Source organism: Trachemys scripta, chromosome 3 (genome assembly GCF_013100865.1).
Source record: "Trachemys scripta elegans isolate TJP31775 chromosome 3, CAS_Tse_1.0, whole genome shotgun sequence".
Classification (NCBI taxonomy): domain Eukaryota; kingdom Metazoa; phylum Chordata; order Testudines; family Emydidae; genus Trachemys; species Trachemys scripta.
The window spans coordinates 192,652,664-192,724,752 of record NC_048300.1 but is presented as its reverse complement, the minus strand read 5'-3'; the positions used below and the strand labels follow the sequence as shown (position 1 = coordinate 192,724,752).

The 72,089-nt window shown below is 43.4% G+C and overlaps 1 long non-coding RNA gene across 1 annotated transcript; it reads left to right on the top strand.

Annotated features, from left to right (window-relative positions):
- Positions 1–44,312: 44,312 nt before the first annotated feature.
- Positions 44,313–47,270, top strand: LOC117874064. The gene is made up of 2 exons (XR_004644890.1): positions 44,313–44,398; positions 47,070–47,270. It is a non-coding gene; the product is annotated as an uncharacterized LOC117874064 (long non-coding RNA).
- The last annotated feature ends 24,819 nt before the right edge of the window (positions 47,271–72,089 follow it).

The following is a 72,089-nucleotide window of genomic DNA, read 5'->3' as shown; positions in this document are numbered from 1 at the left end:
TTGCAGATGCCTTACCCTGCTGCCCATGGCCAGTCCACAGCCTGTAGAAACCTCATAGTGCTCAGTGCTATAGAGATTGACCCTCTGAGACCTGATAACCCCTAGCACCATGTCCAGCACCACCCCTAAGACCGTGTTTGCAAGGTGGGAAGCATAGGGCCAGTTCTGTCAACCATGTGTTGCTCATACATTGGGATAAATCTCCTCCAACCGCTTTTACGGGCCTATGTCACCAGAGCATCCTAGGAACAGGGGCTGCAGCCAGACTCACCCCCTATGACTACATGGAAGAATAGAAGTAAAGCCTCCAGGAAAGAGCACAGAGGATGTCTTTTATTTGTATCCATCTGCAGCAAGGGTTTGCCATATCCCACTAGAAAATGTTTGAACCTATCACCGACCAAGTCAAATAACTAGCATTGGCTTCCGATTGAGTCTTATACTTTTAAATGGTTCCAGGTTTTTATATGTCACTTTCCCAGTCACTGGCAGAAGGATCCTATTTTCAGTAATTAGCTGAGGACAGTTGCAACCATATCATTTTCTTGGTTCCAATTTTTTTCTCATACTAATTCCATGTTCTTACATGCTTGTCTATATCTTGAACAGTCTTCTCTTTAGAAGAAACATGCTCAATCTATGGCCAACAGCAGAAAAATATATATATATAATCAGCCATATCTGATGTTTAACGTGTTTTACACAAGTTCCTCTCACTCATGGGGCATGGCCTCTGCCTAAAATAGAGAATTTCTGGGTTTTGTAGTCAAGTAATCATGGGAACTTGTCTTCTAGCAAAGTCTCTAGATATGAAAGCCAGGCTGTCCACAGTCTGTGGGGAATTGGTAAAACCTGTTGTGACTCTCTGCAAGTAGGGTAGCAGGGAAGAGGAGAAGGGCTGACCTCGTTAAAGGGAAAATTACTTAAGAACGAAGCCAGCAAAACCAGCCTGAAGAGGACAGGGTGCTGATATACAATGATCTGGATCATTTGGTAAAATGGGCTGAAGAAAATAATATATGTTTTAATACAGATAAACATAAATGTATACATCTAGGAATGTGTGCCATACTTACAGGATGGGGAGTCTGTCCTGGTAAGGAGTGACTCTGAAAAAATGTGAGGGTCCTGATGGATAATCTACTGAACATGAGCTACCATTGTGACTCTACGGTCAAGAGCTAATGTGATTGGGTTGTATTAACGGGAGTTTTGAGTAGGCGTAGAGAGATTATTTTACCTCTGTATTTGGCAGCAGTGCCCCTGTTGCTGGAATACTGTGTCCAATTATGGTGCCCTCTATTCAAGAAGGATGTTGATAAATTGGAGAGGGTTCAAAGAGGAGCCACGGGAATGATTAAAGTATTTGGAAAAAACCCAGTTTATAGTGATAGACTCAAGAAGCTCAATCTATTTGTTAAGCTAAAGAGAATGTCAAGGGATAACTTGATTTAGTCTATTGGCATCTACTTGCGAATAAACATTTATCAGTGGGCTCTTCAACTTAGCAGACAAAGGCATAACAATGATACTATGGCTGGAATGTGAAGCTAGAGAATTCAGATTGGAAATCGGGCTAAAATTATTAACAGTGATGGTAATAACCATTTGAAAAATGTACCAATGATTGTGCTTCATTCTCTGTCAGTGACAATTTTTAAATCAAGACTGGATGATTTACTTAAAAAAAAAATCCTCTAGAACTTATTTTGGGGGAGCTCTATGCCAGGGGTTCTCAAACTGTGGGTCAGGACCCCTGAGGGGGTTGCAAGGTTATTACATGGGGGGGTCATGAGCTGTCAGCCTCCATCCCAAACCGCGCTTTGCCTCCAGCATTTATAATAGTGTTTGTTTTTAATGTATAAGGGGGGGTCGCACTCAGAGGCTTTCTATGCAAGAGTGGTCACCAGTACAATAGTTTGAGAACCACTGCTCTATTCCCTGTGTTACACAGGAGGTCAGACTACATGATCACAGTGATCCCCTTCTGGCCTTGGGAATATATGAAAAATAAAGTGTGCTACATTAGTACATTGAAGAGCTGTTTAAACTACAGTTTAAACATGAAGGTTCCCACAGTAAAGTTAATTTGGGAGCAGGGCTGGCCTTAGACCAAATGGTGCCCCAGGCAAGGAGCGTCTTCGATACCTTCCCCCTCACCCCCGTTTGTTAAACTTTTGAATGCTTAATTTTTTTATTGCATTTGTAGCCAATTCCAAGACTTTGATTCATGGTTCGCATTCATGATTTACCCCTGTCATATAAGACAATAGATTTATACTCTAGGATCTGTAAAACATTTTAGCGACAAAAGGGAATGTTTGAACTAACAACAAAAACAGCACCCTGAGCCTCGTGCCCGCCAAGTCCAGCACCCCAGGAGATCACCTGGGCCCAGAGGCACCGACTTGCTGATTTCACGGGGGGTGCTTGATCCCCTCTCTGCCCCTGCCCTAACTGTTCCTGCCCCATTCCCCACTCCACCCCTGAGCGCACCCCGCCCTCACTCTGCCTCTTCCTGCCCTCACTCCTTCCCTCCCCCCTGCAGTGCCTCCTGCCTGCCACTGAACAACTGAATCCACAGCTCTGGAGTTAACCAGGAATATCTGCACTCACAATTCAGTGAGGGGGAAATTCCTGCTCTGCCTTTGATTTGAAAGTAAATATAACAATGTCTTTCTTTTAATGGATATAAACACAGAATCTGAGTGTTTCTTTTCTTTTTGCTTTATTAAAAGTGAGCGATGGCATCAGAGAATGTCAACGCAGAACCTCTGGGAATCTGGCAGACGACGCTTTGCTTCTAAAATCTAAAAATTGAATCCATTTCCTTTGGGCTGTAAAGAATCTTGTGAGCTGGAAAAAAATCCACAGGGGAGCTCTTGCATCACGAATAATAACTTGTTCTTATCCTTCTAATAAAAGTAACTGGTTGTGGTGGTCTATTGCAAACATGTGTGAGAGTGTTTTGATTGGTGCCCGAGGGCTGTTTTACTATTTTTTTTCCATAAAAATCCCTTTTGTTTTTCTCTTTTTAATTATAAATAAATAAAAAACAAGATTCTTATCATATGTTAAATAAATCCCAGGGTGTTCCTAGACCAGGGAACATATATATTTGTATGCTTCAGTGAGTGCCTGTGAGTAAATCCTTTCCTGTTCCTTACAGCTTTTATAAATCCGTTTGGTTTATGTTATTGTCACAGAAGTTGTGTCCAGTCAGTTTGACTATGTAACACCCACCTTGGTACTCCACAACACCTTGACCCTCCTTCTGTTCCCCTCTGCTCTGAAACTGTCCTACTGCCAAGTCCTATTTTCTTGTGCCAGAGCTTCCAGCCATGACCATGGGCAACAGGTTCTCTTGCAGGAATAGAAATGACAGCAGAAATCCTCCAAATATTTAAATGTGCATGAGGGACCCCAAGAGCTCTGAGAGAGTCCTCAAAACAAGTCCATATTGAGAAGAACAGAGGAAATCCGGCTAGGCTGCTTTAAAAGGACTGAGGTCATAAGGCTAAGGAGGACCTGATTACAATCGTAATGAAATGGGAGAACACATCTTTAACAATGAGCTCTTCAATCTACCAAAGGAAGGTGTAATACAATCCAATGGCTGGAAGTTTAAGCTAGACAAATTCAGACTGGAAATAAAGAGTAATTTTTTAACAGTGAGAGTAATAAACCCTTAGAAAAAATATACCAAGGGTCAGGGCCAGCTCTAGGCACCAGCAAAACAAGCTGGTGCTTGGGGCAGCACATTTTTAGGGGCGGCATGGCCGGCGCCAGAATGCCGCCCCTAAAAATGTGCCCCGGCCGCCCTAGCTCACCTCCCCTGCTGCTGCCATGGTGCGTGAAACAGCTGATTCGCACGCCGCTACTCGCCCTCCCTCCCAGTCTCTCAAGCCTGGGAGGGAGGGGGAGCAGCAGCACGCGAATCAGCTGTTTCATGCGCCGTGGCGGCTCGGGGTCTCCCTCCCTCCCAGGCTCTCAAACCTGGGAGGGGGGAAACTCTGAGTGGCCGCGGCGCGGGCGCCGCTTCTCCCCCTCCCTCCCTCCTAGGCTTGAGAGCCTGTGGGGAGGAGGCAAGGCTGGGGATTTGGGGAAGGGGCAGAGTTGAGGTGGGGCCGGGGGTGGGGTAATTAAAGAACCAGGGGAGGGAGGTGGCCAAAATTGTGTTTGCTTTGGGTGGCAAAAATCCTAGAGCCAGCCCTCGGTATAGGATAAACATCTGGCACTGTGACAGCATTGAGTTTTCTACAACACAAAACCTTACAGTGTTGTTTGTCTTCTGGACCAAGATCACAAATAATGTCCAAGACCCGCCGTCAGACTCTTTAATCTTTCCCAGGTCCAGCATGCTTTGAATTTTTGTGCAAATTTGCTCTTGTGCCCATAGGCCCTGCTGGGGGGATGCGGTGATCCTACAGTAATCGTCTTATGAATCAGCAAGTGAGTCTTCCCTGACTTGCTAGAAAGCACTTGTCAGTATGTTTGCAGAACCAATTTATCCTGGTTGTAGTTGATTTTGTCACTAGATATCCCAGAGCAGTTGCTCTAAATAACACAGAGGCTGATTCTGTGGCAAAAGCCCATTTCACTGTTTTTAGCATAGTGGGTTTCCCTAAAGATAGGTAAGAATCATAGAAAAATAGGACTGAAAAGGATCTCGAGAGGTCATCTAATCAAGTCTCCTGCGCTCATGGCAGGACTAAGTATTATCTGGACCATCCCTGACAGGTGTTTATCTAACCTGCTCTTAAAAATCTCCAATGAGGGAGATTCCACAACCTCCCTAGGCAATTTATTTCAGTGGTTAACCACCCTGACAGTTAGGAAGTTTTTCCTAATGTCCAACTTAAACTGCCCATGCTGCAATTTAAGCCCATTGCTTCTTGTCCTATCCTCAGAGGTTAATGAGAACAATGTTCCTCCCTCCACCTTGTAACAACCGTTTATGCACTTGAAAACTGTTATCAAGTGCCCTCTCTGTCTTCTTTTCTCCAGACTAAAAAAAACAATTTTTTTCAGTCTTCCCTCTTAGGTCATGTTTTCTAGACCTTTAATAATTTTTGTTGATCTTCTCTGGACTTCCTCCAATTTTTCCACATCCTTTCTGAAATGTGAGGCCCAGAACTGGACATAATACTTCAGCTGAGGCCTAATCAGCATGGAGTAGAGTGGAAGAATTACTTCTTGTGTCTTGCTTACAACACTCCTGCTAATACATACCAGAATAATGTTTGCTTTTTTTTGCAACAGTGCTGACTCATATTTAGCGTGTGATCCACTATGACCGCCAGATCTTTTTCCACAGTACTCCTTCCTAGGCGGTCATCTTATCTGAGCATGGCTCAAATTTCATGTCTCTTCTATTCAGCGAGTTATGGAAGTTATGTGGGGTAATAACTAAAGTCTCTTCATTGATAATCACCCTATAGCTCTATCCTTTCAAATCCTGTCTAGGGAGACAACTGTGAACAAGAACACTACTGTCATAATAACTTGAGTGAACTGCCTCAGTGAAATTTCAGTCTATCTGATGTCTAGAAATATGAGTTTGACAACTAGTGGGATGCAGCCTGCCAACCCAACTCAATATGGAGACTTCTGGCAAATCTCTATTTACTAGGGATGGTGTAAATGGGGCCTCAGAAGAGCTTAGCTGGACTGCAGGCTCCTGGTCTGGCAGGTGTGTTGGATGGAGGTGGGAAACTCTAGGTTGATACCATGCAACCATCTAAACAGCTGAAGAAAACTGGAGATCATTGTTGACAAAAAAGTGAAATGGATCATTGAGCTACTGAAAATACACAAGGTTCACCCCAAGACCATTTCCTTTCTGCAGCAATCTGCGATTAACTGGAACACTCGACTCTCCCTGGAAAGGACTCTCATTGATGAGGTCCAAACCAAAAGAGAAATCTTTCCAAGGGGATTCCCTATCATCAGTGCTGTTTGTGATATAAATTCTGCCACTGGCATGGATATTACATGAGATAAGTTATGGATCTTGTATCCACAAAGAGCAATAACCAGTTAACCATTTGTTATACATGGATGATCTGAAACTATATGGAAGGTCACAGAAAGAGACACAGAGACTGATAATGACATGTAAAAAAATGTTGGTGAAGCTATAAAGCTATGGGTTGGGTTGGCTAAATGTGTGATGGCATTTATAAAGAGGCACAGACTGGTACAATTAGAGGGTATAGAAGTTAATATAGGTACTATCCAAGATATCTCACAGCATGGCCCCACAAAAACCTTGGAATTGGGGAACTGTCAGAGTATCAACATAAGGAAGTCAAAGAAGAAGTGAGGAAAGAATATGACAGATGAATATGAACTACTCTGAAAACCCTGTGATCTAACATCAATGATAGGAAGGAGGTGACTGAGGAGCTCTTTGCTGGCCTCTGCTGAGAGTACAAGGAGTTAACTGCGTGAGCCAGTGCCTCATTTGCATATCTGTTGTGGGTGGTTTGGGGATGTTTGGGTGTGGTTTAACTGGGTTTTCGTATCTGGGATCCAATGTTTTGGAGGCAATTCTGCTGAGGCCCACCGTAGCAGGCCCTGGTCAATGACTTGGCTTGGGGTCACCCATAGTGAAATGGAAGTTTTCCCAATTTGGTCAAGGGGTCCTGAACAAAACAGAAGGATAAAGGGAGGCAGATTGCATGTTCCCAGATGGCTGTTGGGACTATCTCTTTGGGTGGTAGGGACTCTGTGTGGGTCCCTTAGCTGGGCTGAGCTGAGAGCTGTATTTGCCTTATATGAACAGAGTTCAGCAGTGTTTCCCATCATTTTGCCAGCAACAAGAGAGGCCAGACCCCGGCAGCAGTTCTGGTCATTTGGTCAGCAGTAGGTGGAGCAAAGCTGCAATTGAGTCTACCAAAAGTTTCCAGCAGGAGATCAGCAGTCTGAGAATAGCTACATTATCCCCCTAGCCCTGAAAAAAAAAAAAGTATCCCAATTTTTCACACTTGCTCTTTGGTCACCTTAATCGTAGCTGCTAAATCCTTATAGCAGGACAGGTTTTAGAGCCCCAAGGCTGCTTAAGAAACAGGGACCCTGATTTTCCTGGGACTCCAGGAGCCACAAATTGGGTACCCATTAACTGCGAGTGAGGGCCTGGGATGCAGCGAACAGCATCAGCTATTCAAGTGCTGTGCAATTTGTTAACTATTATCTATACAGCACTAGGCATGCTCCAGGAGCAACTCAGAGACATGTAATTGTATAGAAAAGATACATTTGAAAACGCACATTGGGAAAGTAAGAAAATAAATATAGTTAGATGCTCATGCTTAGGAATTTTATGAACATGAGTTCAATGTGAGATGTTACAATTTATCAAGAGATAAAAAATGTCAAACAATGTAATCAATTCAAGGTCTTACGGCAGTCTTGTTACTTAGGCAAACTTTATCTTAGTTCTATACTATGCTTGGCAGGTGACTTTGATAACGACTTCTATTTATGGAACTGTCAGTGTAGCTTCTTAATTTCTAATCAAGCAGTTTTGCCAACCGAGTTAGAATCATAGAATATCAGGGTTGGAAGGGACCTCAGGAGGTCATCTAGTCCAACCCCCTGCTCAAAGCAGGACCAATCCCCAGACAGATTTTTGCCCCAGATCCCTAAATGCCCCCCTCAAGGATTAAACTCACAACCCTGTGTTTAGCAGGCCAATGCTCAAACCAGAGTTACGGGATTCCCCATGACAGTTCAACCAAACAATATTAAAGATACAATTAGAAGTTTAGACAAGTTCTTTAATTACCAAGATTGTTGATTTAATTAAACATCAAACGCTGAACTGCAAATATAAAATGCAGATAGTGATTTAACCTATTGCAATTTCTCTGGAATTTCACCTATATTATAAGCAATTATGCTACTTTATTTAACGAGTGGTAAAAAAAATTTTAGCTTACAAGCTATTTCAAAACCATTTCAAAGCCTCTTCCTCTTTTTGTCTAAAGAGCTGTCATTTTTTCTTGACCACAAAATCTCTATGATTGCTAGGCAAAGCTGAAACATTCAGCGTTTCTCTTAGCTATTTTTCAGTGTTGGTCAGCACAGTTTCTTATTAGTAACAATTAGGGCTGTCAAACAATCACAGTTAACTCAAGTGATTAACTCAAAACTAATTAACTCAAGTTTAAAAATAAATCACAATTAATCACAGTTTTCATCACACTGTTAAACAATAATAGAATACCAATTAAAATGTATTATAAACATTTTGGATGTTTTCTACATTTTCAAATATATTGATTTCACTTACAACACAGAATAAAATGTGTACAGTGCTCACTTTCTATTATTATTTTTATTACAATTATTTGCACTGTAAAAAAGATAAAAGAAATAGTATTTTTCAATTCACCTCAGACAAGTACTGTCGTGCAATTTCTTTATCGTGCAAGTGCAACTTACAATTGTAGATTTTTCTTTTTTGTTACATAACCGCTCTCAAAAATAAAACAATGTAAAATTTTGAGCCTACAATCCACTCAGTCCTATTTATTGTCCAGCCAATCGCTAAGACAAACAAGTTTATTTACATTTATGGAAAATAATGCTCCCTGTTTCTTATCTTATTACAATGTCACCTGAAAATGAGAACAGGCGTTCGCACGGCGCTGTTGTAGCTGGTGTTGCAAGGTATTTATGTGCCAGATATGCTAAACATTTGTATGCTCCTTCATGCTTCAACCACCATTCCAGAAGACATGCTTCCATGATGATGAGAGGTTTTCCTCCATAACGATCCAAAGCAGTGCGGACTGATTCATGTTTGTTTTCATCATCTGAGTTAGAGGCCACCAACAGAAGCTTGATTTTCTTTTTTTGGTGGTTTGGGTTCTGTAGTTTCCACATTGGAGTGTTGCTCTTTTAAAACTTCTGACAGCATGTTCCACACCTGACAGATTCTGGAAGGCACTAAAAATATTTAAATAAATTGTATTCTATTATTTTTAACCGTGTGATTAAAACTGTGATTAATCATATTTTTTTTCAATCTCACGATTAACTTTTTTAATCATTTGACAGCCCTACTAATAATACTAGGCTTGGATAGTGTATGAGTTTATACAGCCTGTTGACTAATTTATGCTGATTATTCTCTCTCTCTCTCTCTCGTACCATGCATTAAGCACCAATAAGATTAAACACAAATATTGCAACAGTAATATAGCCTAAACTAGCCTATACCATAATTAAGGCTCTGAGTCTGTCACGTAGGTCACGGAAGTAACGGATTCCATGACTTTCCAGGATCTCTGTGACAAGTGTGGCTGACCCCAGAATGACCTAGAATGCGCGTGCTCAGAACAAACATAAAGGGCTACACCATGGTACCAGACACAAGGAAGGTAAAAAGCTGATTAACTAAATCAAGTTTCAGGTGCTGTAGATACCTTTCACTGGTAAATAAATAGGGCATAAAAAGATGGCTTTAGGGATGTAACTTTGGGGAGCACATCTTGTGTGTAACGTGAATGTAACATTGCTGCATGGGACTTCGAAAACTGGTACCATATAGAAGCTTTTACCTGTATGATATTAATAAACCTGAATGATATTTGGTCTCTTGAGTATATTTCATAATGAAATAATGAATCAACGTGCGGTTAAACAGTTGACTATACAATTTATCAGCAAGCATCAACACTAATGGCTTAAATTAATTTCTACAGAACTAAGTTAGTGGAATACTATAATTTACTTTATATATTTTAATTATTTATGGGATTTCAGTAAGATATAAGACATATTTAGCTTTAGGTCACCAATCAAGCATTTGGGTAAAGAAAATACCTGTATTTTTGGTACTTATAAACTGAAAATGGCATGCAGGCATCTTCTCCATTTTAGCATCACTTAATGAATTTCAGGCATTAGTAGTTATCAGACAATGGTGCTCTCAGTGGCCAGGCACTGATAATCCCATTCAGATGTTTCATCTACAGGGCGTGACACTTTAACCAAAACAAGTTGTTTTATACAGTTTCTGGAGGCCTGCTTTCTCCTCTTGGCAAAGCTTCTGTGGGATGATCAGAAAGTGGCCAGTGCTTCTGGTGAAGACTGGAAACGTCCAACCAGAATGTGAGTTGTTCCTTATCATTCAGGGAGAAAAAGAGGTGTCTCTTTTTTTGGTCAGCCTTCTGCACAAATGGCCCACCTCTTCTCATAAAATTCTCAAATCGTCCCGCGGGTAGATCTAATTGTGTATCATTGCCCTATAGTGTTAAATCTGAAAGGTACTAATGCAGGGGTGGCCAAACCGTGGCTCGTGAGCCGCATGTGGCTCTTTTAAAGTTAAAGTGTGGCTTGCAGAGCCCCTCCCCTGCATTCCCTGCCTACCAGACTGTTCAGGGGAAGCTTGGGACTTCTGCCCTGTAGCAGGGTGGTGTGGCTAGGAGTTTCTGTCCAGCAGGAGGTGGATATCTGGGCTTCAGCCCCATGGGAGGCACCTGCTGGGGCTTGGGGCTTCAGTGGGTATGGGGCTTCAGCCCAAGCCCCGGCAGGCATACTCCAGGGGGCTGAAGTTCCAAGACCCCCAACCCCTCAAGGCAGAAGCCCCTAGTTACACCAACCAGCTGCAGGGCTGAAACCCTGAGCCCCGTCAGGGATGCCCCGGCTCTCGAACTTCTGAAGATTGTCATATGTGGCTTGGAGGTTTGGCCACCCCTGTGCTAATGACTGAATGAATCACACATCTCATTGAGATCTATAGCTGGGAATTCACCCTTCAATTAACACAACTAATGACAAGTTAATGACAAGCTCTGGCCTAAGACAAAAAGGACTTTTGGATGGAATGGCTGGGCATAGCTGCAAGCTTGTGAGTCATGGAGAGCAATTTTATATTCGCAGAGTGTAATCATAGTCTATGGGAGGGAAACTGAATGCCTGATGGGAGGGGATATGTATTAGGCAGGAGAGGACTGAGTGATGGGGGAGAGGGTAGCAGTGAGGGGAGAGAGAGGACTTATGGGGAGCGGGATATATTGGTCTGTAGGGAAAGTGAGGGGAGAGAGATGGGAGCTCAGGTGAGGTAGGCATGGGGCTTACAGGGAGTGAAGGAGTGGGACACTTGGAAAGGAGACGTGGGGGTGAATCATAGAATCATAGAAGTGGAAGGGACCTCGAGAGGTCATCTAGTCCAGTCCCCTGCACTCGTGGCAGGACTAAGTATTATCTGGCAGGGGGATTGGGAAACCAGAGGAACAGGGGCACCTATCAGCCCCACATTCTCCCCTCCCATGTGTGCCAGGGTCTGGGGCCCGGCTTTCAGAACTTTGAGTTTTGTTCAACTCAGCGTTCTGCAAGGGGACGACATACCACCAATCAACTTTAATGCTGCATTAACATAGCTTTGTGCCATTGAATTCATAGAGCGCTGGTGACTGTGCTATACAGAACTGCAGGAATTTTGTTTGATGCAAGTGATATTTATCAGATGTGGGCTGCAATCTGTTAATTATAATTATTTTTATTTGTACAGCACCATCAAAATTCCTGGCACATTTCAAGGAATTACACGTGGCAAATGCCTGGCTTGAGGAAGCTGCACCTAATAAATTCTACTGCCTGCTCCAGTGCCATTTGAAATCAAATGTAAGACTCCCACTGACATCATTAGGGTTTGGATGAGGGCCCGACTGCCTGAGGAATTCCAGGAAACCGGTCTATCTGGGGAGATGTATGGCAGCAAGGTGTGTGTCTGTGTGTTTGTTCTCAACAAATTGTACCAATAGCCTATGTGAATTTAGGGTATTTTTCCTATTTTATGCATCCAAACCCAGCAAGATAAAGCCTTGCTGCAAATGTGTGTGTGTGGAGGGGGGGGAGGAGATGTGGCTGGATAGCAGGGAGAGTAAGGGTAGCTACTGAAATTGAGCAAGGGGATGGCCAGCCAGCTCAAGTGTGGGAAATGGGGTTCCAGCAATTCCTGCCTGCTCCCTAGTCTGATCCTGGGTGCCACTGCAACTGCTCCCCGCCACCAACCCAACCCCCCTCCCTCCCCACACACACGTGTGGGTTAACATGGGGGCAGAGCCCCCACAATATTTCCATAATTCCAAAATTCTTAAAATGAGGAAAAAACAAATTAAATCTCTCCCTTTTTCTTGTGGTTTTGTTTTGTTGCTGTAACAACCGGCAGCCTTCACAATAGCGGTGAAAAGGGCAGACACTTTTGGTGTGTTGAATATGTGAGAGTCAATGGCCCCTGCAGATACTAAGCACCAGTTAAGGATTTGTCTCAGCCACACTATTTGGAGAGGAGAGAATGAGAAGTGACTGGGCTACAACTGCAGCCAGGAAAACTGAAGAAAATTTCTAAGGCTTCTGTAGTGGAATTGGGCCTATCAATGCAACTAGGTACTCACGGCTCACTGGGTGCCCAAGAAGGTCGAGCAGCTGTGGCCTTGATAACGGTCAGTTTTTCACCTAGTGAAGCAGGCCTGCTAGTTTTGAAGGCCTAGATGCTGCCACATTTATATCTATGCCACTGTAGTGTGAACATTTTTTCCAGCAACTAAAGGGGGTTTTCTGTCACTGCACTAAATCCACCCCCCTAAGAGGCATAGCTGGGTCAATGGAATAATTCTTCAATCAACCTAGCAGAGTCTACACCAGGGCTTAACTACACCAGGTCGACTTAACTATGTCTCTCAGGGGTGTGAGTTATTCACACCCCTGATGTGATGTAGCTGGGATGACCTATCTTTGAAATATTTTGAATCTTTGCAAACTCATGGAGATCGGGAAGCTGGATATGAGTCAGCAGTGTTCCCTTGTTGCCAAGAAGGCTAACAGCATATTGGGCTGCATTAGTAGGAGCATTGCCAGCAGGTCGAGGGAAGTGATTATTCCCTTCTATTCAGCACTGGTGAGGCCACATCTGGAGTATTGTGTCCAGTTTTGGGCCCCCCACTACAGAAAGGATGTGGACAAATTGGAGAAAGTCCAGCGGAGGGCAACAGAAATTATCAGGGGGCTGGGACACCTGCTTTACGAGCAGAGGCTGAGGGAACTGGGCTTATTTAGTCTAGAGAAGAGAAGAGTGAGGTGGGATTTGATAGCAGACTTCAACTACCTGAAGGGGAATTCCAAAGAGGATGGAGCTCAGCTGTTCTCAGTGGTGGCAAATGACAGAACAAGGAACAATGGTCTCAAGTTGCAGTGAGGGAGGTTTAGGTTGGATATTAGGAAACAGTGTTTCACTAGGAGGGTGGTGAAGCACTGGACTGGGTTACCTAGGGAGGTGGTGGAATCTCCATCCTCAGAGGTTTTTAAGGGGAGGCTTGACAAAGCCCTGGCTGGGATGATTTAGTTGGGATTGGTCCTGCTTTGAGCAGGGATTGGACTAGATGATTTCCTGTGGGCTCTTCCAACCCTAATCTTCTATTATTCTATGTTTTGGGCGTAGATCTGGCCTTACATTGCATCGTTCCATCATCCAGAAACAGCCCCATTGGTATCGATGTCACAGTTCACAGAGCAAGATCTACTCACTGTGAGGGGTGGTGGCAGACCCCTCATATCTAGTCATTGTGCATTGTGCATGTTTTGTGCTGCTGTTGGTGCTGTGGACACAATCCTAGCAAATCCCAGTCTGTCCAAAGCAGAGTCTGTGCGGTTAGTCACCAAAGTCATATTCTCCATAGCCCACCTAATTATTATATGAGATTGCAGTGAAGCTACCTGGTGCAGTGCTATTGGCCAGTGGGCTCTTTTTCCTTCTGATATCCTCAGGTGAGCAGACATTCTTATACAATGGGACCAGATAGAGAGATACAGAGAGAGAGAGACAACTAATAAGGTCAAGACACAACATCTACTAAAAGAAGAACAGGAGTACTTGTGGCACCTTAGAGACTAACAAATCTACTAAGGAACAGTTTAAAACTCTGTGTTTATTTAAAAAAAAATAGCAAATATTTCATTCAAATGCTTTTTAAGCACTTAGCAGAATATAAAAAAAAAAAAAAAAAAACGTTCAAGAAATCCACCTCTTCAGTTCAGGGTTAATGAATCTCACAGACATTTCCCTGAAGACCAAAGAGATTTCCAGCAAAAGAGGGAAGACCAGACTTGACTTTCTTGATATTTGTAAGCTAAATAACAAGCAGAAGGGGGAAAAAAACACTTTAAAAAACTAAAACTCTTTCAGGTATCCTAATACTTTATAAAGAGACAAAAAAATAGCACAGACCCATTGCTATTGTCTTCTTTGCAATTGCCCTACAATAACCTGGGTCTAATATCGACAGTGCATTAGAGTACTAAAACATGCCTGACAAGGTGCATAACAAGAGTATCGGTAGATCGAATCTCTGAGCAGGGCTGTCCAGAGCTCTAAGATGATGGGAGCGGAGAGTGGACCACCAATCATCCCCTGCAAAGTCAGGCGAGCGAGGTCCATCTCCTCAAAATGCTGAGGGGAAAATGTAGGAGGCAGACAGACCTCCCCTCAGGAACAGAGCACAAAGCAAGGAGGAAGCATAGGGCCATTAGGAGGGATGGTTCCATCATGAGGGGCCTCCAGGAGAGGACGTTTGATGGGATGTGAGAAGAATATTTAACTCCCCTATCTCCCTAAGCTATAGAGATTTGGGTTCCATGTGTGCGAGTGTTCCTCAAATGTCTGCAAAGTTTCCCTCCAACTTGTGTTTGGTTCTGACAAGAGGCCAAGTGGGTTTAATTGGCAGCAGAAGGGGAAGAGGAGGCATTTATTATTTTTTGGGCAGAGGGGTGTTTTTTATGTTTTCTGGAGCAGTTTGCCCATCCCTACCTGTGACACCCACATTCTACAGCCTCTCCCAAACACAGATGTCGTCATCAGTGTGACAGCCAGTACCAATTAAATGCAGGTCCTTGGATTCTACTCAACAGCTGGAGGGAACCTAGCTGAGGCATCTGTAGGGAAAATGTGGTGTGCTGACACCTGTATTAAAAGTGTTAGTTATCATTTTAAATGCTCAAGGTATTGTCTTGGTCCGGCTTGAAGGCTAGGGAAGTTTGTGCTCTGGGCTTAGCAGGGTCAGCAGCTAGACAGCCTGGAATAAGGTGGAGTGAGTTGTGCCTCTCTGTTTAGGGAGCAGCTACTTTCTGTTTAACAGGGATTGTATATTGTTGTTCTGAATTCTAAGAAACAAAAGAATGTTAGGATATAACCTTCCAGCAAGAGTGTTTTTATTTTTATCTAACTTCTCCGTGGGTATGGCGTGAATGTAACAGGGAAAGAAGAGTGAGGTGACCGGCCGAAGTGCCGTGCCCACTTCTTTTGTCTCCCACTGGGTGGGATAGCATTTCGGGTCTGTGTCCTGTCTCTGTTGAGAAAGTGGCAGGTGAGAAGACCAGCACCCTACATCTATAGAGACAATTGAAATACAGGGGAAAGACAAGGGGACGAGAGAGGCAGGTCCCTTCCAATGCCTCATTTCCCTGTTTTTGTCCCCCTCTGTGTGGCTATAGGACTAGTGGATTCGATACTTGGTCCTCTCCCTTCTCCCCTCAATATTTTTTTTTTTATTTTCTGCCTACAAATGGGTGAAAATGAAGGAAAAAGGAAGGTCAGGACTGGGAGGGAGATTCCAAAGCAGGTTGTTAAACTCTGTGGTGATTCATTATTTGTCAGCTCTGAGGTTTGGTTACAGTGAATTCCCAAGGGGACACTGAGGTGTCAAACTCCTCTATAGAACCCTTCAACATTTTCTTGGCCGCAGTTTCAGTCCAATGACTTCTTGTTCTCTCCTCCATGAGAGAATGAGACAAATCCTAAGAGGATCTTAGCACCTGCAAGTGCCTTTGGCTTCCACATGTTTGATTCATTGACAGTTTATGTCTGTACTTTAGAGTGTTATCAGTAAGGCTGATGTTTGTTGTGGGGGGAGGAAATAAGGTAAACTCATGGTATCTCCCATCACTACCTTAATTTAGATTCAAAAGGAGACAATGCAAAAACATAACAATACATTCCTGGCACACAGTATTTTCAGTGTGAGTCACTTTATTTCTCATTTTTAAAAGGATTTTTAACCTCTTTGTAATGGGTTTTAATGCATAAAGTTTGGAAAATTCGCAAAATACATGTAAAATATTGAAAAAAAAATTACAAAAAATATAAAAACACACACTTCCTTTTACCAATCGCTTCTCGAGTAGTATTGTATTCTAGAATTCCCCTCTGCACTAGGTCCCTCATCTAAAGTCAGTGGGAGGATTTCTATTGACTTCAAAGGGCTTTGTATAAGGCAGTAGATGTTTGCTAGGTATAAATATTCATATTGCAACTTCATGACAAATCCCTGCCTTCAACTGTATTTCCTTGGTGTGCCCTGGGAATTTTTTTGCTGATTACATATAATAATCATTATAATTAAGAGGTTGCAGCACACACTTTATAAATGTCACTTGTATCAAAACAAGATTTCCACAGATCTGCATATCACAATCCCCACTGCCCTATAAATAGAGAAACTCCCAGTCTCCTGTCTAACCTGGAATTTCTTCTCCTCCGTGACATTGAGTTCCCGGCCAAACGTTAGCCATGAAGATACTTTACCTTCTTTTTGCTGTCTTCTTCCTGGTAGCGCAAAGCACTGAAGGTAAGATTTTCATTAAATGAAGGGAAAATATAGAAGGACATGTATGAGCCTGTACTAAGGTTGCCTAAATATTTGTATCATAGATTTTTCCAACTCTTCTCCTAAAGAGCTCTAGTGCGTACAGGGTTTGGAGCAGATACTTGATATGTAGTTGGGGAATAATCCTAGGGTCAGGAAGGTCCCTTTGATGTGACTATCAAAATCTGTTCAGATGTGGTTGAATTATGAGCTGTAAAAACATCACCTACATTCTATCTAGTGGGGTGCAGCTGGGGTTGGTTCTTGGTCCTATCCTAGTCAATTTTTTTATCAGGGACCTTGAAGAAAACATAAACTCACTGATAAAGTTTGCAGATGACAATGAAAATCAGGGAGAGGTAAATCCTGAAGAGGAAAGATCACTGATACAGAGTAATATGGATCGCTTGGTAAGTGGGGTGCAAGCAAACAATACACATTTAAATAAGGCTAAATATAAATGCATACATCTAAGAAAAAATAATGTAGACATTGTTACAGAAGGGGGCACTCTATCCTGGGAAGCAATGACTCTGAAAAAGATTTAAGAGTAAGTGAAGGATAATCAGCTGAACACAAGCTTCCAATGAGAAGCTGTGGCCCAAAGGGCTGATGCAATCCTTGGTTGCATAAACAGGGGAATATCAATTAAGAGTAAAGAGGTTATTTTACCTCTGAATTTGGCACAGGTGAGATCGCTGCTGGAAAACTGGGTCTAGTTCTAGTGTCCACAATTCAAGACTGTTGCACACACACATGGTTTGAAGGATACATTGGTCAGAATGCATGTCAAATTTGGTGCAGCTGCCCCTCCATCATTTTGGGGGACTGCCTCTTTCATTCTGCCCCACCCCAGATGGCCCTGAGGTAAGCCTGACCTGAATATCTGTGTGGACACATACAAGGTGTATCCTCTTCCTTTGGTCTGACCCCATGAAAATACAGTTTGTTCTAGAGGAGGGTGAACTAAGTTGGGAACCAGGAGAACATGAATTAGGGTCTAACTTCTTCTGCTCACTAGTGTTAATTATTCAGGGCTTTGATGTCCCTTATAATTAAGTGATGTCTCATACTCCCATGAGATAATACATAGTCTGGGACTAAAACCCCAATCTTTAATGTGGCAAATCATTTTCTCAGTGTCTTAGGAACATTGTCTCCCCGAAATAGTCTGCTATATCTGTGTTCTGGGCTACATTACTGGAAACGCCATTGTGTTGAATTGGAGCAGTTTCTGAAGAAATGACATTGCATCTGTATACATTATTATTTTATTAATGAATTAGCACCTTGGAGCCCCCAGTAATGCATTTGGACCCCATTGTGTCAGGTGCTGTAACAAAGCACAGCTAAGACATACTCCCTACAAGAACCATGTATAAGACGAGAGAAATTACATACAGGTAGGCGGAGCTCAAGGAAGCAATGAGACATTACTGTTTAGGCCTTGGGTTTACGCCTGTGGGGATTGGATACTTTAATGAAAGCATAGCTACAATCCAGTTTAAAATATTCTAATCTAAATATCCCAAAGGGTGAGGTGATGGACATTTGGGTTACATTTTCAAAAGGACCAGCCTGTCTGTCATGTCTATACCTGGCAACTGGTCAGGAAGAAACGATTCCCGAGTGCTGAGTTGTCACAAGAATGTTTGTGCAGCGTCTCCGAGACCGCAAGGCATTCAGATTTGAAGGGACTCGGTCAAACCCATCTGTTCCTAAATGTTGCAACCGTCCATCCCAGTGCTGAGCCGGTTCAACCCTGCTCAGCCAATCAGCATTTGTGATATTGCCTGGAACATCACTGTTACAGATAAGAAAGAGTCAGAACCGCAGCAGCAGCCACTAAGAGAAGTTGGCGATCCAGGCAGCTACCTGCTTCCTGTGCCTGCGAGGTGTGGGGCTGTGACGCACACCCATGCGCAGTGCTACGGTTCTGAAATGTGCAGCCAGGGAGCCAGCGCTTCTGCTTCATTAGCTTGCTCTGTTCTCTTCCTAGGGGCAGCCATTGAATGTGCAGAGAACTACAGCCATTTAAGGATTATGAAATATCAAGTAAAATGGTGTACAGGCAGATCATTGGGTTGATTTGTCCGGGTCTCAGTGAATGGGAAATTCATTAAATGAGAAATGCCCATCAGGCTACAGCCACAGCTCTTGTTTCTCTGCTGTGTGAATGAAAATCAAGACTCTTTTTTTTTGTGTGTGTGTGTGCAGTTTCTGACCGTGGACTCTTTGGCGTTCGCCGATGTCTACGCCGTAGGGGTGCCTGCTTCCTTTTCCATTGTCCCCTCAATATGATACGCATCGGCCGCTGTAGTACGCTTTGGCATTGCTGCAGAAGGGTAAGTCCAGGATTGCACAAGGGAGACATTGCATGGTGAACAGAACTATTTGTTTCTTTCCTTTATATATCCAAGCTGTAGCTTAATGCTCTTGCAGGCTTTCCACACAAGGCACAGCCCAGGGGCAGAGCGCAAAGGAGGATCTTATACTACCATGATTCTGGACTGCCTGGGTGCTGCTTTGACCCTTGTTGACTTCTCTTACTTATAGCTGCCATACCCTGCTGGCCATGGCTGGTCCACAGCCTGGAGCATCTGTAATGTTCAGTGCTATAGAGGTTGTCCTCCTGAGACCTGCTAGCATCCAGCACCATCTCCAGCACTACCCCTAAGACAGTGTCTGCAAGTAGGGCAGCAGAGGGCCAATTATGTCAGCTCTCTTTGCTCGTACATTAGGGTAACCCTCCACCAACCTTTTTATATCCCTTATATGTAGCCAGAGCATCGTTAAGCACTCATAATAAAGGCAATTTCCAAGCTCTTTCCATAATAACTCCATCCTCTCACATGCTTGTCCATTTTTGCAAACATCTTCTCCTTACGGCCTACATCCATGCTTGTTCTACAACCAACAGCGGAATATTTTTTCAGTGTTTGAGCAAAATTTATTCAATTGGAAAAGAGCTACAAGAATGATTGAAGAATTAGAAAGCATAGCTTATAGAGATACCTCTCGGCGATCAATCTATTTAGCTTATCAAAGAGAAGATTAAGGGGTAATTTGATTACAGTCTATAAATATTTACATGGGAATACATATTTAATAATGGGGTCTTCAATCTAACAGACATAGGTATAGCATGGTCCAAAGGCTAGAAATAGAAGCTAGGAAACTCAGACTGGAAATAAGGGGGTGGTAGTTAAGAGTGATGCTAATTAACCACTGAAAAAAATGATCGAGTATAGTGCAGGATTCACTATCGTTGACAATGTTTAAATCAAGACTGGATGTTTTTCTAAAAAAATATTCTCTAGATATTATTTTGGGGGAACTCTCTGGCCTGTTTTATATAGGAGGGCAGACTAGACAATCATAATGGTCTCTTCTGGCCTTGGAATGTATGAAAACTATTGTGCATGAGAACAGCTGAAGGGAAGAAAAGTCCCATCAGCCTCCGAGGAAGCACCTCTAGCCCAGAAATTTTTTATTTTCTTTTTGACTACTTTGTTGGCCCCAGATTTGGGAGATTTTGGTTCAGCATTGGTTGATGAGAAGATAAGCTGCACCCTCACAGCATGGAAATCATGATGATTTTCCCAGAGTAAAAAAGCATTTTCAAACCAATTCATACAAAAATGGCAGAACATTGAAACTCAGTGCATGCCCTAGTCCTCACTCCAGGGTCCATCCAGAACTACTCAGTGTGAAAAATTGGAAAATAACGAACTTATGAAGGTGGGAAATTTGCAGATCCAGCAGGTGCAGTGCAGCATTCTCAGAGCTGTATTACAGAACATCTGGGTCCAGATCCTGCAAACATGAGGAGCCATGTTGAGCATAAAGTTGCTCCCACATGTCAGCAGGATGAAGCCAGTGTCAAGCATCCATGTGTGATGGCTGCCATACCTTCTTTGTCTGCAGTCTGTGGTTTGTGCAGAGCCCTCCAGAGCTAAAAGTACAGATGTCAAAAGCTTGAACTAATGAGCCAGCCTCTAGTTAGAGGCGGTAACACTTATAGCTTGCACAAAGGGGGATGTGTAGCATGCATTGGCCAGTGGGTGACAGATGCGTATCAGGAGATACCCTCATTCTTCAATGCAATTCAGTAAGCACTAGTCCATTTTAAGGATTTATGCTACTTTCATTCCTTAAGGCACCTTTGTACATCCTCTGAGCCTTTGCAGTTCTCGTTTCAGAATTCCAGAGCAATTACAAATCTTGGTAATCTTAGTGTTACCATTGCTCAGAATGTTTTTTTAATGCTTTAAATATGATGGTTCCTACAGTAAAGTGAACTTGGCAGCATTGTAGATCTGCAGCCCTTCTTATCCCTGTTCTTCTTGTCAGCTGCTGGATGTACCATAAAAAACTGTACAGGATGTCCAGCATGGTAAAATTCATGTTGCAGCAGGGACAGGTCCCTGAGAAGCAGTAGGGAGGGGTAAGAGATTTTTCCAACCACAAAAACACAAGAGGGTCAGCTTGAGGGCAGGGGTTGTGAAGCTTGGAGCTGCATGCGAGCAACTGCAGTGCTGCTCTCCTAGCTGGTTCACTGGGCATTTTCAGAGCTCCATGTTTTCATCAGATCAGGCTACTAGCATGGAACTGCCATGAGCATATAGTCAGGCTTTGCACGTACATGAACTTGGAGGAAGAATTGGAATTGCCATGCATTCTTAAAGAATAAATCATTGATCACGTAAATAAAAAGTTATTTAATTTTGCTATAGGCAAACCTGTGTTTGTCAGAAAAACTGTATGTGGACGTGAAACATATTGTTGAACACGTTATGTATTTTGGTTTTATTTTTCTATATGTAAAAGAGGTAGTCAAGATTTTTAAAGGTCATGGTTTTGATTAAATCCCTTAAAGGAACTTTGCATGTCTTTTTAATTTTGATGAACGTTTTAATGAAAAATGTGTATCATATTTACAGCAGGTCCAATATTTTTGTTTTTGTTTTTTAATGTCCCAGAATAATTTATTTTTCTGGTTGTTGCTTTACCTGTGTAGAATGTTAATAGGAAGGATTTTTTAAAAATAAAATTGAGAATCTGCTTTCTTTACTAAAGAGTAAGGGGTAAAGGGAGGGGAAATCCATGTTCAGAAATCTAGGGTATTTAACTGGTAAGCCAGACACGCAGCCAGTTCACATGTTTAGCTATATCTGACTATCTTCATTGAAACTCTGTAGCAGCATGATGAATACAGAAAATAAATCTCTTGCTCTGGTGTTAACCAGAAATATCTGCACTCACCATTCAGTGATGGAGAAATTCTTGCTGTGCCTTTGATTTGAAAGTAAATGTCAGTTTTCTTGTTTTAATGGATTTAATCAAAGAATCTGAGAGTCTCTTTCCTTTTTTTCCTTTTTTAGAGATGAGTGATGGCACCAGAGATTGTCACTGCAGGATCTCTGGGAATCTGGCAGACGGTGCCTTGCTTCTAAAATTATTGGAGGCTTTTCATCTGGGCTGTAAAGAATCTTGTGAGCTGAAGAAAACCCACAAGGGAGCCCTAGTATTACCCATAATGGCTTGTTATTCTCCTTTAATAAAAGTAACTTCTTGTGGCTGTGTATTATTGAAACACGTGTGAGTGTTTAGATTGGGGCTCAGTGGCTGTGCAGTTATTTCTTTTCTATAAAAATCCATTTCTTTTTTCCTCATGAAATTAGAAATAAAAAAATATAGAGGGTCACTATTGCATGCTAAATCCACCCAGGTGTATTCCGAGACCAGGGAATATTCATATTTTTTATGTTTCAGTGAACTCACATGGATAAATCTTTGCCTATTCCTTACACCTTTTACAAATCCATTTAATTTTTGTTGTTTTTCGAAGAGCTGGGTCCAGTCACAGTTTGATTATGTGCTGTGTAATGCCCATCTTGGTACTCCATGGCACCTTGACTCTCCCTCTGCTCTGAAACCTTCCCATCACCAGTTCCCCTTCACTTGTGGCAGAACTTCCAGACATGGCCATGTGCAGCAGGTTCTTTTGCAGGAATGAAAATGACCGCACAAATCCTCCAAACATTTCAGTGTGCAGGTGGGACCTCAAGGAGACTGAGACATTCCCCCCAAAACAAGTCCACACAGAGGAGAACAGAGGAAATCAAGCCAGTCTGCTTTAAGGGCTGGGGCCTTAAGGCTAAGGGACAATGTGGTGACTTAATTACAATGTATAAATACTTACATGGGGAACAAATACACTTCTACCCCAATATAACGTGACCCGATATAACATGGATTTGGATATAACGCGTTAAAGAAGCACTCCAGGGGGGCAGGGCTGCGCACTCCAGCGGATCAAATCAAGTTCGATATAACACAGTTTCACCTATAACGCGGTAAGATTTTTTGGCTCCTGAGGACAGCGTTATATCAAAGTAAAGGTGTAGTTAGCAATGGGATCTTCAGTTTGGCAGACAAAGACATAACACAATCCAATGGCAGGAAGTTGAAGTTACACAAATTCAAACTGGAAACAAAGCGTGAATGGTTATGTTGAGAGTAATTAACCACTGGAACAATTTACCCAGGGTCGTGGCGGATTCTCCATCATGGGCGATTTGTAAACCAAAATTGTATGTTTTTCTAAAAGATCTGCGCTAGGAATAATTTTGGGGAAATTCTATGGTGTGAGTAGGAAGTGAGACTAGATGATCACAATGAGCTTTTCATGCTCTGGAATGTATTAATCTATTAATCTAAGAATTCTGCTCCCTGTTACACTTACAGCTTAGGTGTACTGGTGCAAAATTGGCATAAGAGAGATTGGAATTGGGCCCATGATATTTCACAAAGAATTTAGAACCAGTTTCCTAAAGGGAAATGTCTGTGCTGTTTCAGTCTCAACTCCTTAACACTTTATCCGATCCTGCCCCAACAGTGATCAGAAATAAACCGCCGCCATTAGGTCATTTACAAGAAGTTTAGCAGTGTGGGCTCCAAATGGAAAATCTCATCCCAGACTTAACTAGGCAGAAGCTATGTCTCTCCATGATTCTCTTTGTTGCACTGTCATTGATGTCCAGCAGGCTGCCCTGTGCTGGTTCCTACTGCAAGGCTGTTATTCCAGATGGAGGAGCAGCTTTCCTTAGCCACCATTTTTTGCTCCACCGGCGGGACTCCACTTTTTTTTTTCCCTCTCTGCCGGCGGGACTCCTGCTATGTGTCCCGATATTTTCTTCATCCCATCTGGTCACCCTAGGCACACTTGACAAGAAGAGGAAATGGTGGGGGGATAGGAGGGGCTAGCCTAGGTAGTGGGAAGTGTTTGAGTCCTGTCTTAGAAGGCAGGGAGGGTTTGATATCTGGGAAGTGGGAGTCAAGGGCTTGTCCATGTGCTGAGGTCTCAGTAGAGATTTCAGGCCCTGTGGTGTGTCAGCTGTAAATCAGGTAACCAATGTCTTTCCTAGAAGCTCATGTTCATTACTAAAAAAAGCTGTGATTTTTATTTTTTTTTTTACCTTGGGGTAATTAACAAATGCGAGCTATCCCAAGATTAAACAATGTGAACACAAGGCAATATAGTCTGACCACAAGGTTCCTTATTGCGGTTGCAGGAACAAACCATCCCGATGTGTAGAAAGAATAGTAAATATGGCAGGCGACCAGCTTGGATTAACAGTGAAATCCTTGCTGATCTTAAACGCAAAAAAGAAGCTTACAAGAAGTGGAAGATTGGACAAATGACCAGGGAGGAGTATAAAAATACTGCTCAGGCATGCAGGAGTGAAATCAGGAAGGCCAAATCACACTTGGAGTTGCAGCTAGCAAGAGATGTTAAGAGTAACAAGAAGGGTTTCTTCAGGTATGTTAGCAACAAGAAGAAAGTCAAGGAAAGTGTGGGCCCCTTACTGAATGAGGGAGGCAACCTAATGACAGAGGATGTGGAAAAAGCTAATGTACTCAATGCTTTTTTTGCCTCTGTCTTCACGAACAAGGTCAGCTCCCAGACTACTGCACTGGGCAGCACAGTATGGGGAGGAGCTGACCAGCCCTCTGTGGAGAAAGAAGTGGTTCAGGACTATTTAGAAAAGCTGGACAAGCACAAGTCCATGGGGCCGGATGCACTGCATCCGAGGGTGCTAAAGGAGTTGGTGGATGTGATTGCAGAGCCATTGGCCATTATCTTTGAAAACTCATGGCGATTGGGGGAGGTCATGGATGACTGGAAAAAGGCTAATGTAGTGCCCATCTTTAAAAAAGGGAAGAAGGAGGATTCGGGGAACTACTGGCCAGTCAGCCTCACTTCAGTCCCTGGAAAAATCATGGAGCAGGTCCTCAAGGAATCAATTTTGAAGCACTTAGAGGAGAGGAAAATGATCAGGAACAGACATCATGGATTCGCAAAGGGCAAGTCATGCCTGACCAACTTGATTGCCTTCTACGATAAGATAAGTGGTCCTGTGGATATTGGGAAAGTGGTGGACATGATATACTTTGACTTTAGTAAAGCTTTTGATATGGTCTCCCACAGTATTCTTCCCAGCAAGTTAAAGAAGTATGGGCTGGATGAATGGACTATAAGGTGGATAGAAAACTGGCTAAATCATCAGGCTCAACCATCTTATGATCAAGTATATACGGTAAGTATCCTCTTGTTACAGGGGCCCAGAGAGATGAGGTGACTTGCCAACATCACACAAGGAGTCTGTCATAGAGCTAGGATCTAAGCCCTGACTTTCTCTGTCCTAGTCTAGTGTGTGAACTATAAGACCATCTTTCCTGGCTAATTTTTGCATCCTGGCATTATGTCTAACTTCTACCCAGGCAAATCAAAGAATTAAAGAAGAGCCTCTGTGCAGAGGCTGAAAAACCCTGGGCAGGAGCAGCACATGGCTTTGGGAGAACAAGCCTTTCAAGACTCATCTGACTCTGTTTTTTTTGTTTTTTAATTACATAATTAGTGTCTGAGGAGCATGTGATAGATGTAATGGGATTGGATTTAAACAAAGCACTTACTACATTCAGAAAGGACACTGTCCTTTGACTACAGGATGCATTGGAACAGACACAGGGTATTTAGAAGGTTTAGTCAGAGTGTAGCTTGCTTAATGCCAGGATTTATAAAGTATAATGATGACACATAAAATATGGACTATGGAATTTATTATTGCTAATGTGTATGTGTGTGCTATGTGTATGATCTTATTGCTAAATATATCATACACATCCATGAATAGGCCAGAATTTTTGGTATAACTCAGGGCAAAGACTTTAAAACACAGCAAATGGCAGAGACTGCTTCTGAATTTATCTGTTTTAGTTCCTTATTATAACCTTTATGTCTAGAAGTTCATAATAGAGATGCAGCACATCAAGCTCTTACTTGATATGACAGTGTAATTTATCATTTTATTAAAGGGGAAAAAAGAGATGTAAATGTTATCAAATAAAATTTAAGAAACCATATAGCCATTTGTAAATATGCTGAGGGTTCTGTAAAAAGGGCCTGCAATCTAAGGAAGCCGGAGATTTACCAAAGTGACCAGGCGTCCCAGAGTATTGCAAACACTAAGGATGGTGATGTATATTTAAAATAAAATTGTGAGAAATTAATGATATTTATGTCTGATACACTCAGCTGGTATGTTGAGAAGCCAATGAGAAGTGAAAATGTGTAAGATCCAACTGAAATATTAGAAGGTCTAAAGGACCACGAGGCCTGATCAGCTGTTCGTTGCCAGTTTCACAGAGACAGGTTAACATATGAGTTGAGCTCACTAATTTACAAAGAAAGTGTAGAGAATAACCAGGTATCAGCAGAGAGAAATATACAGAAGTTTTGTCTTTATACATTACTGGAGGTGAACCAAGCCAATGAGTCAAATGACTTTATGTTGCTGTCTGATGAGCTGTGGAAAAAAATGATACAATCATCAAGGAATATGAAAAAACTTCACCTAAAGTTTCCCTGCCTGCCGTCATAGTGGACATTTTCACAGACAGCTGAAAATGCTGACAGAGAAATTCCCACTTGGGGAAGGACAGGGGCGCAGTTCTCAACAGCCTTGGGGCTCACTTTCATTTTATGTTTTATGTTCCTAAAAGCTTATGTTTCAGAGTTTCAGCCAGCCACCTGCAGGGGTTAGGAAGGGGTCGTCCCCCCCAGTGTACAGTGTGTGTCTGTAGGGGGTCTGGTTGGTCTTCTTCCTCTGAAGCATCAAGGTTGGCCACAGCTGGTGATGGGACATAGGGTGGGTGGACCAGAGCTCCGAGGTGGCACTGAGCATCCTCTTGTTCAGATGCTTGACTGGAAGGTTCTTGCTCATATGCTCAGGTCTAACTGTTTGCCATACTTTGGGTCAAGAAGGAATTTCACCCAGGTCAGATTGGGAGTGACCCTGGGGAGGTTCACTTTCCTCCGCAGTGTGTGGGTGCAGGTCACTTGCCAAGATTATATGGATACTCCTCAATTAATCATTTCCCTGCTACTGCAGGGGCCTCAGGCATTGGTGCACGTGAGTCCCTCCTTTTCTCTCTCACTGACACGTAATAGTCTAATGTCCTGTGGGCTGCAATGCTTTGGTCTGATTTCAGTTGTTGGGGTTAGCGTGCAGGTGTTGGGTTGTGCTGGTGGCCTGTGATATACGGGAGGTCAGACTAGATGATGTAGTGGTCCCTTCTGGCCTTAAATTCTGTGAAACTTTGATTATTATGCTAGTCCAAGGGTTTTTATAATCAAACCCTATTTTCATCTATTATTATTATGAGAGATACAAGATAGGTGAGGTAATATTTTTTTCTTGGACCAACTTCTGTTAGTTGAGGGGACAAGCTTTCAAGCTTCATACAGCTCTTCCTCAGGTCTGGAGAAGATAATCAGAGTGTCACAGCTAAATGCAAGTGGGAACAGATTGCCAAACATAAGGGGTGAACTCATGTTGTAGGAGATTGTGACCCTAAGGTGCACTTTGTGTCCAATGGCAAAGATCGCACCGACTACTCTGCTGTCAGAATATTCAGCTAAACTGCGTCTTGTAAGGAATCGTATGAAAACTCACGGCATGCTGGTGACATTGATATCATCATGTGGGCCTAGTCCCCACTAACCCCCCACTTCGGACTAAGGTACGCAAATTCAGCTACGTTAATAACGTAGCTGAATTCAAAGTACCTTAGTCCGAACTTACCGTGGGTCCAGATTCAGCAGAGAGGTTCTCCCGTCGATGCCACGTACTCCTCTCGCCGAGCTGGAGTACCGGTGTCGACGGCGAGCACTTCCGGGATCGATCCCAGAACATCGATTGCCTGCCGCCGGACCCTCCGGTAAGTGTATACGTACCCGTGATGTCCGTAAGGGTGGTGTATAAAGACTTATGTATGTGTGCTGGAAATATGGTGTGGTGCCAGCTGAAAAAACAAAGTTTCCCTAGACAAAGGCTTGTAGATTTAACTTTCTTTCTGGGTTTGGTTAACAGGGGGATGAGAAAAGAGCACGACTGGATTACAAAGGACAATGGAAATGCATTTACATCTGAGGTAAACAAAGTGATCAAGCCATTTGAAAAAGCAAATTGATCAGAAGATAAGGAAGGGGTTTGGTGCCTGCTCTCCAAAGAACAAGCAGCAGGGGCTTGTGTTTCAGAGAATACATTTGTGACATTGCACCCCATATTCTTCATAGTTGTATGATTATAATATAATTATGACATAATTATGATGCATTTTGTACAAGATATGTCTTGTCAGGTGTCTCTGAAAAAAATATGATTTTCTGAATATGAGTATCCTATTTTTATTCATGTATCATTTTTGTATCTGAAGTTATGAATATTGACTAGGAATCTGTATTTCAAATGTGCTTACTCTGGAAAACACCCACAGCCAGCCTTTCAGCTACAACAGTGAAGAAGCCAGACAATGCTAATGGCTCATCAGCAAAGACAATGGACTACGGCAGGGCTTAGGCTTTCTGCAAAAAGAACAGGAGTACTTGTGGCACTTTAGAGACTAAGGCTTGGTCTACACTACCCCCCCCAATTCGAACTAAGGTACGCAACTTCAGCTACGTGAATAACGTAGCTGAAGTCGAAGTACCTTAGTTCGAACTTACCTTGGTCCACACGTGGCAGGCAGGCTCCCCCGTCGACTCCGCGGTACTCCTCTCGCCGAGCTGGAGTACCGCAGTCGACGGCAAGCACTTCCGGGTTCGACTTATCGCGTCCAGACTAGACGCGATAAGTCGAACCCAGAACTTCGATTTCCAGCCGTCGAACTAGCTGGTAAGTGTAGCCAAGGCCTAACACATTTATTTGAGCATAAGCTTTTGTGGGCTACAGCCCACTTCATCAGATGAATAGAATGGAACATATAGTAAGAAGATATATATACATACCGAGAACATGAAAAAGTGGAAGTAGCCAGACCAACTGTAAGAGGCTAATTAATTAAGATGAGCTATTATCAGCAGGAGAAAAAAAGCTTTTGTAGTGATAATCAAAATGGCCCATTTTAGACAGTTGACAAGCTCAGTACTAATGTGGACACAAGAACGAACGGACATAAACTGGCTGTGGGGAAGTTTAGGCTTGAAATAAGACGAAGATTTCTGACGGTCAGAGGGGTGAAATATTGGAACAGCCTTCCGAGGGAAACGGTGGGGGCGAAGGACCTGTCTGGTTTCAAGATTAAGTTAGATAAGTTTATGGAGGGAATGGTTTAATGGAAAAACATGATTTTAGCCAAATGAATACCGTGCCTTGGTAGGTAAATAGTATAATGGCCAATGAGGGTCAGGCTGGAGACTCTTGCCTACATGCTCGGGGTTTTACTGATCGCCATATTTGGGGTCGGGAAGGAATTTTCCTCCAGGGTAGATTGGCTGAGGCCCTGGAGGTTTTTCGCCTTCCTCCGCAGCATGGGGCAGGGATCGCTAGCAGGAGGGTTCTCTGCCGATTGAAGTCACTAAGCCACAGGATTTGGGGACTTCAACAGCAGAGTCAAGGGAAAGGGTAGGGACGGCTTTGTGGCCTGCGACATGCAGGGGGTCAGACCAGATGATCATAATGGTCCCTTCTGACCTTAAAGTCTATGAGTCTATGAGTCTAAGGTGTGAGGATTCTTAACATGGGGAAATAGATTCAATATGTGTAATGACCCAGCCACTCCCAGTCTCTATTCAAACCCAAGTTAATGGTATCTAGTTTGCATATTAATTCAAGCTCAGCAGTTGGAGTCCAACTAAGGTACCACAAGTATGCCTCGTTCTTTTTGCGGACACAGACTAACACGGCTGCGATTCCAAAACCTGTCCTTAGGCTTTCTGTAAACATTTCAGTTGGCCAGGAAGTAATGGCTGCTAGGACTCAGCAAGGGCATGTGACCAGGTCATATGATACTGAACTCCATTTTGGTACCTCTACTTTCCCACAAACTGAGGCTGGGAACTGTTTTTGGAACAAAGGGTTCCCGCCAAATGTTAAAACTATATAAGGGTGTGTGTGACATCATCTAGGAGCCTCACTCCCCACACAAGAGAACTCCTTGAAACACCTGAGGAACAAAGACTGTACTGGGGGCAAGTGTTGACCGCAGGCTAAAAGGATTTCTAGCCTGTGTATAGAAACCTGGTGGACTGCTTGTATCATCAGCCAGGGTGAGAGATTGCTAATTCATATCCAATCTTTCTAGTATTTTAGGCTTAGTTTGTGTTTTTGTTTATTTACTAGGTAAGTTGCTTTGATCTCTCTGTTATCACATATAATCACTAAAAATCTATCTTTTGTAGTAAATAAACTTGTTTTTTGCTTTATCTAAACCAGTGTCCCTTTGACTGAAACGTCTAGGGAAATCTCAGCTTGGTTAACACACGTTTTTTTCATATTCCTTTCCACATTGAAGGTGGGGCAAACTATTAGTGAGCTTGCTTTGTACAGATCCCTGTGCAGCGTAAGATGGTATAATGTTGGGTTTATACCCAGTGGGCTGTGGGGAGGTGCATGCCTGGGGAGCTGGGAAATTGGCTGGTATCTGCTGTTTGTACTTGAGTGGTTTATGTAGAGCACTTTCAGGTAGCTCAGTTGGGTGTGTGGTGCCACCTCTTGTCATACTGAGTGATAACAGGGCCTGAAGGGGCTGTGAGTCACCAACACACAGCAGTGTAGGAAAAGCCAACCCAAGTGAGTTGTTAGGGGACATAGCACTTCCCACAGCTCCCAGACTGCACCCAGGGGTGATAACCCATCACAACATTTCTAAAATTTTCTGGACAATAAAAGGGAAGGAAGGGGATTCCTTTGTTGTTCATCACTTCAGACAATATGGGGCCTGTGATCTTGGAATCTGTGAAAGGTGGAGCTCAACCAATGTGGGCTGAGTATGCTGAGAACTGCCTTTAGGTGAGAACTTGCCTGAGACCAGGATAGTTATTTTTCCACTTATGGAAACTAGAAAGTGCATGGCTGGATGACACTAAGCTGTGGGGAGTGATAGATATGCTGGAGGGTAGGGATAGGGTCCAGAGTGACCTAGACAAATTGGAGGATTGGGCCAAAAGAAATTTGATGAGGTTCAACAAGGACAAGTGCAGAGTCCTCCACTTAGGACAGAAGAACCCCATACACTGCTACAGGCTGGGGACCAACTGGCTAGTTCTGCAGAAAAGGACCTGGGGATTACAGTGGACGAGAAGCTGGATATGAGTCAACAGTGTGCCCTTGTTGCCAAGAAGGCTAACGGCATATTGGGCTGCATTAGTAGGAGCGTTGCCAGCAGATCGAGGGAAGTGATTATTCCCCTCTATTCGGCACCAATGAGGCCACATCTGGAGTACTGCGTCCAGTTTTGGGGCCCCCCACTACAGAAAGGATGTGGACAAATTGGAGAGTCCAGCAGAGGGCAACAAAAATTATTAGGGGACTGGGGTACATGACTTATGAGTAGAGGCTAAGGGAACTTGGCTCATTGAGTCTGCAGAAGAGAAGTGTAAGGGGGGATTTGATAGCAGCCTTCAACTACCTGAAGGGGGTTCCAAAGAGGATGGAGCTCAGCTGTTCTCAGTGGTGGCAGATGACAGAACAAGGAGCAATGGTCTCAAGTTGCAGTGAGGGAGGTCGAGGTTGGATATTAGGAAACACTGGAGGGTGGTGAAGCACTGGAATGTGTTACCTAGGGAGGTAGTGGAATCTCCACTGGAGGGTGGTGAAGCACTGGAATGTGTTACCTAGGGAGGTAGTAGAATCTCCATCCTTAGAGGTTTTTAAGGACTGGCTTGACAAAGCCCTGGCTGGGATGATTTAGTTGGTCCTGCTTTGAGCAGGGGGTTGGATTAGATGACCTGAGATCTCTTCCAACCCTAATCTTCTATGATTCTGTGATTACAATCAAAGGATATCAAAAATACATTCACATCTAAGGTACACAAGTGATCAAGATGCTTGAAAAAGCAAATTGACTAGAAGATAAAGAAGCCATTTGGTGACTGCTCCCCAGAGAACAAGCAGCAGGGGAAAGGGAACTTTGTCTGCGGCCTGTGTGTACTCAGTCTTGACTTTCCTGGTCAGAGGACCCTCCCCTCAAGGTCGGGGTTTTCACCAGTATCCTTGCTGGGCCTGTCTCCTGGCTGAGTGCTTCCCTCAGCTGGTCCTCCAGCAGCTCTCTCCCTGCCTAGGCTTGGAGCCTCCTCTTTGATTCATCTGCTCCCAGTCACCTGACCATACCTGGGTCTGATTATCCCAAACACCTGACTACACTAGCTGAGAGAGAGGGGAGCCTGACCCCACCCCACTGTACAAGCCTCCTTGAGAAGAAATAGCCTGGGTTTTCTCTGAACTTTCCCCCTCCCCGACACTAGCTATTCCCCAGGACCATCTTCTGCTCACTCAATAGGCTGTTTTAATTATTCCAGACAACTAGGTAACCAGCCCCCCCTGCTGCCTTAGAAAGCCAGTCCCCCATTGCACCATGCAAGGGGGTGGAAGAACTCCATGGCTAGTAGGGCTGGAGATGGTGGAGATCAGTTGCCTGCAAGTCTGGGCTTTTCCAGAAGGGGGGGGCAGAAAGTCTGCATCACTTGCCCTACTGTGCTATGGGCATTGGGGCCCCCAGAAAATACAGATGGGCATAAGCCAGGAGACGCGGCGGGGGGGAGGGGGAGAAGGAGGCTATTGAGGCCTCTGCTAGAGGATTAAGGTAAGAGGGGAACCAAGTCTGAGAGTTTGGTATCCAGTGATGGTGTGGAAGGGTCAGAGGGACATGCCGGGGATGGAGACAGGTGGGTGAGATGGGGGAAGAGTCACATGGAAGGGAAGAGAGATTGGGATCCCCTGAGACGCCATCACCTTGTGGGACTAAGAATTCCACAAGCCCTGAAAATGGGCCTCTGGCAATGAAAAGGGCCTTCTTAATGGGCGGAGCAGAGAGTTATTGCCTGAGGGAGCTAGAAGTCTGGGAGGAGAGGGGAGATGGGTGCTGTGGTTTTGGGGAACCAGGCTGAGCTGACCCCTTTGCTGGAGCATATAGTGGGGAGTTGGGACTAAGAAGGTAGGTATGTGTGTGATCGAAATAGGAGCTGGGAGACTAGGTCCTGGAGAGAGCCTGTTTCATAGGGAGTAACGATGTGCAGATGTGTTACCCAAGAAACCAAAGACAAGGGTGGAGGGGGGGTGGATCAGGGATGTTTACTAGGAGAGACGGGACTTCCACTGAACACATAGAAACCCCATCCTTCCCAGGTCTTGGCTGTAAATTCTAGAGACTATGGCTTTTTTCCATGCCCTCATATAGGTTGGATGCTCTGGGGGGCAGAGGAGGAGGTGGAAGAAGAGGGATGACATGGGTGCCCAGAATGACAGGGTGTGAAGTGTACAGGGGTTAAGTGTGCAAAATGGTTGTGTGGAGTAAGCTGGTGGGTATGGAATGGGGGGATGGGTGTGCAGAAGTGTGTATATATATTTATGTGGGGCATATGCAGAAGAAGGGTATAGGAAAGTGTGGGATTCGTGGGGGTAGGCGATGCAGTAAGTTTTATCTTGAGGAGTAGGGTGTAACGACTGTGGGTGGAAAGAAAGGCTGAAGTGAGAGTGGGTGTGGAATGAATGCTAATGGAGATGTATAGAATAAATGCACCGAGTGGGTGTGAGCAGGACAAACAGACAATGTGTCCCCAAATTCATATGTATCTTCATGCAAATCAGAGTCTACTGGGTTTTTGTCTGTATATCTTGGCAGGGATGCTGCTGGGAGTTGGTGCAATCTGTTGGGTTTCTCTTCAACTGTCTGGGATTGAGCATCTTGCTCCTTGGGGACACTTTCACATTCCTCTCCACAGTGACCTTGCACACCTCTGCTTCACCCCCATCAGGTGCCATGGCAAACTGCCTTTCCTCAACTGTTTAGAGGCATTTCTTGAAACTTAGGTTGGCTTCATACTATCTGAAGAATCCATCCCATTTAGGGCTTCCTGGGAAGCTTCTTCTATGTCCAGAAATTCACAAGCGAAAGGAGGGTGTGGAGAGTGATTGTTGTTTATCACATTCCCATGATCTCACGCTGTGTTTGATTTGCATGCAGGAACACCCCATTGAAAATCTTCAGACTCCTCCGCTTTCCCTGGGTGGTTCTTTCCCACAATCACGAATGTGCAATGGGAAGCTGTGTCCCGGAATTGTCCATTGGCATTCGTTGATATCCCCCATTATGTAGTGTTCAGGCCTGAACTCATTGGCGGGTATAGTACCTTGTTGTAGGTATTCTCCATGGAAGTGGCCTAGGCCGCCATATTTCCAACATCATGAAATGTCTGCAATGAGGTTGGGGTGACATTCCTTACAGTAATGCTGTGTTTGCACCCAGCTCCTCCGAGAATAATGGAAGTCAAAAGGATTTGTTACACGTGCAAGAAATAGGTAAAGAATATATCAATATGAGCTTGTTGATTCATAAATAGAAGCATAGAACTTGGTGACCTAAATACCTATGTGCAGATTAACATTCCCTTGGGATTTAATATTTTATTTAGTTCCAATTTTCAAAAGGACAAAAGTTGAATTTGATGGAGAAAACTGATAGAAACAGTCCTGACCCCTCCAGAACATACACACGTCACTTTTCAGCAATGTGATTTCACATCAATTTGCTTTATTAAAAGGAAAAATATAGTCTTTTAACAGTGATAGATGCTCTTCTTTTTTGGATTTCTCTAGCACACATAGTTCTATATAGCCCAAATGAGCAGTGCTTCAGGCCTGGATTGAAGCAGGATCCATTTATTTTAGAAGAGAGGGGACATCTCCCAGATTCCCAGACATCTTGCTAGACCAGGGATCGGCACCCTTTGGCACGTGGCCCATGAGGGAAATCCGCTGACGGGTTGGGGTGGTTTGTTTACCTGCAGCATCCGCAGGTTCGGCCGATCGCAGCTCCCACCGGCTGTGGTTTGCTGTCCCCAGCCAATGGGCTGAGTAGAGTTGAAGCAGGTCAGAACTGGATTGGATGACTGCAAATTTTAAAATTTGAAAGGATTAAATTAAGTCCCTTCTCATTTGAACGTCTGCCTATTTGTAAGACTCTGTGCAGAAGTCCTTGTGAATACTCAGCTCTTGGGAATAGTTTCCTCGTGACCAATAGCCAGTTATACAAGAAAGGCAGGTTCTTTGGAAATGCAGCCCAAATGTCCCCAGCTCTCATCCTTAAAATACTTAAGATCAAATATTTTTAATGGTAGATGCTTTGACAAAACTATCCAATACCCTCAGATCTGAGCCAAAGACCTAAACTGATATATTGGCATTTCTGCATATACTGCTTTACCCGAGATCATGGCATTTCCAGGACAAAGCCAAGCACATAGTGTGACAGAGTCTTTCTGAGAAACCGTGCTGCTAAGACACTATAACAAGGGTCTGCCACATAGAGATTTGTGTTCTATTCCCGGTTTGAGTAAGTTCTCAGTGGGGCCAGAGCCTTGGCTTCACAATATGGGGTATGAAGGGAACTGAATTACTAACACTGTTCAGCAGAAGACGTTAGACTTTAATTCATGACCTCCTGTAAAAAGTTTTTTTCCCCCCAAGAAAAAGTGTTTTTCAAAGGAGCAAGGCTAGAGATGAAAGATTCATTTTGTCTGTGTCCCATCCAGATAGTCTGTTCTGTGTGCCATGTCCAAGCAAGAGCATGCTCAGTGCAGATATAATGTTGGTATGGGGGAGTAGCCAGGCGCTAGCAAGCTCTACCAAGGAAAACACTGAGGGGAAACAAGGATTTTTGACAGGTCAGAATCCAGTCATATTTGAATTGATTTTTCAAGGGGACAGCAAAGGCACCTCCCTGATCCCAGAATTGGTCTCCTGCCAAAGTTCAAGTTCTGTTACATGCTAAGGAGCCATTCCAGAGTTCTTTAAACAAAAAAGTGAGAATTAAATATTATAATGTAATGTATTAATTGGAAATTTTAATACAGGGTGACAAATACCCTTGTATATTATCCTTCTATTTTAGGTACATCTTATCGGGGGCAATCTGGAACATGAAGACAAAAACCACAATAAGAAGGCTGTCACGCTGTCTGGGATTGGCTCACGACTGTGAGTGCCTACCACATGGGACGACGACTCACTGGCACGGCGCCTTCTGCTGGTTGTCCAGGGAATTAGCTCTCTTCCAGCTCCGGAGAGCCCTCTGCCAGCTGATGCCTTGCCTGCCGCTGGCCCCCATGTCCCTCTCGGACCCTGGTGCCCTTCTATGTCAGGGTTCTGTCCCTGCAATAACCCACAATCTGGGTCTCCCCATCCAGGGGAGCCCCCAACCCCTTATCCCTACCCTGCCTCAGTGGCTACTGCCAGTCATCGTCTACCCCCGCTCCCTGGGGCAGACGGCAATCTATAAACCACTCATCATCAGCAAGGGAGGTTGGACCTGCTGCCTCTGCCTACATCTGGGCTGCTCCTCTGCAGCCCCAGTACCTTTGTGGGCCCTTAACTCGGCCTGCAGCCTGGGGCTTTGCTAGGCTGGAGCTCCCCAGCTCCCTCTGCTCTCCCCCAGCACTGCTCCACTTCAGGTACCCCACAGGTACCCCTTTTGGGCCCTTAACTAGGCCTACAGCCTGGGTTTTGCTAGGCTGGAGCTCCCTCTGCCCTTCCCCAGCACTGCTTCACCTCAGGTACTCTGCTCAGCTCCCAGGCAGCCAGGTCTTTCCCTCTCAAAAGCTAGAGAGAGAATCTCTGTCCCAACCTCTGGCCCTCAGCCCTCTTATAGGGCCAGCTGTGGCCTGATTGGGGTGTGGCCCCACCTGTGGCTACTTCCCCCAATCAGCCTGGCTTTTGCTGCTGCAGCCCTCTCCAGAGCTGCTTTAAGTCCTTCAGGGTAGTAGCGGGGTGACCACCCTGCCACACACCCCAAGCTGGTGGTGTATTCTATAATTAGATTTCATCAAACCAGTAACAAATGTATACTCAGTTTTACCATGGAGTCACAGACAGTCCCCGTAGACCAGTGGTGGGCAACCTGCAGCTCTGGGGCCACACTCAGCCCATCGGGGTAATCCGCTGGCGGGCCACCAGCCAGTTTGTTTACATTTTCACGCACGCCCACAGCTCCTAGTGGCCTCTATATGCTAATAAAGAGGATAGAAAAGAAGTTGCTAAAGTACAGGTAGGAGTTAGAGAGGAACAGTTAAACATAAAAGACTCCCATTTAAATATAACAGGAGAAGCAAGCAACTGAATATTGACAATTGTACAAGTGCTTATACACAAATGCTAGTCTTCTAAATCCTAAAATGGGTGAATTAGAGTGTCCGGTACTAATAATGCTATTGTTATAATAGGGATTGTGGAAACGACTGATTTATAAGCTGTGTTAAAAGATAGAAACACTAATACATATGTTGCAATCAAGAACATCTTTATTGGCTGCGGAAGTTTTTTTGTTTGTTTGTTTTTTGTCAGCCTTCTATACAAATGGCCGTCTCGTCTCATAAGACTCTCAAATCGGCCCACAGGTAGATGCAATTGAGCATCACTGCTCTATATGGTTAAACTGAGAAGCAGTAATGACTGAATGAATCATAGACCTCACTGAGACTGATAGCTGGGAACTCAGCCTTAAATTAACACAACTAAGGATAAGTTAATTACAAGCTCTGACCTTAGACAAAAGGTGTTTTGTCTAAATGGCCGGGCATTGCTGCAAGATATTGGCAGAATTAATCATAGTCTATGGGAGGAAAAATTAGATCTGTGAATCTTTACTGGGAGGGGAATTAGGCGGCAGAGGGGTGGTTAATAGGGGGAGAGTGCTTTGGGGTTGCAGTGAGGGTAGAGAGAGGACTTATGGAGAAGGAGATAAATGGGGCTGTGTGGTAGGGGTGGGGACAGAGGTGAGAGCTCAGGTGAGTCACATGTGAGACTTTGGGGGAGTGAAGGAGTGGAACACTTGAAAAGAGGATGTGGGGATGAGTGACTGGGGACTGGGAGGGAAGAGGAATAGGGCACCTATCAGCCCCACATTCTTCCCTCCCATGTGTGCCAGGATCTGACCTCTGGCTTTCAGAACTTTGAATTTTGTTCAACTCAACGGACAACATACCATCGAGCAACCTTACCACTGCATTAACATAGGTTTTGCCATTGAATTCATAGGGCTCTGGGGATTGTGATATATGGAACAGCAGAAATTTTGTTTGATGCAAGTGAAATTTATGAGATGTGGGCTGCAATCTGTTAATTATAATTATTTTTATTTGTACAGCGCCATAAAAATTCCTGGTACATTTCAGGGAATTACACGTGACAAATCCCTCCCTTGAGGAAGCTGCACCCGATGAATTCTACTGCCTGCTCCAGTGCCATTTGAAATCAAATCCCACTGACATCCAGTCCTAGAATTTATGAATCTATGAATCATTAGGGTTTGGATGAAGGCCCTATTGCGAGAGGAATGCCAAGAAACTGGTCTATCTGGGGAGAGGTATGGCAGCAAGGTGTGTGTCTGTGTGTGTGTTCTGAACAAATTGTACCAATAGCCTATATGAATTTTGGGGACTTTCCTATTTTTATGCATCTAAACCCAGGGAGACTGAACCTTGCTGCAAACGTGGGGGGTGGAGGGATAGCAGGGAGAACAAGGGTAGCTACTAAGATTCAGCAATTGGATGGTCAACCAACTCCAGGGTGGGAAATAGGGTCCCAGCAATTCCTGCCTGCTCCCTAATCTGATCTTGGGTGCCTCTGCAACTGCTCTCCCCCACTCCGAGTCCTGCTATAGGCTTTATATCCCCCAGCCCCTGCACATGTGTGGGTTAATAGGGGAGCAGAGCCTCCGCAATATATCCACAATTCAAGCATTCTGAAAATGAGGGAGAAACACGTGCAATCTCTCCCTTTTTCTTGTGGTTTTGTTTTGTTGCTGCAACAACCGGCAGCCTTCACAATAGCAGTGTAAAGGGCAGACACTTTGGATGCATTGAACATATGAGAGCCAATGGCCCCTGCAAGTAATAAGCACCTGTTAAGGATGTGTCTCATCCACACTATTGAGGGAAGAGAGAATGAGAAGTGACTGGGCTACAAATTTCTAAGCCTTTTGTAGTGGAATTGCACCTATCAATGCAAGTGGGCTCTCACTCAGAGGGGAGAGATAGCTCAGTGGTTTGAGCATTGGTCTGCTGAAGTGTGTGAGTTCAGTTCTTGAGGGGGGCCATTTAAGGATCTGGTAGCAGGAAGAAAAAGAGCAACAGCAACTCTCTCAGGGACAGTAATTGGTCCTGCTAGTGAAGGCAGGGGACTGGGCTCAATGATCTTTCAAGGTCCCTTCTAGCTCTCTGGCATAGGTATATCTCCAGGCACTAGGTAGGCACCCAAGTAGGATGAAAGAGGTCAAGCAGCTGTGGCCTTGATACCAGTTAATTTTTCACCTAGTGAAGCAGTCCTGCTACTTATGAAGGGCTTGATTCTGCCAGACTTATATCTACACTACAAGTGTTAGACCTGCACAGTGGCAGTTCTGGAGGTCTGCCACTGTAGTGTGAATGCTTATTACAGCAACGAAAGGGGTTTTCTGTCACTGCACTAAATCCACCCCATCAAGATGCAGTAGGTAGGTTGATGGAAGAATTCTTCCATCAACCTAGTATTGTCTATACCCGGGCTTATGATGCTTATCTATTTAACTCTCCTATCTCCCTACGGAATAGAGGTGGGGTTAATTGGCAGCAGAAGGGTAAGAGGAGGAATTTATTATTTTTCTGTTCAGAGGGGTGTTTCCTAGGTTATATGGATCAGTTTGCCCATCCCAACCTGTGACACTCACATTCCGCAGCCTCTCCCACACCTAGGTGTTATCATCAATGTGACAGCCAGTACCAATTAAATGCAGGTCCTCGGGTTGTAGTCAACAGCTGGAGGGAACCTAGCTGGAGCGTCTGTGGGGAAAATGTGGTGTGCTGACACCTGTATTAAAAGTGTAAGTTATCACTTTAAATGCTCAAGGTATTGTCTTGGTCCGGCTTGAAGGCTAGGGAAGTTTGTGCTCTGGGCTTAGCAGAGTCAGCAGCTAGAGAGCCTGGAATAAAGTGGAGTGAGTTGTGCCTCTCTGTTTAGGGAGCAGCTTCTTTCTCTGTCTCTGTTTAAAGGGGGTTGTGTATTGTTGTTCATCTTTCTAAGAAACAAAGAAAAATTAGGATGTAACTTTCCAGCAAGAGTGTTTTTTTTTTATCTGACTTCTCTGTGAGTATGGCGTGAACGTAACAGGGAAAGACGAGTGAGGTGACCAGCCAGAGTGACGCGTCCACTCCTTGTGTCCCCACTGGGTGGGATAGCATCTAGGGTCCCTGTCCTGTCTCTGTGGAGAAAGTGGCAGATGAGAAGACCAGCACCGTACATCTACAGAGACAATTGAAATACAGGGGAAAGACGAGAGAATGAGAGGGACAGATCCCTTCCAATGCCTCGTTTCCCTGTTTTTGTCCCCCTCTGTGTGGCTGTAAGACTAGTGAATTCTGATACTTAGTCCTCTCCCCTCTTTTTTTTTTTTTTTTTTTTTTTTTTTGGTATTTTCTGCCTATAAATGGGTGGAGATTCCAAACCAGGTTGTTAAACATTGTGGTGATTCATTGTTTGTCAGCTCTGAGGCTTGGTTACAATGAATTCCCCAGGGGACACTGAGGTGTCAAACTCCTCTATAGAACCCTTAGAAATTTTCCTGGACAAAATTTCAGCCAAATCACTTCTCGTTCTCTCCTCCCTGGTAGAATGAGACCAATCCAAAAAGGATCTTAGCACCTGCAAGTGCCTTTGACCTCCACATGTCTGATTCATCGACAGTTTATGTCTGTACTTTAGATTGTTATCATTAAGGCTGATGTTTGTTGGGGGCGGGGGGAATAAGGTAAATTCATGGTTTTATACCATCACTATCTGTACAATTCCTTAGTTTAGATTCACAGGGAAACAAACCAAAAACTTAACAATACAGTCCTGGCACACTGTATTTTCAGTGTGATTCACTGTATTTCTTTTGTTCAAAAGGATTTTTAACCTCTTTGTAATGGGTTTTAATGCATGAAGTTTGGAAAATTCACAAAATACATATAAAATATTGGAAAAAAAATTGTACAAAAAAAATATAAAAACACACACTTCCTTCTGCCAATCGCTTCTCGGGTAGTATTGTGTTCTAGAATTCCCCTCTGCACTAGGTACCTCATCTGAAGTCAATGGGAGGATTTCCATTGACTTCAAAGGGCTTTGGACCAGGAACTAAATGTTTGCTAGGTGTAAATATTCATATTGCAACTTCATGAAGGCAGGGATTTGTCAATTGTATTTCCTTGGTGTGCCCTGGGAATTTTTATCTGCTGTACATATAATAATCATTATAATTAAGAGGTTGCAGCACACATTTTATAAATGTCACTTGTATCAAAACAAGATTTCCACAGATCAGCATGTCACAATGCCCGCTGCCCTATAAATAGAGAAACTCCCAGTCTCCTGTATAACTCGGAGTTTCTTCTCTTCAGTGACATTAAGTTCCTGGCCAAACGTTAGCCATGAAGATACTTTACCTACTTTTTGCTGTCTTCTTCCTGGTGGCGCAAAGCACTGAAGGTAAGATTTTCGTTAAATGAAGGGAAAATATAGAAGGACATGTATGAGCCTGTACTAAGGTTGCCTAAATCTTTGTATCATAGATTTTTCCAACTCTTCTTCTAAAGAGCTGTAGTGCTTACAGGGTTTGAAGCAGATACTTGAAATGTAGCTGGGGAATAATCCTGGGATCAGGAAGGTGCCTTTCATGTGCCTATGAAAATCTGTTCAGATGCGGTTGAACCTGTAAAAACATCACCTGCATTCTATCTAGTGGGATGCTTCTGGGATTGGTTCTTGGTCCTGTCCTAGTCAATTTTTTTATCCGTGACCTGGAAGAAAATATAAACTCACTGTTAAAGTTTGCAGATGACAAACGAAATTTGGGGAGTGGTAAATATTGAAGAGGACACATCTCTGATACAGACTAATGTGAATCACATGGTAAGCGGGGGGCAAACATTTAAATTTAAATATACATTTAAATAAGGCTAAATATAAATGTATACATCTAAGAAAAAATAATGTAGACATTGTTACAGAAGGGGGCACTCTATCCTGGGAAGCAATGACTCTGAAAAAGATTTAAGAGTAAGTGAAGGATAATCAGCTGAACACAAGCTTCCAATGAGAAGCTGTGGCCGAAAGGGCTGATGCAATCCTTGATTGCATAAACGGGAATATCGATTAAGAGTAGAGAGGTTATTTTACCTCTGAATTTGGCACAGGTGAGATCGCTACTGGAAAACTGGGTCTAGTTCTAGTGTCCACAAACCAAGACTGTTGCACATGTAAATGGTTTTAAGCAGGGGTCGGTAACCTTTCAGAAGGGGTGTGCCAAGTCTTCATTTATTCACTCTAATGTAAGGTTTCGCGTGTCAGTATTACATTTTAATGTTTTTAGAAGGTCTCTTTCTATAAGTCTATAATATATAACTAAACTATTGTTGTATGTAAATGAAATAAGGTTTTTAAAATGTTTAAGAAGCTTTATTTATAATTAAATTAAAATGCAGAGCCCCCTGGACCGGTGGCCAGGACCCAGGCAGTGTGAGTGCCACTGAAAATCAGCTCACGTGCTGCCTTTGGCATGTGTGCCATAGGTTGCCTACCCCTGGTTTAAAGGATACATTGGTCGGAATGCCTGTCAATCAAATTTGGCCTAATTGCCCCTCCATCGTTTTGGGGGACCTCCGCAAACTGCCTCTTTCGTTCTGCCACACCCCAGGTGGCCCTGAGGAAAGACTGACCTAAATATCTGTGTGGACACATACAAGGTGTATCCTCTTCCTTTGGCCTGACCCCAAGAAAATACAGTTTGTTCTAGAGGAGGGTGAACTAATTTGGGAACCAGGAAAACGTAAATTAGAGTCTAACTTCTTCTGCTTGCTAGTGCTAATTATTCAGGGCTTTGATGTACCTTATTATTAAGTGATGTGTCACACTCCCAGGAGAGAATACACAGTCTGGGACTAAAACCCCAATCTTTAATGTGGCAAATCATTTTCTCAGTGTCTTAGCAACATTGTCTCCCAGAAATAATCTGCTATATCTGTGTGCTTGGCTTCATTACTGGAAGTGCCATTGTTTTGAGTTGGAGCAGTTTCTGAAGAAATGACATTGCATCGGTATACATTATTATTATTTTATTAGTGAATTAGCACCCAGGAGCCCCACTAATGGATTTGGACCCCATTGTGTCAGGTGCTAAGACATACTTCCTACAAGAAACATGAATAAGACGAGAGAAATTACATACAGATAGGGGGAGCTCAAGGAAGAAATGAGGCATTACTGTTTAGGTCTTGAGTTTATGCCCGTGGGGATTGGATACTTTAATGAAAGCATAGCTACAATCCAGTTTAAAATATTCTAATCTAAATATCCCAAAGGGTGAGGTGATGGACATTCGGGCTACATTTTCAAAAGGACCAGCCTGTCTGTCATGTCTATACCTGGCAACTGGTCAGGAAGAAACGATTCCTGAGTGCTGAGTTGTCGCAAGAATGTTTGTGCAGCGTCTTTGAGACCGCAAGGCATTCAGACTTGAAGGGACTCGGTCAAACCCATCTGTTCCTAAATGTTGCAACCGTCCATCCCAGTGCTGAGCCGGTTCAACCCTGCTCAGCCAATCAGCATTTGTGATATTGCCTGGAACATCACTGTTACAGATAAGAAAGAGTCAGAACCGCAGCAGCAGCCACTAAGGGAAGTTGGCGATCCAGGCAGCTACCTGCTTCCTGTGCCTGCGAGGTGTGGGGCTGTGACGCACACCCATGCTCAGCGCTACGGTTCTGAAATGTGCAGCCAAGGAGCCAGCGCTTCTGCTTCATTAGCTTGCTCTGTTCTCTTCCTAGGGGCAGCCATTGAATGTGCAGAGAACTGCAGCCATTTAAGGATTATGAAATATCAAGTAAAATGGTGTACAGGCAGATCATTGGGTTGATTTGTCTGGGTCTCAGTGAATGGGAAATTCATTAAATGAGAAATGCCCATCATGCTACAGCCACAGCTCTTGTTTGCCTACCGTGTAACTGAAAATCATGTTTCTTTTATTTATTTATTTTTTGGTGCAGTTTCTGACCGTGGAATCCTTGGCACCGCCGTATGCCTAAGTAAGAAGGGTGCCTGCTTCCTTTTCCATTGTCCCCTCAATACGATGCGTATCGGCCGCTGTGGTCTGTTTTGGCATTGCTGTCGGTGGTAAGTTCAGGATTTCACAAGGGCGATATTGCACTGTGAACCGAACTACTTGTCTCTCCTTTTTATGTATCCAAGTTGTTGTTTAATGCTCTTACAGGCTTCACAGGCAAGGCACAACCCAGAGACAGAGGGCAATGGAAGCTCCTATACTACCCTGATTCTGGACTGTCTGGGGACTGCTTTGATCCTTTTGACTTCTCTTACTTACAGCTGCCTTACTCTGCTTGCCATGGCTGATCCACAGTCTGGATCATCTGTAATGCTCAGTGGTATAGAGATTGCTCTGCTGAGACCTGTTAACATCCAGCACCATCTCCAGCACTACCCCTAAGACAGTGCTTGCAAGTAGGGCAGCAGAGGGCCAGTTATGGTTGTACATTGGGGTAACTCTCCTCCAAACCCTTTTAGAGCCCCTGTGTGTTGACAGAGCATCGGTAAACCTCACAATAAAGGCAGTTTCCAATCTTTCTTGAATAACTCCATCCTCTCACATGCTTGTCCATTTCTGGAACAGCCTCTTCCTTAGTGGGAACGTCCATGAATGTTCTACAAAAAACAGTGGGATCTTTTTTGTGTGTGTTTGAGCACAATTCATTCGGCCATTTCTGGTGTTGAATGTGTTTGACAGAAGTTCTGTTCGCTCCTGGGATGTGGCCTTGGACAAAAACAGCAGGATTCTCTGATTTGTAGTCAGCAATCATGGCCCTAATGGGAGAAGAGATAGCTCAGTGGTTTGAGCATTGGTGTGTTAAACCCAGGGTTATGAGTTCAATCCTTGAGGGGACCAGTTAGGGATCTAGGGCAAAAATCAGTAGTTGGTCTTGCTAGTGAAGGCAGGGGGCTGGACTTAATGACCTTTCAGGGTCCCTTCTAGTTTTCTGAGATAGGTATATCTCTCTATATATATTTATTTAACTCTAGGCTCCTAAGAAAGCATTCTAGAAGGCTTGTTTTCCTCAGTCTGAGGGGAATTGATAGGACTTGTTGTTAGTCTATCTGGCAAGTATGAGAGAGGGAAAGAGCAGGTGTGCTGATACAGAGCAATCCAGGTAAGCTGGGCTGAAGGACACAATATGGCTTTAATACAGCTAAATATACATGTGTACATCTAGGAATGTAAGCTATACTTATAGGATAGGGTATTCTATCCTGGAACACAGTGACTCTGAAAAAGATGTGGGGGTCAGGTGGATAATCAGCCTAACATGGGCTTCCACTGTGATGCTGTGGCCAAAAGAGCTAATGTGATCCTCGGATGAATAAACATGAGAATCTCAAGAAGGAGTAGAGAGGTTATTTAACCTCTGTATTTGGCACTGGTTTGCCTGTTGCTGGAGTCCTGTGTCTGCCTCTTGTGCCCCAAATTCACGAAGGATAATGATAAATTGGAAAGGGTTCAGAGAAGAGCCACAAGAATAACGAAAATATTAGGAAGCATAGCTTATAGTGATAGACTCTAGGAGATCAATCTATTTAGTTTATCAAAGAGAAGATTAAGGGGTAACTTGATTACAGTCTATAAGTATATACATAGGAATAAATATTTAATAATGGGCTCTTCAATCTAGCAGGCAGCAGTATAACATGGTCCAAAAGCTGGAAGTTGAAACTAGGGAACTCAGACTGGAAATAAGGGGGACATTGTTGGTGATGGTAATTAACCACTGGAAAAATGTATCAAGTATCGTGCAAGATTCTCCATCACTAACAATGTTTAAATCAAGACTGGATGTTTTTCTAAAAAAAATATGCTTTAGATATTATTTTGGGAAAACTCTAAAGCCTGTGTTATACAGGAGGTCAGCATGCTGAAATTATTGTTGCAGGAGGGACAGGACCCATAGAAGCAGTAGAGTGTTGTGAGAGATCTTCCCAGCCACAAAAAAACCATGGAGTTAACTTGCTGGGAGCTACATGCGAGCAACTGCAGTGCTGCTCTCCTGGCTAGTTCACTGGGCATTCTCAGAGCTGCTAGTATGGAATGGCCACCAGCACGGTCAGGCTTTGGGCTTTCGTGAGCTGGGAGGCAGAACTGGAATTTCTATGCCCTCTGAAGAATAACATTGATCATGTAAATAAGTATTTGTTCTTTAAATTTTGCAATAGACAGAGGTGCATTTGTCAGAAATACTGTATATGGATGTGAGACTTTATGCATTTTTGTTTTATTTTTCTATAGGTAACAAAATTAGTCTTTTTAATTTTGATGAAAATTTCAATGAAAAAATTGTTGCATCTTTACAGCAGTTCCAATATTTAATTTGATGGGTTTTTTAAATGTCCCAGATGAATTTATTTTTTCTGGTTGTTGCTTTAACTGTGTAGAATGTTAATGGTCAGGAATTTTTAAATAAAATTGAGAATCTGCTTTTGTAAAAAGTAAGGGGTAAAGGGAGGGGAGATCCATGTTCAAATATCTGGTTTATTTACCAGGTAGGCCAGAGAGGCAGCCTATTCACATGTTTAGATATATCTGACAATCCTCATTAAAACTCTGTAGCAGAATGTAAAATACAGAAAACACCTGTTCTGGTGTTAACCAGGAATATCTGTACTCACCATTCAGTGATGGACAAATTCCAGCTGTGCCTTTGATTTGAAAGTAAATGTCATATTTTCCTTTTTTAATGGCTATAAACACAGAATCTAAGAGTTTCTTTCATTTTTGCAGCACTAAGATTAACTGATGGCTCCAGAGATTGTGAATGCAGGATCTCTGGGAATCTGGCAGAGGATGCCTTGCTTCTGAAATCGTTGGAGCCTTTTCATCTGGGCTGTAAAGAATCTTGTGACCTGGAGAAAACCCACAAGGGAGCCCTAATTACTCATAATGACTTGTTATTCTCCTTTTAATAAAAGTAACTTGTGGTTGGGTATTGTTGGAACGTGAGTGGTGTGCAGGGGCTCTTTAGCTTTTTATTTTCCATAAAAATCAATTTCTTTTTTCCTCTTAAAATTAGAAGTAAATAAAATAAAGGGTCACTATTGTATGCTAAATCCACCAAGGGTGTTCTGAGACTGGGGAACATACATATTTTTATGTTTCAGTGAGCTCACATAGATAATCTTTACCTATTCCGTACACCTTTCACAAATCCATTTTGGTTTGTGCTGTTGTTAGAGGCGTTGGGTCCAGTTACAGTTTGATTGTGTGGTGTATGTTCACCTCAGCACCTCAACCCTCCCTCTGCTCTGAAACTTTCCCATCACCAGTTCCCCTTCACTTGTGGCAGAACTTCCAGACATGGCCATGTGCAGCAGGTTCTCTTGCAGGAATGAAAATGACAGCACAAATCCTCCAAACATTTCACTGTGCAGGTGGGACCTCAAGGAGACTGAGACATTCCCCCAAACAAGTCCACACAGAAGAGAACAGAGGAAATCAGGCCAAGCTGCTTTAAGGGTTGAGGCCTTAAAGTTAAGGGGCAAAGTGGTGACTCAATTACAATCTATAAGTACCTACATGGGGAACAAATAATTAATAATGGGATCTTCAATCTTGCAGACAAAGTTATAACAGAATCCAATGGAAAGAAGTTGGAGTCAGATGAATTCAAATTGGAAATATAGTTTTTAAAGTTGAGAGTAATTAACCCCTTGAACAATTTACCCAGGGTCGTGGCAAATTCTCCATCACGGGCAATTTTTAAATCTAGACTGGATGTTTTCTAAATGATCAGCTCTAAGAATTATTTTGGGGAAATTCTATGGCCTGCATTATACACAGAGCCGTAACCAGGGCAAGGCAAGCGGGGCAGCTGCCCATAGCTCAAAGCCACCGGGGCGGAAAAATGGGGTGGAAAAATGATGAAAAAAACTGGTACGGGGGGGCGCAAATATGCTTGGTCGCCCCCTGGGTGCTAAATGCCTAATTACAGCTCTGATTATACAGGAAGTCAGACTAGATTATCACAATGGACCTTTCAGACCTTAGAATCCATGCATCGATGAATCTATGAGTTCTGCTTCCCATTACTCTTGCATCGTAGGTGTACTGGTGCTAAATTGGCATAAGAGAGATCAGAATTGGGCCCATGACATTCCACAAAAGAGGTTAGAACAAGTTTACAAAAGAGAAATGTCTGTGCTGTTTCAATCTCAAATGTTAAACACCTTACCCGATCCTGCCTCAACAGTGCTCGGAAATTAACCGCCTCCATTAGGTCATTTACAAGAAGTTTAGCAGTGTGGGCTCCAAATGGAAAATCTCATCCCAGACTTAACTAGGCAGAAGATATGTCTCTCCATGATTCTCTTTGTTGCACTGTCTCTAAAGTGCAGTAGGCTGGTTCCTATTGCAAGGTTGTTATTCCAGATAGAGGACCAGCTTTCCTTAGTCACTTCGGTCTTGTGGTAAGCACACAGGACTGACAGCCAGGGGTTAAGTAAACGGCATTTGAGGAATGTATCTAGATTCCCCCTCCCTTAATAAGGAGACCTTAATCTCTCCCTTCCACAGATGTACAGAACTTCTCAACCCCCCCATCGAACTGAACATTAGGAGGGCATGGTGGGGGGGATATGAGGGTTTGGGCGGTGGGAAGTATTTGAATCCTTTCTTAGGGTTATGGACGGTTTGATAGCTAGGAGGTGGGAGTTAGGGGCTTGTCCATGGGGTGAAGACTCAGGAGAAATTTCAGGCCCTGGTTGTGTCAGCTGAAAATTGGGTGACTGATGTCTTTCCTAGGGGTTCATGTTGATTGCTAAAAAAGCTGAGTATTTTTTTAGATTGGGGTAATTAACGCATGTGAGCTATCCCAAGGTAAAACACTGTGAACACAAGGCAATATACTTTGACCACAATGTTCCTTTGGCAAGGTCAACCGGTTGTCTTAATTGGGCCTACAAGTGTACCTTAACTGTGAACTCTACTCCATAACGTAGGGAAAGTTCATTGTGTCACAATAACATATAACAATAAATAAATAAAGGGAGATAGACAGTGACTGAATTACTCCAAACAAAAAGACCATTTGATATCACTCAAGGATTGTGTTAAGATCATGCTTGGTAAACAAAAGAAGTGTTGGACCAGAAATCCATGAACTGAAATTGGTGTGTTGGAAGCTACGTCTAATTGGTGGACAAAATAATAAGGGGAAGGGCTATTCCACCCATCACTATATTGGGATTTTTAAAAGGCAAAAACTTTTGAGGAAAATTTGCTGAAGAAAAACCAGTTTCTGCCAACCACTGCAGCAAGCTTTCCTATCTTGGCTGCCTACCCCCACCATCTCCTGGAACCCTGGGTTCTAGCATGACACCATTGTTCCTTCTTCGTCTTATCCTGAGAGATGTTTTCACCAGACCAGGCCAGAGAGAGTGACTCAGATGACATCACCATCTCCACCAGCTCCAGCTAAATCCCAGCCATCACTTGGGATAAAAGATGTTGTCACCCCCACCTCTGTGTTTTTTTCCTTCCCCGCTTTATTTTTTCTCTTTCCTAGCCCTCGTTTGCCATCTGTTTAGTAAGCATCTGGCTTAGCCTGTCAAGACCAAATATTTTGCAACACAGCTTTGAGTATGTAACTAGAAAGTGGCAGTAAATCAATGACCTAAACAGCCTGAGGTGGTATAACGTTGCCAAGTCTCTGAGTTGCTGATGAGACCATGTGTTTTGCCTATGTTTCTCTAGCAATGTGGCTGCAAGTGAAAGTGTACACCAGAGACTACAGTTTTTAGCCTTACACTTCTTCGTTTTCTCCATCTTGCATGTGCTTGTCTTCTTTTTTTTTTTTTTTTTAGGAAAAGAGATTGGAATTTAACAACAGTAACAATGACAGCTCCAGCTCATCTCAACTAACTTCTGCTTTCCCCAAAAGAGCAGTTTTTTCCAGCTTTAATACCATTGAAGAGACTGTCAAACAAATGTTTTTATTTCCTTTCTAAAGACTTTCTCCATCTAAATGGAAAGGGAACAAGGGATGTTGTTAAAATGGAATCTTTACTTAGTGCTTTACATTTCAAATATTGTAACTGTTTTTCCTTCTTTTCAGTATCTTTAATAATATAAATAATAAATAATATAATAAAAATAAAATAATAATGGTGTGCTTGTCCTAAGTAGGCTGTGATCTCTCTATACCAAATCTCAAACTTTGTTTAACAGTGTTACATATTGAACAGTTGCTGGGTCATGTTAATACCTTTGTCTCTTTGGGCCCACCTACTCCATCTAAATTATCCTTGACCTTGTTGAGTTTACCTCACAGTAAAATGAAAGTGTTTTGGATTCTCTGTGTTTTTACCTTGAAATAGCTCATCTGCCTTAGCTACCCTGAGGTAAGATACAACTCTTTTAGCAATGAAGAGCCTTTAATTATATCTCATGCTGACTTTGGGGGCACAATCAATGAATCCCAGCCAGTACCAAATACAGTGAGTACAGTTAGGTGATAACTGCATTGTTCTTGTGAGAGTTTGTTCTGTGGGCCTCTCCCAAGGGCCTGCCAGCACACAGCTTCTTCTGCTCAAGGACTGATTTCTGTGCAGCTCCAGAGTCCTTTATGTTAAAACACTGTTTTCAACTATTTCTTCTTCTTCTATTATTATTAACTATTAATTATTATTATTATTACGATGTTTAGAGGCACCAGACTTGATAAGAGCCCCATTGTGCTAGGCATTGTACATTGTAAATGAAAGTCCCTTCCACAAAGAGCTTACTATCAAGATTGACAAGACAGACAAAGATAATATAATTATCCTCCTTTTACAGATAAAGAACAGGGCCCCAGAGAGATGAAGTGACTTGTCCGACGTCTGTGGCAGAAGCAGGAACTGAACCTGACTTTCTCTGTCCCGGTCTAACGAGTGAACCTTAAGATCATTCTTCCTGACTATACTTGACATTGTGGCAATTACTGTCCATTATGTCTAACTTCTACCCTGGCAAATCAAAGAATAAAAGCAGAATCTCTGTGGAGAGGCTAATAGAGCCATGGGCAGGAGCAGCATGTGGGTTTGGCGAAAACAAGACATCCCTGACTGTGTTATTTGCAGAATTATTTAATTTGTGGCTGAACAGCATGCAATAGATGTAATGTGGTAGAATTTCTCCAAAGCACTTACTACAGTCAAAAGGACACTGTCTTTTAACTTCAGTAGGCCCTGGAACAGACCCAGATTTAGAAGGTGTAGTCAGAGTGTAGCTTGCTTAAAGCCAGGACTTGTACAGTGTAATGATGGCACAGACAGTATGGAATTTATTAGTAATAATAATGTCATAGACATCCAAGAAGGGGCCAGAATCCTTGGTGTAATTCAGGCCAAAGACTTTAAAACACTGCAAATGGCAGAGATTGTTTCTGAATTAGGGGGAGGGGTAGCTCAGTGGTTTGAGGATTAGCCTGCTTAAACCAGGGTTTTGAGTTCAATCCTTGAGGGGGCCACTTAGGAATCAGGGGCAAAATCAGTACTTGGTCCTGCTAGTGAAGGTAAGGGGTTGGACTTGATGACCTTTCAAGGTCCCTTTCATTTCTAGATAGGATATCTCTATTTATTTGAATTTATCTTTGTTTCTTCCATATTATAAGCTTTGTGCCCAGAAGTTCATAATAGAGATACAGTACATCAAGCTCTTACTTGATATGACAGTGTACTTTACCATTTTATTAAAGGGGAAAAGAGATGTAAATGTCATCAAATAAAATTTAAGAAACTTCATAGACATTTGTAAATATGCTGAGGGTTCTGCAATCTGAGGAAGCCTGAGATTTACCAAAGTGACCAGACGTCCCAGAGTATTGCAAACACTGAGGACAGTTCTGTCTCTTTAAAATACAATTGTGATTAATTAAAATATATATATATGTCTGGTTAATAATTAATGAAAGTAGAACAAGACCTTTGGTTTATATTGGGGAAGGTGATACACTCAGGTGGTATGTTGAGAAGCCGATGAAAAGTGAAAATCTGTAAGATGAATCCAACTGAAATGTTAGAAGGTCTAAAGGACCACGTGGCCTGATCAGCTCTTTATTGCCAATTGCACAGAGACAGCTTAACATATGAGTTGAACCTACTAATTTACAATGAAAGTGTAGAGAATTATTAGTTACTGGCAGATGACAGAACAAGGAGCAATGGTCTCAAGTTGCAGTGGGGGAGGTCTAGGTTGGATATTAGGAAACACTATTTCACTAGGAGGGTGGTGAAGCACTGGAATGCATTACCTAGGGAGGTGGTGGAATCTCCTTCCTTGGAGGTTTTTAAGGCCCGGCTTGACAAAGCCCTGGCTGGGATGATTTAGTTGGGGATTGGTCCTGCTTTGAGCAGGGGGTTGGACTAGATGACCTCCTGAGGTCCCTTCCAACCCTGATATTCTATGATTCTATGATCCTATGAGTAGAGAAGAACATACAGTTGTTTTGTCTTCGTACTCCATTGTTACCCGCATTACTGGAGGTGAACCAAGCCAATGAATCAAATGACTTTATGTTGCTGCCTGATGAGCTGAGGAAAAAAATGACAATCATCAAGGAATGTGAAAAGACTTCCCCTAAAGTTTCCCTCCTGACTTCAGAATGGACATTTTCACAGACAGCTCAAAATGCCGACAGAGAAACTCCTACTTGGGGAAGGACAAGGGTGCAGGTCTCAACAGCCTTGGGGCTCACTTTCATTTTGTTTTATGTTCCTAAAAGCTCATGCTTCAGAGTTTCTGCCAACCATCAGGAAAAGGCTTTTCCCCAGTGTGCATTGTGTGTGTGTGCTGGGGGATGGGGGGTAGGTCTCTTTCCTCTGAAGCATCAGGGTTGGCCACAGCTGGAGATGGGACAACATTGGGGGGTGGGCCAGGGCTCCGAGGTGGCACTGCACAGTCTCTTGCTCAGGTGCTTGGCAGGCTGGTTCTTGCTCACATGCTCAGGATCTAACTGTTTGCCGTACTTTGGGTCACGAAGGAATTTTCACACAGGTCAGAGTGGCAGTGATCCTGGGGGGTTTCACTTTCCTCTGCAGAGTGTGGCTGCAGGTCACTTGTCAAGATTAAATGGATATTCCTCACTTAACCATTTCCTTGCAGACCGTGGACCTCAGGCATTGGTGCACCTGTGTCCTGCCTATACTCTCACAGTGGCACATAATCAGGACCAGCTCCAGGGTTTTTGCCACCCCAAGCGGCAGAAAAAAAAAAAAAAAAAGCCATGATCACAATTGCGATCGGCGGCAGCTCCACCGTGCCGCTTTCTTCTTCTGTGGGACTTCGGCGGCAGATGCTTCCCTCCGAGAGGGACCCACCGCCGAATTGTAGCTGAACAGCACGACGTGCCACCCCTTCTCCTTGGCCGCCCCAACCACCTGCTTGCTGGGTTGGTGCCTGGAGCCAGCCCTGCATATAATAGTCTAATTTGCTGTGGGTTGCAATACTTTGATCTGATTTCAGTCGTTGGGGTTAGCATGCAGGTGCTGGAGTATGCTGGTGGCCTGTGATATACAGCAGGTCAGACTAGATGATGTAGTGGTCCCTTCTGGCCTTAAACTCTGTGAAGCTTTGATTATTATGCTAGTCCAGGGTTTGTTTGTTTTTTTATAATCAAACCCTATTTTTACCTATTATTATTATGAGAGATTCAATGCAGGGGTGACATAATATCTTTTCTTGGACTAACTTCTGTTGGAAAGGACAAGCCTTCAAGGCTCATACAGCTCTTCCTCAGGTCTAGAGGTAAACTCACACCCCACCACCACCACTGTACAATTCTTCTGGGCCCAGGCCCCTCAAGGAGAAATAGCCTGGATTTTCCCTATATCTTTGTCCTCCCAGACACTAACTATTCCTCAAGACCATCTTCTGCTCACCCAATAGGTTGTTTTGATTATTCCAGACACTTGGAACTGGGTAACAGCCTCTCATGCTGCCTTAGAGAGCCAATCCCCCATTGCCTCATGCAAGGGGGTGGAAGAACTCCATAGCTAGTAGGGCTGGAGATAATGGATGTCAGTCGCTAGCAGGTCTGGGCCTTTCCAGAAGCTGGGGAGTCTGCATCACTTTCCCCTACTGATCCTGCTGCTCTGTGCATTGGGGGCCCCAGAGACTGCAGATGGGGGTCATCCAGGGGCTAAAGGGAAGAGGGAAGCTATTGTGGTCTCTGCTAAAAGATTAAGGTAAGAGGCGGACCAAGCCTAAGAGTTTGGTGTTCAGGGATGGGAGGAAGGGTCACAGGGACATGGAGGGATGGAGACAGGTGGATAAGATGAGGACAGAGTCACATGTAAGGGACAAGGGATTGGGATCCCCTGGCAGCCATCATCTTGGGGAACTGAGGATGCTACAGGCCCTGACCTTGGGCAATAAGCAGGGTCCTCCTGTGGGGTTGGAACAGGGAACTGCTGCCTGAAGGAGCTAGGAATGTGGGAGGAGTGAGGAGGTGGGTGCTGGAGATCTGGAGGAAACTAGGCTGAGCTGACCCCTTAGTGTGGGGATAAAGTGGGGAGCTGGGGCTTTGAAGGCGGAGGCATGTGATTGTCTGACAAGGGAAATAGGAAACTGGGCAGGTCTGTTGCCCACAGGCCTGTTGCAGACAGCAATTCTGGGCCCCAGGGCCGAACAGTGAATGGCTCCCCTAGAAAGAGATGTCTGAGGTTTACGACACTACTTTTTATCCTCTTGATAACATATTAGAATGCACTATGCATACGTTGTGGCATTGCTTGATCTAGTTACCGTATATATTCGTTCATAAGCCGAATATTTTTGGTAAAAAAGTGATGCATCAAAGAGCGGGAGTCGGCTTATAAAAAGGTCTTCACCAGAATTTGATGATTTTAAACTCTATGGAATCATTGAATTGAATATCTAACACATTGTCGTTTTGTTTACCTGGAGTGTCTGCAGGCACAGACCCCCTCAGCTCCCAGTGTCCATGGTTTGCCGTTCCCAGCCAATGGGAGCTGCGGGAAGTGGCGCACTGGGAATTGAGGGGCTTCGTGCCTGTGAACGCTCCAGGTAAACAAAATGTCCCAAGCTGCCAACGGCTTACCCTAATGGGCCAGGAGCCAGAGTTTGCCATCCCCTGAAATATAGGGTCGGCTTATGAAAGGGTCATACGGTTTTTGCTATTTTTCCTAACCATCTTGGGGGGTCGGCTTATAAACGAACAGGCTAATGAACAAGTATATACAGGTAACTTTTTTTTTTCCAGTTACACCACCAATATTAAACAAATTGTGAGGCTAAATATAAGATGTAGCATTTGTTATTTTGAATTATATTTAAATTAAATAAATACATTATGGAATGAAATTAAATAATATATAAAACATTTAAAGAAGCACAATGTAAGAAAACACCTAAAGTATCAAGTAGGCTAATTAAACACCTAATCATGATTCATGTGTAATCTAAAATCAAGGGAAAAAAATGATATACAAGATGTAACTGAATATGACCAACAAAGTTAAAATATACAATACTTGTGCTGCTGGTGCTGTGGGACATTAACACACAGAGCAATGAGGAGACAGTAGGCATAGTGCACCACATGTACCAGGAGATCTCCGAGGAGGTTGCCAGGTGCAAAGGCAGAGGGAAAACTCACACCTCGTTATCTGGCTGAGCGATGGAGGTGGCCCCTCATCCTGCACTCGTTATACCAGCTCGTCAGCCAGTGCTAGTGGCAGCAAAGCGGGGGGACTAGCCTAAGTTGACAAACTTAGAGAGGCTCGAATCTTGCTGGCTTGTGTTTGGCGAGGAATTGCAGCGCCGGACGGAGGAAATCTGGTAGTGCAGAGGGAACTTGTTCCTCTTTATAGTCTCCCTGTCCTCAGCCCCGCAGCCGGGAAGCCAGCACGACAGGCACAGCGGCTCCGGAGCAGCCAGAGGTGGAAGCAAGCTCCACAGTTCCCAGGCTGCTGTTGCTGATGCTCTGCCAGACTGCCAGACCAGCAGGGTCCAGCTGCGCTCTGGCAAACTGTTCCTGGCACAATGAGGGACGGCGCTCTGTACAGAGCAGCAGCAGCAGGAAACCGGATTTCTTTTAAAAAAAATCTTAATTTATATTGAAAAAAAAAAGTATCTAGCCCATCCGCCTGGTCCTTTTAAATCACTGGGCCCCTGGGCAATTGACCCCTTTGAGTCCCTGCCTCATCAGTGAGCCTTGAACTGAGAGACCAGACCTTGGAGAGAGCCTGTTTCATAAGGACCCGTGCTGTTCCAGTTTGTTGCTCAAGAAACCAAAGACAGAGATAAGGGTGGAGGGGGATGGGCCAGGGATGTTTCACTAAGAGAGATGGGTCTTCCACTGAACACATAGAAACCCCATCCTTCCCTAGGCTTGGCTATAAATGCTAAAGACCACGACTGTTCTCTTCCTGCCCTCATATAGGTTGGGGGGGATGGCATGGGTTCTCAGAACGAGTAGGTGTGACATGTAGAAGGGTTAAATGTGCAATATGGTTGTGTAGAGTGGGTATGGGGGGGGGGATGGGTGTGCACAAGCATGTATCTATATTCATGTGGGGGCATATGTAGAAAAAGTGGATAGGAGAGTGTGGGATTCAGGGGGGTAGGCAATGCAGTAAGATGGATCTTGAGGAGTAGGGTGTAACGACTGTGGGTGGAAAGAAAGGTTGAAGTGAAAGTGGGTGTGGAAGGATAATGAAGATGCATGAAATAAGTTGGGTAACATTCCATACAGTAATGTGTCTGCACCCAGCTCCTCAGAGAATAACACAAGCCAGAAGGATTTGTTACATGTGTAAGAAATAGATAAGGAATATATCAATATGAGCTCATTGATGCATAAGCAGATGTACAGAGGTTGGTGACCTAAATACCAGTGTGCAGATTAACATTCCCTTGTGATTTAGTATGTTATTTACTTCCAATTTTAAAAAGGAAAAAGTGGAATTTGATGGAGAAACCTGATAGAAACAGACCCTTTACCCACCGGAACACACATAATCCTTTCAGCAGTGTGATTTCACAACTTGCTTTATTAAAAGGGAAGATAGTCTTTTAACAATGATAGATGCTCTTCTTTTTTTGGATTTCTACAGCACACATGGTTGTGTACAACCCAAATGAACAGTGCTTCCGGCTTTCCTTGAAGCAGGGTCCAATGGTTTTAGAAGCAAGGGGACATCTCCCAGATTCCCAGAGATTTTGCCTAGACTATCAGCAGAACCATGAGGGATGCCTTCTGCATAAAGAAAAGAGACTCTCAAATTGCTTGTTGATATCCATAAAAATAGGAAGATGTGACGTTTGATTTCAGATGAAAAGGCACAGGAGGAATTTCCGTCTCACTGAATGGCGATTGTGACATCTAGGATAAGTCACTTAGAGTACTTCTACACAGTAAGCAGGATCTCACAGCAGGGAGTCTTAGAATTCAGGTCTCCAGACTTGGCCTTGCAGGACTCATGCTATGGCATTAAAAATAACTGTGTCGATATTTGGGCTCGGGGTGTTGCTCTGAAGCCTACCCTTCCGCCCCCTGCCCAAGTCTTCAGAGCCCAAGCTCCTGCCTAAGCCCGAATACCTACACAGGCTCAAATACTCTCTGCTGCAGGGTCCTGCTTGCTGTGTAGTTTCGTTTGGCCTTCATTTCCCTTCTGTAAAATGATGATAATAGAACTGCCCTACTCCACAGGGGTTTTGAGTCATTAAATACTTAAAGATTTTGAAGCGCTAAGATGCTTCAATAATGCGGACTACAAAAGTACAATAGACAGATAGATATTGGTGATTAAATCCAGAAATGGGAATTAATTTTGCCCATTGCAATATTCCGCTAGAGTGTTTTAATGAGGATGGTCAGACATATTTGAACTGGCTGCCTACCTGGCTTGACAGGTAAATACCAAACTTCTTAACATGGATCTCCCCTTATCTCACCTGTTATTCTCTAGTATGGAAGGCAGGTTTTCTCTCTTTGATTTTGATGTCCTTCCTATTATCATTTTGCAAAGTTAAAATGACAATGACAAAAAATAAATCCAGATGTGACACAACACAAAATAGAACCACAGCAAATTAAATATCAGAGCAGCTTGAGAACAAAAGGGGTAGGGAATTGTGAACATTTTCATGAAATTTGCATCCCTTTTTATTCATTGAAATTAGAAACTTATCATTTTTCATCAGAGTCTGAAGTGTTGGTGAAAAGTTTCAACAACTTTTAATTTCAAAAAAATTCAGACCAGATTTAGAGCGGGTCAAAAGAACAAAGCGACAAAGAGTCCTGTGGCACCTTATAGACTAACAGACTATTGGAGCATAAGTGTTCGTGGGTGAATACCCACTTTGTTATCAGAATGGCATCCTTTTCTTTTGTTGAAATTTTACAGCTTCAACATGAACTTCTCTGGACAGAACTAAGTGCCTTTGCTACTGGCGTTAATGTTTTGAACAAGCCTCTTCAGACCAATATTTACTATCTTCTGATGTAAATGTGGGGGGAATTGCTTTTTTACCTTTTTTAAAAAGTTGTCTAATAGTATAAATATGCAGAATTTCCCCTCACTTTCTCAACCTCTTCCCCGCATTGGTTCCCATTGGAAAAAAGATAGCTATTTGTAAAAAGAGAGTGGAAAGACCAAAAAATCCAAACAATGAAAATGCAAAACAAATTTTTCTGTTTCCAAAACCCAAAATGAAATGAAATTTCATCACATTGAAGTGCTGTTTTGAAACAGAACTAGTTCATTTAATGACAGGTTTCAGAGTGGTAGCCTTGTTAGTCTGTATCGGCAAAAACAATGAGGAGTCAGTTAATTGAATTGGCCTCCTTAGCACTGACCCACCACACACACTTGGTAAGGCAACTCCCATCTTTTCATGTGCTGTAATATGTATTCTGCTTACTGTATGTTTCACTCCATGCATCCGATGAAGTGAGCTGTAGCCCACGAAAGTTTATGCCCAAATAAATGTGTTAGTCTCTAAGGTGCCACAAGGACTCCTCGTTGTTTTAGTTCATTTAGAAATTTCTCACAGAAAACTAAACATTTCTAATTAGAATTTTTTCCAGGGAAAAAAATCAGTTTCCTGACCAGCTCCATGTGGGGATATTTGTACCAGTTTAGGTACCCCAGTGCTACAGTTGTTCAGACCCCCGGAGTTACAAAACTGCACTAGTGGAGCTTCATCCCTATAGAAACACTGAGAAAAGAAAGATCAATGCAAACATGGGTCGATCTAATTTTCTAGTGTAGACCGGCCATTAGTCTTGTCTTCTCGAAACACTTCTCTCTGAAGACATCCAAGTTCCGTCTATGCTACATCTGGCAGCAAGAGTCCCAGCGAGGGTAGACAAACCCACGCTCACTGGGCTCAAGCTAGAGTGCTACAAATAACAGTATGGATGTTGCCTCTAGGGCAACAGCTCAGGGCAGGTCTACACGTAAAACCCTGCATCGGCACAGCTGCTCCAATGCAGCTGCACTGCTGTAGTGGTTTAATGAAGACGCTCTACACCGACGAGAGAGAGGTCGAGATCTCCCACTCGCATAGTTAATCTATCTCCCCAAACAAAAATAAGGTCTCTAATCTCTAAATTGAGTCTGATCAGCTTTGTCAAATGGAAGGTCAAATGGTATCTAGGACTCTTTAAACAGGCTCCCCACCATCAGGGAGAAACACATGTCCCCACTCCCTCTGACTTTTCCTTGGATTTGGCACCACTATCCCCACTTAGCAAGTGGAGTTCCATTTGGTGACAGCCCCCGCCCCACTTAGGGTGTATTAATGAACAATTCTGCTACTCTTTAGTTATATTATAATGATAACTACATTATATTACCCCGGTGTTTAAGAGCTAAGTGAATTTTAACCCCAAACAGGCAGAATTCTTTAGACTCCTGTACAAGATCTATCCCATTTCTTCTATGCCTCCAAGAGGCACAGCGCAGACACTCTCCCTGAGAGCACATATGTTGCTTTTCTGATTATGGAAACAGGCAATGGCTTCTCTCAACCACACTCATTCACAGGTTCACCTTCTTCCACCCCCACTCCACATCAGAGCTTTATTCTCTTACTAAATAAATAGGATTAAAAAGCCATTAGTATATCAAATGGAGAGCAACGAATATTTCTAGCAATGATGCCATGTCTAACTTGTGCAATTTTGACTTGTGGTTTACAGCAACTGTTCCAACTACTGCAGGTCCCAGTGTTTTCAGAGAAGCCAGGTCATCTCCCAGCTTAGCAGGAACCCCTGTTGTGTCTACCTTTCAAGACATTGTTCTGAAATGCTGCACGAAGAAAAAAGTCTTAATTTTTGTTCTCAGAGCAGGGTACATAAGATCTGTGATTCCAGCAGGACAGGCATTTCCCTTTGACTGAATTTTCCATTCATTGAGACCCAGCCAAGTCAGCCCCATTATCTTCCAGTGCACAACTTGACCATAGCTTTAATACTGCAGAAATCGCTGCCCTTCTGTGCATATTCAATGGCAGGCTCTATGAAGAGAACAGAGAGAGTTAATTAAACAGGAGCGCTGGCTCCCTGGTTGCAGAGTTCAGGGACCATATTTCTGTGCACTGATGTCCTTCACACTCACTCCCTCACGTTTAAGGGCTGGCAAGCTGGTAATTCCCTGCCTCACCAGCTTCCTTTAGTGGCTGTTGCGGTAGTTGTGACTCTTTACGGCTCCTAAGGTGATGTAACAGGAACCATTATAAATGCTGACTGGCTGAGGAGAGTCGAAGGAGATCAGAACTTGTTGAATGACTGCAAATTTTAGATTTAGAAAGGGATAAGTTAAGTTCCTTCCACTTTGAAGGTCCGATCTTTTGTGGGACTCTGTGCCCATGTCCTTATGAAGACTCAGTGCTCAGGAATAGTTTCCTTATGACCTATAACCAGCTTTAGGTTATACTAAAAAGGCAGTTTCTTTGGAAATGCAGCCCAAATGTCCACAGCCTTGTCCTGTAGGAGACTTAAGGTTGAATATTTGTAACTGTAGATAGTTTGTGCTTTGTCAAAACTGTCCACGGCGCTCAGATCTGACATAAGCTGATATATCATCATTTCTGTACATACTGCCTCACCTCACTCCGGTCATGTCATTTCTATGAACAAAGCCAAGCACATAGTGTGGCAGATTCTTTCTGAGAAACAGTGTTGCTAAGACAGTGAAACAAGGGTCTTCTATCTAGAGAGCTGGGTTCTAATCTTTGCTTGAGAACGCTCTCGGTGCCAGAGGCCTGGCCCTATTATACGGGGTGAGAAGGGCACAGAATTACTAATGCTATTCAGCAGAAGTTAGTCTTTAATTCATGATCTCCTGGTTCCCATCTTTCTCAAGAAAAAAATATATTTTGAAGGAGCAAGGCAAGAGACGGAGTATTCATTTGTTTGTCTCAGCGAGATGTTGAGACCTGTGCACCAAGAGGAGGCAAGAGCAAGCTCCATGTAGTCAGAATATAGGACAGCTTAGTAACAAACCACTAGAAAGCTCTACCGAGGAAAACCTGGAGGGGAAATGGGAATTTTTTGACAGGTCATAATTCAGTTATATCTGAATTGATTTTCAGGGGGCAGCAAAGGCACATCTCTGATCCCAGAATGATTCTCCTGCCAAAGATGAAGTTCAGCTACATGCTATGGAGGCATTTCAGAGTTCTTAAAAAAAAAGTGAGAGTAATTATTTTAATGCGGGTTTGAGCATTGGCCTGCTAAACCCAGGGTTGTGAGTTCAATCCTTGAGGGGGCCACTTAGGGATCTGGGGCAAAATCGGTACTTGGTCCTGCTAGTGAAGGCAAGGGGCTAGACTCGATGATCTTTCCAGGTCCCTTCCCGTTCTAGGAGATGGGATATCTCCATTTAACTGGAAACTGTAATGGAGACTGACATATGTTTCTATTTTATATACTTCTTACTCAGGGCAATCTGGAACATGAAGATGAAAATTGCAAAGAGAAGAGAAAAGATCCTCGTGGCTGAAGGTCAGCCAGGAACTGAACAGCATTAGAGAGAAGAGGTACCAAGACAGAGAGGAGACGGAGTCCCTGTATAAAAGTGATGTAGGTCACCATTTGTAAATCCTCTAACACTGACTTATTTAGTCCTTTGAAAGTTGGTGTGCAGCAGGATGGTGCAGGGTACTGTTAGTGACCCAAATTTGGGATCATTTTTGCTACGGGATATTGGAGATATTAGCCCTGAATAAAACAGCAATTTCATTTCATTGGGGTTTTTTGTTGGATGCTTGGTTGTTGTTTTTTGTGTTTTGTTTTGTTTTTAAGAGGTATAGTAAGATGAGGCCCTGAAACGTAAACTCTTGTATCAAAGGCCCAGTCTGAGGCCTGAAGCCTGAACCAAAGTACTTCCAGGCATTGCTAAGCTAAAGCTGGACTGTGAGACAGAGGCAGGCCCCACTCACAGATATTGGTGAGAAGAGGGCTGCTAGAAGCAGGTGCATCCACACATAAGTGCTAATAAGAGGAACTTGTGCCAAGATAACATCAGAACACTCCACAGAGATAATGAGGAACAGGCAGAAGGGGAAGGATAGCTCAGTGGTTTGAGCATTAGCCTGCTTAAACTCAGGGTTGTGAGTTTAATCCTTGAGGGGGCCATTTAGGGATTCCAGGCAAAATCAGTACTTGGTCCTGCTCGTGAAGGCAGGGGGCTGGACTTGATGACCTTTCAAGGTCAGCTCTAGGAGATAGGATAGGATATCTCCGTTAATTTATTTATCTTAAAGGCAGGGTCAAAAGGACAGCATGATGGATAGATCTGTTTGAAACAACATGATCAAAGAGGGAGACAGCCCCCAATGAGTCAAGGGGCTGTACCTCAATACGTCAGTAGGGATGAGTAATCTGTCCTGTAACTGTATAAAAGTAGGTCCTGGAGTGCACATCTTTGTCTGGCCTAGGGGGCAGTGGAAAGTCCTGCCACTGACTGAGCCAGTCCATTGCCGGGGGCACAAATTCGTAGTATGTCTTGCAGAGTCTATGGGAAATATTACTGTGCTTCATTTGACGATAAACCTGGCTTGGGTTCCTTCATGCCTTACTAGAGTCTGTGGTCTTTGGGGGTTCTCTCAGAGTCTGCGGTGTCAGCGATCTGCGCAGAATTGGGGCAACACACAGAGGGAACATGCAGGCAGCTGACTGTTATCATCATCGAACAAGAGCAGAGCACCACACCGGTAGCTACTAACAACAAGAGGTGTGGGTCCAAAGGGTCTCTCTCTGTCGAGTTTCACTTAAGGCATTTCATAACACCTACAAAATCTTTAGAGGACGTAAATTGAGAACAATACAGTATTTAAGAAAATGTACGTTTTTGAAAAGTGCCCATGCCCCAATACAGAAAAATGACTAATGGGGTTCTGTTCCCTCTGTTTCATATGCTTTAAAGCTTGAGTCTTTTAAGTACCCTAAAATTCAAATGGTTACTTAGATTGCTTTGAAATTTTGTTTCTCATCGGGGCATGGGATTTAGTTAGTGACCCAAATTGTGGGTCACATGACTGACAGATTCATGAGTTACAGGCACCCCCTCCGTGGCTGAAGATTGCTGCAATTTGTGAGGTGTGAGAGGCAATTTTATTTGGGGGGAATGTAATCAAAGTCTTTGGGGAATACCTTCTGGGAGGGAAGAGGTATTAAGGGGCAGAGGGAAGGGGCAATAGGGGGTGGAGGTTTGAAGGTTTATGGAGAGGAGGTAAATGGGGCTGTGTGGTAGAGAAGGTTGGGGGCTCATGTGAGTGAGGGGTGCGGATTGGGGGAGTGAAAGGGTGTGGCACTGGGAAGGTAGATTAGGGGTGAGTGGAGGGGGACTGGGGGCCCCACATTCTCCCCTTCTGTGTGTGTGCCTAGATCTGGGAGGGCTTTTGCTCCTCTAGGGGGGTCTGAGCCCTCTCCCCCCCCCTTATATGAGCTTGGATTTGGGGGCACTTGCCCAGGCCCTTGCCTTGACTGAGCCCCTCTCTTTTTCTTCCATGTGTGTTCTAGGATCTGGGGGGCTTCTCCCTGGTTTTCAGAAGTTTTAGTTTTGCTCAATTCAATCTCCTGCAAGGGGATTACATAAAACCAAGCAACCTTAATGCTGCTTTAACATAGTTTTTTTTTGCCATTGGATTCAGAAGGCTTTGGGGACTGTGATATATGGAAGTGCAGGTATTTTGTTTGATGCAATTGATATTTATCAGGTGTGGGTTGTAATCTGTTAATTATCATGTTTATGCCTGTAGTTGGGGCCCCAAAACTGGATGCAATACTCCAGATGTAGCCTCACCAGTGCCAAATAGATGGGAATAATCACTTCCCTCAATCTGTTGGCAATGCTCCTACTAATGCAGCCCAATATGTGGTCAACCTTCTTGGCAACAAGAGCACACTGTTGACTCATATCCTGCTTCTCGTCTACTGTAATCCCCACATCATTTTCTGCAGAGCTGCCACTTAGCCAGTCAGTCCCCAGCCTGTAGCAGTACATGGGATTCTTCCTTCCTAAATTCAGAACTCTGCACTTGTCCTTGTTGAGTCTCATCAGATTTCTTTTGGCCCAATCCTCCAATTTGTCTAGGTCACTCTGGACCCTATCCCTACCTTCCAGCAGATCTAATTCTCCCCCTACCTTATTGTCTTCTGCGAACTTGCTGAGGTTGCAATCCCTCATATCATCTAGATCATTAATGAAGATGTTGAATGAAACCAGCCCCAGGACAGACCCCTGGGGCACTCCGTTTAATACGGCTGCCAGCTAGACATCGAACACATTGATCACTGCTCGTTGAGCCTGATGATCTAGCCAGCTTTCTATCCACCTTATAGTCCATTCATCCAATCCATACTTTTGTAACTTGCTGGCAAGAATACCGTGGGAGACCGTATCAAAAGCTTTGCTAAAGTCAAGATATATCACGTCCACCACTTTCCCAATATCCACAGGACCAGTTATCTCATCATAGAAGGCAATCAAGTTGATCAGGCATGACCTGCCTTTGGTGAATCCATGTAGACTGTTCCTGATCACCTTCCTCTCCTCCAAGTGCTTCAAAATGGATCCCTTGAGGACCTGCTCCATGATTTTACCGGGGTCTGAGGTGAGGCTGACTGGTCTATAGTTCCCCGGATTCTCCTTCTTCCCTTTTTTTAAAGATGGGCACTATATTTGCCTTTTTCCAATCATCCAGGACCTTCTCCAGTCGCCAAAGTTTTCAACAATAATGGCCAATGGCTCTGCAGTCACATCTGCCAACTCCTTCAACATCCTTGGATACATTGCATCCAGCCCCTTGGACTTGTGCGTGTCCAACTTTTCTATATAGTCCTTACCCTGTTCTTTCACCACTGAAGGGTGCTCACCTCCTCCCCATACTGTGCTGCTCAATGCAGCAGTCTGTGAGCTGACCTTATCTGTGAAGACTGAAGCAAAAAAAGTATTGAGTACTTCAGATTTTTCCACATCATCTGTCACTAGGTTGCCTCCTCCATTTAGTAAAGGTCCCACACTTTCCCTGATCTTCTTGTTGCTAACATACCTTTAGAAACCCTTCTTGTTACCCTTCACATCCCTTGCTAGCTGCAATTCCAATTGTGCTTTGACCTTCCTGATTACACCCCTGCATCCTCCAGCAATATTTGTATACTCCCGCCTAGTCATCTGTCCAAATTTCCACTTCTTGTAAGCTTTCTTTTTGTGTTTAAGTTCACCAAAGATTTCTCTGTTAAGCTAAGCTGGTCCCCTGCCATATTAGCTATTCTTTCTGCACATCAGGATGGTTTGTTCCTGTGCCCTCAATAAGGCTTCTTTAAAATACAGCCAGCTCTCCTGGACTTCTTTCCCCCTCATATTAGCCACCCAGGGGATCCTGCCCATCCGTTCCCTGAGGGTGTCAAAGTCTGCTTTTCTGAAGTCCAGGGTCCATATTTTGCTGCTCTCCTTTCTTCCTTGAGTCAGGATACTGAATTCGACCATCTCATGGTCACTGCTGTCCAGGTTGCCACCCACTTCTACTTCCTCTACCAATTCTTCCCTGTTTGTGAGCAGCAGGTCAAGAGGAGCACGGACCCTGGTTCGTTCCTCCAGTTGGAAGTGAAAAGAGGCGAAGGTGGGAATTCCTGGCAGCAGAAGAAGAGGAGGCATTTTTTTATTTTTGTGTGGAGGATGGTGTTTATCTGGAGCAATTCGCCCATCCACACCTCTGACACCCACATTCTCCTGCCTCTCCCAAACCCAGGTGTGGTCATAAATGCAACAGGCGGGTACCAATTAAGGGCAGATCCTTGGGTTCCAGTCAGCAGTTGGAGGGGACCCAGTTGGAGCATAGCCACCTGGGGGAAAGTGTTGTGAATTGAAAACTGTGTTAAAATTGTAAGCTAAAACTAAGCAGCATTTAGTCCTGGTCCTACTTGCAGGCTATGGGGCTCTGAAGGGAATTGTGTGTTTGGGCTTAGCAGAGTCAATCACCAGGCAGATAGTCTAGTATATGGTGAGGTGAGTTGTATCTCTCTGATTTACGGAGCAGCCTGCTTTCTCTCTCTCTGTTGTTGTGTCTGTGTACGTTATCAATCTGAATGCCAAGAAATAAAGGAATTTTATAATTTAACCTTCCTAGTTTTTATGTAAAATGTCTCTGTGTTTACAGCATGAATATAATAGGGAAAGAAGAGTGAGGTGGCCAGCAAGGCTGATGTGCCACCTCCTGGTGTCCCAAATGGGTAGGGAAGCATACAGTCCTCCCTGTCCTATCTCTGTGAAGGAAGTAATAGGTGAGGAAACCAGCACCTTCCATCTACAGAGAGATGGTTGAAATAGAGGGCAATAACGGGGGGATGAGAAGGAAAGGCCCCTTCCAAATCCTGACTGCCCTGTTGATGTCCCTCTCTGTGCGGCTGCAGGAGTCATGGATTCTCATTCTTGATCCCCTCCCCTCAACATTTTGTATTTGGCACCTCCAGATGGGTAGAAATATAGGGAAGAAGGAAAGTGATGACTAGAAGGAGATTCTGAATGGGGTTATGATGTGTTATGGGCGCTCGTAGTTTGTCAGCACTGAACCCTGGTTAGAATGAATCCCTCAAAGAATGCTGAGCTGTCAAACTTCTCTATAGCACCTTAGACATTTTCCAAAATTTTCCTGGTTGCAGCATAAGCCCAGTCACATCTTGTTCTCTCTGCTTCCTGAGAAAATGAGACAAAGCATGAGAGGAGCTTACCACCTGTGTGTGCCATTGGTGTTCACATGTTTGATGCATCAGTATTTTATGTCTCTACTTCAGTCTGTTATAATGAAGCTGATGTTTGCTATTGGTGGGGGAGGTGGGGATTATGATTTTCTCCAGTCACTAACTGTAAAACTCTTCGGTTTATCTTTACAGAAAACAAAACAAAAAACCCGTACATTCTTGTCACAGAGTATTTTCAATGCAATTAAGTTTATTTCTCATGTCAAAAACAATGAAAAACTCTTTGTAATGGGTATTTGTACATGAAATTAGGAAAATGCCCTATATACACATAAAATATTGATTAAAAATTGTTTAAAGCGAACACACAAATGCACACACCCTACCAATCATTTCCCTGGTAAAGTTATGTTCTGGAATTCCTCTCTGCACTACAGCCCTCTTCCAAAGTCAGTGGGACTATTTTGGACAGGTAGTAGATGTTTGCCAGATTTAAATATTCATATTGTAACTTTCTCAAGGCAGGGATTTGTCAATTGTATTTTCCTGAAAATTGTGCAGGAGTTTTTATGGTGCTGTATAAATAACAATCACTGTAATTGACAGATTGCCGCACCCTTTATGAATATCACTTGCATCAAAACAAGATTTCAACAGATCAGTCCATATTCTAATCCTCAGCATCCTATAAATAGAGAGACTCTCAGTCTCCTCTCTATCTCGGCCTCTCTTCTCTACAGTGACGTTGAGTTCACAGCCTAACTTCAGCTATGAAGATCCTTTACCTTCTTTTTGCTGTCCTCTTCTTGGTGGTGCAAATCAGTGCGCAAGGTAAGATTTTAATGAAATCTAGGGAGACTATAGAAGGATGTTAGAGAGCATGTACTAAGATTGCCTAATATTTTGTGTCAGTTTTCTTCCCAAATCTTGTTCTAAAGAGCTCTAGTGTTTACAGGGTTAGCAGCAGATACTCAAAATTTGGCTGTGAAATGGTCCTGAGATCAAGAAGGTGATTATGATGTGCCTATGAAAATCCATTCAGAGTTGGCTGAACTATGATCTGTGAAAATATCCCCAAAATTCAATCTACTGGAGTCCCTCAAGGACTGGTTCTTGGCCCTATACTATTCTACATTTTTATCAGTGACCTGGCAGAGAACATGAAATCATCACTGATAAAGTTTGCTATTGAATGTGCACAGAATTACAGCCATTTAAGTATTATTAAATATCAAATAAAATGGTGTACGGGAAGATAATTGGGCTGACTTGGCTGGGTCTCAGTGAAAGGGAAATTCCTGTCATCCTGCAATCACAGCTCTTGTTTACCCTGCTGTGTAAATTAAATTCAAGACTCTTTTTTCTTTGTGCAGGATATCGCTGTACTCCTAACCTTTCACGGCAATGTAGAATGCTGGGGGGTAGGTGCGTCCGTCGTGGATTGTGTCGCCCCAGAAATATCATTCGACGCTGTGGTCCTCGGTGTGTTTGCTGTAGACGAATGGTAAGTTCACGATTCCACAAGGGAGAAATTATTGTATGAACAGAAATATTTGTTCTCCTACTTTTTATATCCCAGCTGTTGTTTAATTCCCTTGGAGGCTTCTCACTCAAAGCACTACCCAGGCTTCTGTGTTGCCCTGATTCTGGATTCTCTTAGGGCTGGATTGGCCCTTGTGTATATTAGAACAACCTTATTGAATTCTCTTACTTAAAGCTGCCTTGCCCAGGCTGCCAATGGCCAGTCCCCAGCTTGGAGAATCCATAGTGCTCGGTGCTATAGAGCTTGCACCTCTGAGGCCTTACAACACTCATCATCATCTCCAGTACCACCCTTAGGACAGTGCTTGCAAGGGGGGCAGCATAGAGCCAATTAGGTCAGCACTGTGTTGGCCTTGGATTGGGGAAACTCTCTCACAGCACCTATATTTTGCCAGAGCATCATAATACGGGTAGGGGCTGAGGCCAGACTCACCTCTGTGTTCTACATTGTTGTTTCATGTTAGAGTAGAGGAAAGAACAGGGAAGAACAAAAATTAAGCCTCCAGGAGAGAGTGTGGGGGATGTGTCCTCTTTTTACCAGTCTGCAGTAACTCTACAACCAAAATGGCTGCTCTCCACAGACAAGCAGCATCCTTAGAACTTTAAAGCTTAATTGACAAAAAAGAAATGCCTACAAGTTTCCAGCTATTTTACACTGTGTGTGTGTGTGTGTCCCCCCAACTAGAATAACTAACCACATGTTGGCTTCTGATCAAGGCTTATACTTCTAAATGTTTCAGGATTTATGTGTGTTCCTTCCCAAGTCTCTGACGGAAGGATCCCATTTTCAATCATTAGCTCAGGACAAATTCAACCATAGCATTTTCTTGGTAGCATTCCTAATAAAAGACAGCTGCCAATCTGTTTCCATAATAACTCCATCTTCTCACATCTTTGTCCATCTCTGGAAATGTATAATGTTGGCCATACTTACATGGGGGCGGCACTCTGTCCTGGGAAGCAATGACTATGAAAAAAATGTGGGTGAATGGTAGATAATCAGCTGAGCATGAGTTCCCAGTGCAACTCTATGACCAAAAGTGTTGATGTGATCCTTGGATGCATAAACAGGGGAATCTCTAAATTTGTCACTGGTGCAACCACTGCTGGAATATTGTTTCCATTTCTGGTGCCCACAACTCAAGAAGGATGTTGGTAAATTTGGAAGGGTTCAGAAACAAAGCCATGAGAAGGTTTAAACAATTAGAAAGCATGCCTTCTAATAACTCAAAGAGCTCAATGTAGTTAGCTAAATAAAGAGAAGGATAAAGGGTAACTTGATTAAATCTATAAGTACTGGTTTCAGAGTAGCAGCCGTGTTAGTCTCTATCCACAAAAAGAACAGGAGCACTTGTGGCAAATTTGTTAGTCTCTGAGGTGCCACAAATACTCCTGTTCTTTTTTCTATAAGTACTGTACCTAAATGGGGGAATTGATAATGGGCTCTTCAGTCTAGCAAACAAAAGTACAATATATTCCATTGGTTGCAAGTTGAAACTAGAAAATCCAGAGTATAAATCAAATGTAAAATTTTAACAAAGATAGCAAAGGAGGCTGAGGTCAAAAAGAGGCTGTGTAGATGATTGGGTTGAGGTTGGAGCCTGGGCTCTGGGACCTTCCCCGCTTGAGGGGTCCCAAAGCTCAGAGCCCAGATGTCTAAACAGCTGCTTTACAGCCCTACTACCCCAACCACGATCATAAGTCAGCTGACCTGGGTCACCCATGGGTGTTTCATTGCTGTATAGAATTACCCGGAGAGACAGCTTGAGGATAGCGAATGTAAAGCTGGGGGAGCTACATGCTAGCAACTGCAGTGCTTCTATCTTGAATGGTTCAATGAGCATGTATAGAGATCTCTGTTATCATCAGGCAGGGCTGTAGCATGGAACTGCCACCAGGAAGTGTCAGGCTTTAGGCTTATGTGAGCTAGGAGGCAGAATTGAAATTTCCAGGCATTCTTTAAGAATAACTTATTAATCATGTAATTAAGTATTTGTTGTTTTTATTGTTTTAGTTTTAGCTACGGACAAAGGTGTGTTGGATAGAAAAACTGTACATGGATATGAATCACAATGTTCTACATTTTATGGGGTTTTTTTGTTTGTTTTTTCTATATGTCAAAGAGTTAGTCAACGTTTTTAAAGTTCACAATTTTCGTAAAATTCCTCAGTGGAATTTCAAATTTCAACATTTAAACAAAAATTGAACACTTTAATTTAAATTTTGTATCATATTTCCAGCAGTTCTTATATTTAATTTTTTGTATGTTTTTTTAATGTCACAGAGTAATTTATTTTTTGTGATTGTTGGTTTAATTTTCTCTCATGTTTATAGGAAAAAATTTAAAACAAACAAACCAATAAAAAAACATCTGCCTTCTTTCATAGAAAGACAGATGTAAAAGGAGAGGAAATCCATGCTCAGAAGTCTGGTATATTTGCCCATTAGGCCTTGTAGGCAGCTAGTTCATAATCATAAAATCAAAGAAATGTAGGGCTGGAAGGGACCTTGAGAAATCATCTTATCCAGTCCCCTGCACTCAAGGCAAGACTAAGTATTATCTAGACCATCACTGACAAGTGTTTGTACAACCTGCTCTTAAAAATCCTCAATGATGGAGATTCCACAACCTCCCTAGGCAATTTATTCCAGTGCTTTACCACCCTGACAGTTAGGGGATTCCACAGTCTGTCTTGGAAGACTATTCCAGAGTTGAATTATGCTTTTAGTTAGAAATTTTTCCTAGTATTTATCCTAAATCTCCCTTGCTGCAGAATAAGCCCATTACTTCTTGTCCTACCTTCAGTGATCATGGAGAACAATTGATCACAGTCATCTTTATAACAGTCCTGAACATATTTAAAGGCTGTTCTCAAGTCCTCCTTCAGTCTTTGTTTCTCAGGACAATATATGACCAGTTTTTTTAACCTTTCGTCATAGGTCAGGTTTTCTAAACCTTTGATCATTTTTGTTCCTCTCCTCTGGACTCTCTCCATTTTGTCCATGTCTCTCCTAAAGTGTGGATCCCAGAAGTCGACAAAGTACTTCAA